Source organism: Oncorhynchus keta, chromosome 35 (assembly GCF_023373465.1).
Source record: "Oncorhynchus keta strain PuntledgeMale-10-30-2019 chromosome 35, Oket_V2, whole genome shotgun sequence".
Lineage (NCBI taxonomy): Eukaryota > Metazoa > Chordata > Actinopteri > Salmoniformes > Salmonidae > Oncorhynchus > Oncorhynchus keta.
In genome coordinates this window covers 26,191,323-26,263,411 of record NC_068455.1, presented here as the reverse complement: position 1 = coordinate 26,263,411, position 72,089 = coordinate 26,191,323, and the positions used below count along the sequence as shown (strand labels likewise).

Here is a 72,089-nt window from a genome sequence, read left to right as displayed (position 1 = left end):
TGTGTCATGCCAACAGTAAAGCATCCTCAGACCATTCATGTGTGGGGTTGCTTCTTAGCCAAGGGAGTGGGCTCACTCACAATTTTGCCTAAGAACACAGCCATGAATAAAGAATGGTACCAACACATTCTCCGAGAGCAACTTCTCCCAAACATCCAGGAACAGTTTGGTGACGCACAATACCTATTCCAGCATGATGGAGCACCTTGCCATAAGGCCAAAGTGATAACTAAGTGGCTTGGGGAACAAAACATTGATATTTTGGGTCCATGGCCAGGAAACTCCCCAGACCTTAATCCCATTGAGAACTTGTGGTCAATCTTCAAGAGGCGGGTGGACAAACAAAAACCCACAAATTCTGACAAACTCCAAGCATTGATTATGCAAGAATGGGCTGACATCAGTCAGGATGTGGCCCAGAAGTTAATTGACAGCATGCCAGGGCGGATTGCAAAGGTCTTGAAAAAGAAGGGTCAACACTGCAAATATTGACTCTTTGCATCAACTTCATGTAATTGTCAATAAAAACCTTTGACACTTATGAAATGCTTGTAATTATACTTCAGTATTCCATAGTAACATCTGACAAAAATATTTAAAGACATTGAAGCAGCAAACTTTGTGGAAATTAATATTTGTGTCATTCTCTAAACTTTTGGCCACGACTGTACATTTACATTTACATTTAAGTCATTTAGCAGACGCTCTTATCCAGAGCGACTTACAAATTGGTGCATTCACCTTATGACATCCAGTGGAACAGCCACTTTACAATAGTGCATCTAAATCTTTTAAGGGGGGGTGAGAAGGATTACTTTATCCTATCCTAGGTATTCCTTAAAGAGGTGGGGTTTCAGGTGTCTCCGGAAGGTGGTGATTGACTACGCTGTCCTGGCGTCGTGAGGGAGTTTGTTCCACCATTGGGGGCCAGAGCAGCGAACAGTTTTGACTGGGCTGTGCGGGAACTGTACTTCCTCAGTGGTAGGGAGTCGAGCAGGCCAGAGGTGGATGAACGCAGTGCCCTTGTTTGGGTGTAGGGCCTGATCAGAGCCTGGAGGTACTGAGGTGCCGTTCCCCTCACAGCTCCGTAGGCAAGCACCATGGTCTTGTAGCGGATGCGAGCTTCAACTGAAGCCAGTGGAGAGAGCGGAGGAGTGGGGTGACGTGAGAGAACTTGGGAAGGTTGAACACCAGACGGGCTGCGGCGTTCTGGACAGATGGGTAAGGGGAGAAAGAGAATGACCACTTGGGAGAGATGAGGATCCCGGTGCCACCACCCCGCTGACCAGAAGCTCTCGGGGTGTGCGAGAACACGTGGGCGGACGAAGAGAGAGCAGTAGGAGTAGCAGTGTTATCTGTGGTGATCCATGTTTCCGTCAGTGCCAAGAAGTCGAGGACTGGAGGAGGCATAGGCTGAGATGAACTCTGCCTTGTTGGCCGCAGATCGACAGTTCCAGAGGCTACCGGAGACCTGGAACTCCACATGGGTCGTGCGCGCTGGGACCACCAGATTAGGGTGGAAGCGGGCAGGTTGTTGGGCGCGGCCACGCGGTGTGGAGCGTTTGTATGGTCTGTGCAGAGAGGAGAGAACAGGGATAGACAGACACATAGTTGACAGGCTACAGAAGAGGCTACGCTAATGCAAGGAGATTGGAATGACAAGTGGACTACACGTCTCGAATGTTCAGAAAGTTAAGCTTACGTAGCAAGAATCTTATTGACTAAAATGATTAAAATGATACAGTACTGCTGAAGTAGGCTAGCTGGCAGTGGCTGCGTTGTTGACTTTGTAGGCTAGCTGGCAGTGGCTGCGTTGTTGACACTACACTAATCAAGTCGTTCCGTTGAGTGTAATAGTTTCTACAGTGCTGCTATTCGGGCTAGCTAGCAGTGTTGATTACGTTACGTTGCGTTAAAGAACGACAATAGCTGGCTAGCTAACCTAGAAAATCGCTCTAGACTACACAATTATCTTTGATACAAAGACGGCTATGTAGCTAGCTTTGTAGCTAGCTACGATCAAACAAATCAAACCGTTGTGCTGTAATGAAATGAAATGAAAATGTGATACTACCTGTGGAGCGAGCGGAATCGACCGGGTTGTTGAGTGCGGAAGTTCTATTCGGTAGACGTTGACTAGCTGTTGGCTCGCTAGCAGTGTCTCCTACGTTAAGGACGACAAATAGCTGGCTAGCTAACCTCGGTAAATTAAGATAATCACTCTAAGACTACACACTCTAAACTACACAATTATCTTGGATACGAAGACAGCAAAGACAACTATGTAGCGAGCTAACACTACACTAATCAAGTCGTTCAGTTGAGTGTAATAGTTTCTACAGTGCTGCTATTCGGTAGACGGTGGACGTTTGCTAGCTGGCTAGCTGCTGGGCAGATAGCAGTGTAGACTACGTTAGGACGACGAAATACGATAATTACGCAATTATCTTTGATACAAAGACGGCTATGTAGCTAGCTAAGAAGAAATTGCTAAGATTAGACAAATCAAACCGTTGTGCTATAATGAAATGTAATGAAATGTAATGAAAAGTTATACTACCTGCGGACCGAAGTGCGGACCGAAGTGCGGATGCGACCGCTCGCTCCAACCCGTACATTAGTCATTAGGATCCTGAAAAGTATTGTTTTATTAGTGTCTGCAAATAAATCTGAATGAATAATGAGAAATTCCAAGCAATTTTATTACATTAGTTTCTAATTGCTTTTGAGAATAAAATGTTAAGTCACTTTTGAAGTGAAAAGTTGAGGTGTTTTGATCTTGTTCATTATAGCTATAATGTACCGTGGGGAATTTCTATCCTCTTTCCACCCACTGCTTTGACTCTTCCTGGCACATCCATCGAAGTGTGGGAGGATGTCATGCCTGGAAACAGTCAACTTTGAATACGGTTGGAAGAATCTTTTGAACAATGTATGCAAGTGTTCCTCAATCCGTTCCTCTGGGAATCCTAGATGGTGCTCATTGTTGTTCTATCAAAGCTTTAGCACAACTGATTCAACTAATCAAGGGATTGATGATTAGTTGACAAGCTGAATCAGATTTGCTGGTGTTGGAATCATTTTACAAAAATGTGCACAGGCTGGGGGTCCACATGCATGAGCACGGACATACATTCTGTCAGTGGCAGTCTCTCCATCTCTCTCTCATTCACCTCTCTTCTGTCAGTATAAGTTTTTCCTTCTCCCCCTCTTCTCTTCTATACCTCTGACTTCTACCTTTACATCTCACATGTAGTGACGATTTTTGCATGTAAATCTTGGAGGAGGAAAAAAAAGTCAATGTGGGATGCATGCCAGCAAAGCCACAACACAACACTAAACAATAAATGAATTGCACTATACCACTGCTACACCTGGCTATCAGCGGATCCTTGTCTGGTTTGTGAAACAGTTAATTCAGCCTCATTTACTGCCTTTAAAAAAACATAGCTGATATGGCTGACTTACTAAAACATATGTAGTTTCTACTGGCAATTGAGATGTACAAACTATGGCATAAGGGGACATTAATGAGCGAGCTAGGACGGACGTAGTCAATATACGTAGCTGTTTGTTCAGAACTTTTGAAATGTACAGCGACAGAATTCAGAACATGAACCGTTCTTACAGTGTTCTCCCTGTACACTAAGTCAGAACCATATGATAAATAAAGGGGGCATAAGCACACAATGAAAGCTCTTACAATATTCAATATATTTCTCAAAAACAGGTTAAAAACTGCCCCATTATTACATGTGCACCACCAAGTCAGAATAGTAGGCGAAATTAAGAGGTGAAAATAGACCAAATTATTAGGGTGAGGCACATGGGCTACTAACACACAACATACACTTAGTATCAGTTTCTTAGCTACAGAATACATATCTCCCTGGCACATTACATCATTTATGCAGCAGCATTCAATACATTTTCAATACTCACCGTTGTGATGTGCTCACTTGAACAGGAAGATGATTCTGCAGTCCTTTGTGGGCAAATTTTGTCATGCTTCGACAGTATGGCCAATGTTGAATGTTTATCATTTTAAACTAGGAAAAGAGACACTTAATCTTAGACTTGGGACCACACAGCCACAGCCACAGCCACTCCACTGAATAGCAGACACAAATAGTTGAATTTGGATTTCCAACTTGTTGTGTAATGTTTAGGTCCAATGGCAGATGGGTGCCGATACATTTTATCTATAATTTCTCTTCATTATTTCTCTTCATATTTAAAGATTAAAAAGGATTTGCCAGTAGATTGTCGACTTGATTCATGATGATGACTGCTAGTTAAGATTGGTCATGGTCATCAGTCCAATCAAAGCTACTGTAGATATAACGTGATTTGACGGAATTTTATCTGTGGCCAATGACCATGAATCTTCTTGGATGGAAACTAATGTAAATCTATGGCAGCACCCAAGGGGCTAGAATTTCCGAGGTTTACCCTTAGACTTGGCGGTGACGTAGTGTCCCCATGAGTAACAGAACACTGAGCCAATCACGGCGCAACGCTCTGTATTTTCTGCTGGCTTGCCCCACCACAGAAAGAGCTAGGCTGAAACACCTGCATTTTGGAGTTGCCTTACTCAAGAAAAAAAGAGACCATGTTTGTGTGCGACTTTATTAACTCAATGATATATATATATATTATTTTACATTGTTAGCAAATTGATGTGTGACACGTATTTACGAAAAATGTGGGGCTCAAAATCTGGGTTTGGTGGATGCCAGGAGAAAGCTCCCTGCCCCAATGCATAGAGTCAACTGTAAAGTTTGGAGGAGGAGGAATAATGGTCTGGGGCTGTTTTTTATGGTTTGGGCTAGGCCCCTTAGTTCCAGTGAAGGGAAATCTTAATGTTACGGCATACAATGACATTCTAGATGATTCTGTGCTTCCAACTTTGTGGCAACAGTTTGGGGAAGGCCCTTTCCTCTTTCAGCATGACAGTGCCCCTGTGCACAAAGAGGTCTAATACATAAATGGTTTGTTGAGATTGGTGTAGAAGAATTTGACTGGCCTGCACAGAGCCATGACCTCAACGCCATCGAACACCTTTGGGATGAATTGGAATCCCAACTGGGAGATAGGCCTAAATGGCGTACATCAGTGCCCAACCTTACCAATGCTCATGTGAATGGAAGCAAGTCTCTGCAGCAATGTTGCAACATCTAGTGTAAAGAATTACCAGAAGAGTGGAGGCCAACTCCATATTAATGCCCATGATTTTTGAATGAGATATTCGACAAGTAGGTGTCCACATACTTTTGGTAATGTATCTCTCTGTAAGACAGATCAGGTGGAGGATGATAATGCCTGCGAGTGCTGCGCTGAAGGCCAGTTTGTTTGGTGTTTTACCTAATATTGATGGTTGGGGTTGGGATTTGGGTATGGCTGCTTCTCCTAGATCAGCCTTTGGACATCTACCACTGAGCTTGTGTCAACAAGGACCCAGAAGAGGAAGGTGGGAGTTTATTTTGAGTTGTGTGAGCCTTTGCTCTCACACAGTATTCATATATATACATATTTTTCTTCCTTCAATCGTTATCTGCCCCATTATTACATAGCACCAGGAAATGACAATGGGCCTTTAATTAATTCCACTGAAACAGCAGTCTTTTTCTGACAGTTCTGATTTCCTTCGTATGGCAATCAGCTTAGCTTGTAATTGATACCTCAAGACTACAAGAGGCAAGATGAGAAAGGAGAAGAGTCACGTGACAACTAAGAAAAGGGAGATAAACACGGCATCTCCTATAAACAAAATCAGAACAAAAGAAAGCTCCAACAACCCAAACAAAAAATATATTAGACAGGAAATGCAAGTATATAATATATACACATTTGTCAGAAAGCATTTTTAGAGACATTTAATTTCCAAAAAACAATATTGAAATAAAGGTACTTCAAGAGTAAGATACTTTTCAGGCACTGCTTTATTCTCTCACATTGTATTAAGTTTTCACAAAACAACACAGAAAGATTTGGAGAGAACAAGTATCGTACATAGGATTAAATATGGTCTGGTTTGAATGACAAAACGTGAATAACAACATGGATTTTCCATGTCCGTCAGTGTTATACAGAACAAACACAAACAACATGCATTTGAACATTTTCATGTCTGAGGCTGTCTTGATGAAAAAAACATATATTATATACATTACTTAGAAATGTCCTTGTTTTTGAAAGCAAAGCTTTTCTTTCAAAAACAAGGACATTTCTAAGTGACCTCAAACTTTTGAACGGTAGTGTATATATACATAGAGTGCATTCGGAAAGCATACGGGCACCTTTCCTTTTTCTACATTTTGTTACGTTACAGACTTATTTTAAAATGGATTAAATTCATGTTTTTCCTCATCAATCTACCCATAATACCCTATAATGACAAAGTGAAAACAAGTGTTTAGATTTTTTTTCAAATGTATCAAAAAAACAAACAGACATACCTTATTTACAAAAGTATTCAGACCCTTTGCTATGACACTCGAAATTGACCTCAGGTGCATCCTGTTTCCATTGACCATCCTTGAGATGTTTCTACAACTTGATTGGAGTCCACCTGTGGTAAATTAAATTGATTGGACATGATTTGGAAAGGCACACCCTGTCTATTTAACCTCTTACCTCCACCCGACACGCAGGCGTCCCATCTAGACATCTGGAAATGCAAATGCGCTACGCTAAATGCTAATAGCACTCGTTAAAACTCAAACGTTCATTAAAATACACATGCAGGGTACTGAATTAAAGCTACACTCGTTGTGAATCCAGCCAACAAGTCAGATTTTTAAAATGCTTTTCGGCGAAAGCATGAGAAGCTATTATCTGATAGCATGCAACACCCCTAAAGACCCGTAGGGGACGTAAACAAAATAATTAGCATAGTCGGCGCTACACAAAATGCAGAAATAAAATATAAAACATTCATTACCTTTGACCATCTTCTTTGTTGGCACTCCTAGATGTCTCATAAACATCACTATTGGGTCTTTTTTTTCTCGATTAAATCGGTCCATATATAGACTAGATATCGATCTATGAAGACTGTGTGATCAAGGAAAAAAACTGCGTTTTATAACGCAACGTCATTTTTTTAAATTAAAAAAGTCGACGATAAACTTTCACAAAACACTTCAAAATACTTTTGTAATGCAACTTTAGGTATTAGTAAACGTTAATAATCGATCAAATTGATCACGAGGTGATGTATATTCTATAGCTGTACGTCTGGAAATAATGTCCGGGTAAATCTCAACCAAAATATCTGTTCGGAGACCGGAAGAAATGCGCTGCCTCGTGTCCGTTTGACCAAGAAACAAATCGTAGGCAAATGACAAGACTGTTGACATCGTGTGGATGCTGTAGGTATTGCAGCCTCGGCCCCATTTAATGTGGTTCACATTCAACAATGGGTTCTAGTGGCGCATGGATATATTTTCGCATTTTCAGTGATCAGATTTTCCTGCGCTTTTCGATGAAACGCACGTTCTGTTATAGTCACAGCCGTGATTTAACCAGTTTTATCAAAATCAAATTTCAAATCAAATTTATTTATATAGCCCTTCGTACATCAGCTGATATCTCAAAGTGCTGTACAGAAACCCAGCCTAAAACCCCAAACAGCAAACAATGCAGGTGTAAAAGCATGGTGGCTAGGAAAAACTCCCTAGAAAGGCCAAAACCTAGGAAGAAACCTAGAGAGGAACCGGGCTATGTGGGGTGGCCAGTCCTCTTCTGGCTGTGCCGGGTAGAGATTATAACAGAACATGACCAAGATGTTCAAATGTTCATAAATGACCAGCATGGTCGAATAATAATAAGGCAGAACAGTTGAAACTGGAGCAGCAGCACAGTCAGGTGGACTGGGGACAGCAAGGAGCCTTCATGTCAGGTAGTCCTGGGGCACGGTCCTAGGGCTCAGGTCAGTTGAAACTGGAGCAGGAGCATGGCCAGGTGGACTGGGGACAGCAAGGAGTCCTCATGTCAGGTAGTCCTGGGACATGGTCCTAGGGCTCAGGTCCTCCGAGAGAGAGAAAGAAAGAGAGAAGGAGAGAATTAGAGAACGCACACTTAGATTCACACAGGACACCGAATAGGACAGGAGAAGTACTCCAGATATAACAAACTGACCCTAGCCCCCCGACACATAAACTACTGCAGCATAAATACTGGAGGCTGAGACAGGAGGGGTCAGGAGACACTGTGGCCCCATCCGAGGACACCCCCGGACAGGGCCAAACAGGAAGGATATAACCCCACCCACTTTGCCAAAGCACATCCCCCACACCACTAGAGGGATATCTTCAACCACCAACTTACCATCCTGAGACAAGGCCGAGTATAGCCCACAAAGATCTCCGCCACGTCTGAGTGTTTTCTATCCACACATACTAATCATATGCATATACTATATTCCTGGCATGAGTAGCAGGGCGCTGAAATGTTGCACGATTTTTAACAGAATGTTCGAAAAAGTAGGGGGTAGGAGTAACAGGTTAACGTCCCACAGTTGATACTGCATGTCAGAGCAAAAACCAAGCCATATGAGATGAGAAACAAGATTCACTGGTCTGATGAAACCAATAATGAACTCTTTGGCCTGAATGCCAAGCTTCACGTCTGGAGGAAACCTGGCACCATCCCTACACTGAAGCATGGTGGTGGCACCAGCATGCTGTGGGGATGTTTTTCACCGGCAGGGACTGGGAGACTAGTCAGGGTCGAGGGAAAGATGAACGGAGCAAAGTACAGCCAGATCCTTGATGAAAACCTGCTCCAAAGCACTCAGGATCTCAGACTGAGGCAAAGATTCACCTTCCAACAGGACAACGACCCTAAGCACTCAGCCAAGACAACAAAGAAGTGGCTTCGGGACAAGTCTCTGAATGTCCTTGAGTGGCCCAGCCAGAGCCTGGACTTGAACCCAATCTAACATCTCTGGAGAGACCTGAAAATAGCTGTGCAGCAAGCTCCCCATCCAAACTGGCAGAGATTGATAGGATCTGTAGAGAAGAATTGGAGAAACTCCCCAAGTACTGGTGTGCCAAGCTTGTAGCGTCATACCCCAAAAGACTCAAGTCTGTAATCACTGCCAAAAGTGCTTTAACAAAGTCCTGACAAAAGGGCCTGAATACTTATGTAGATGTGATATTTCATTTATTTATTTTTTATATTTGCAAACATTTCTAAAAACCTATTTTTGCTTTGTCATTAATGGGTTATTGTGTGTAGATTGTTATGAACATGGCTTTTAACAAAATGTGGAAAAAGTCAAGTGGTCTGAACACTTTCCTAATATGCTGTCTATACATACAGTTTTATATTTTCAAAAAGAATAAGGACAATGCAACAATACTATATTATAATGAGTGGGTTAATTTCAGTTTTCAAGCCTCTAAAGTAGTGGAATCAACTGATATCATCAGTTGATCAGTTGAATTTACTTCATATTTTTTCATCTAAGGCATACTTTATTTTATACCTTCTGTAATTTAGAATACGTTACAGGTTACAAAACCAGGCTGTTGGAAAACACAACCTTTGGTTCCTAACCGCAGAGGTAGCAGAGTATATGAGCGGAGTGGAGCAGGAGCGAGGAGCAGAGCGTGCCCAATTGGACTGGAGCGCAGAGCAAGATTCCCAAAGGCTGGAGAGTTTGCCTTCTCGCCCGCTCCAATTTCACTCCAGTAGCGATTACTTCACGAGCTCAGAGGATGGCCCGCCCAACATGCATTTGTTGTCTACTTGTGTGCTGCTATAGCCCCTTGCTTTAGCTACTGTCATGTTCAATAAATATTTTCATAAAGTAACTGATAGAACACTCAGGTGCTAAATCAAGGTGACTTACAAAGATGAGGACCAAGAGGAAGAGAGGGTTTTGTGGAGCGATGGGTAATGATGCTTCGAGGGTGACTGTTGTCGATGTGTGCAGAGGGTCCCTGGTTCGCGCCCGGGTATGGGTGAGGGGACGGACGTAAAGTCATACTGTTACATTGATGCTGTTTACCTGGATTACTGGTTGCTGCGGAAAAAGGAGGAAGGTCAAAAGGGGGGTGAGTGTAACGGATGTGAAACGGCTAGCTTAGTTAGCGGTGCGCGCTAAATAGTGTTTCAATCGGTTACGTCACTTGCTCTGAGACCTTGAAGTAGTAGTTCCCCTTGCTCTGCAAGGGCCGTGGCTTTTGTGGAGCGATGGGTAACGATGCTTCGTGTGTGACTGTTGTTGATGTGTGCAGAAGGTCCCTGGTTCGCGCCCGGGTATGGGCGAGGGGACGGTTTAAAATTATACTGTTACACGTGCACATGCTAAAAGATAGTAATGCATAGTAATGCGGTGGTAGATAACTAGGTGTGTCATTGTAGCAAAGTATTTATAAACAAAAAATCAGATCTCTTAAAAGTTTCATTCATTTTTGTTGTATTATTGATACAATAGGCCATAATTGATTTCGGCCCAATGGGCCAGGCAAATGCCCATGTTCAAGGACATTTCCATTTTGACTGGGTTGTTTTGCCTAAAAACCTTTAGGCCTACCAATAACAAAAAATATATAAACTCTGCATCTCTGCCCAGCCTGGCAAGAGTGGTCAAAAGGCATTCCCAGTGGCTCTGCAAGTGTGTAGAGGATATTTCCCGCTGCTGACCTGCTCTCCTGGCACCATCACATGAGCCTGAAATCACAGACTGGCCAAACTCGGATTAAAAATGAATTCCAAAAGTCACCCGACCTCAACCCAATTGACATGGTTTGGGATGAGTTGGACATCAGAGTGAAGGAACAGAAGCCAACAAGTGCTCAGCATGTGTGGGAACTCCTTCAAGACTGTTGGAAAATCATTCCAGGTGAAGCTGGTTGAGAGAATGCCAACCGTGTGCAAAGCTGTCATCAAGGCAAAGGGTGGCTACTTTGAAGAATATAAAATATAAAATATTTTTGGGATACTACATGATTCCATTTGTGTTATTTCATAGTTTGGATGTCTTCACTATTATGCTACAATGTAGAAAATAGTAAAAAAAATAAAGAAAAATCCTAGAATAATTAGGTGTGTCCAAACTTTTGACTGGTACTGTATATTCAAATACTTTTAATTTAAAATCCATATGGTTTGGTTTCAAAACTTAAAAACCAAATGGTAGGTCCAGGAAGTCACACATATAGATTGGTGCTGGTTAAATGGCGATTTTAATGATTGGAGCAACACAGGGGTGGTTTTTATTGGAGACAATGAGCGGGATTTCCAACTACACAACTCCGATCACATGCTCTGGCTGGTAGGAAGGCCTAAGGTTGCAAAGGGAGGAGATATTACTGGAAACTTTCGAAGTTTACCAGTAAACTATCAGAATTTTGGAATCTTTTGAGTATTTTATGTCATCTATCAAATGTCATCTTGTGGCCCTTTTGGGTACTTCATATTATCACAGGTGTATACAATTATTTGTGGCCCTCTTTGTGGCCTTATCACATGTAAAATATTTGAAATAATCAAACGTGATGACTTTAAAATAAAATAGAATGACCAGGCTGTAAATGATCCTCAATATAAACCATCAACTTACTGAATATCATTGGTGTTTATATGAGGGTTTCAGCATGAAATATATTTGAATATTTTTATTTTATTTTACCATGTCAATATGTATTTGCTGTAAATGTTTTGGCGTCAAACTGGTTGCAGTTGTGAAAAAAGTCAACAATTGGAAGAGTTAATTGAAAATAATGGCATTGTTTATTAGATGCTTTTCAAATGAATGACGCTATTTTCTCTTGAAAGATATGGTGTCAAGTATGAAGGTAAGACCCAGATGCAGACCACGTCGAATAAACAATAGTTTAATGATCCAATAGGGGCAGGCAATAGACTGGTCAAGACAGGCTGGAGTCAGTAAACCAGAGGTGAGGCAACGGTATCGGACGGCAGGCAGGCTCAGGGACAGGCAGAGTGGTCAGGTAGGCGGGCTCGGAGTCAGGGCAGGCATGGGTCAAAACCAGGAGGGTGAGAAAAGAGAGACTGGGAAAAAGCAGGCACTGAGAAACAAAACGCTGGTTGTCTTGATAAACAAGACGAACTGGCAACGGACAAACATAAATAAATATAAATATAAATAAATAAATATAAATAAGTAAATATACACAGGGGATAATGGGGAAGATGGGTGACACCTGGAGGGGGTGAAGACAATCACAAGGACAGGTAAACCAGATCAGGGTGTGACATATGGTATATCTACTAAACTCATGGACACAGATATAATAAATGAATATTGAATAAAACAAATGTAAGTTATCCAAGTATAAATTACCAAAGTTATGATAGATTGCCATAGATTTTCTGTTAATTACCAAAATTACAGAAGATTCCAGTAACTTTGGTAAATTACTGGTACCTTTGCAACCCTTGGTAGGCCTATGACCCAGAGTCTGGCCTTGTTCGACCCTGCTGCCTTCATCTGTGAGCTGTTGCCTAGAAATATAGTACAGGTACAAACATTGGAGCTGCTCAAATATTGGTGAGAAGAAGCAATTTTACTGGCTTCAAATTATTCACTGGCTTCAAAGTGCAAAGAACTACACCCTCCAGTCTTATCGTCAACAGTGCCAAGAATAGCAAGTAAAGAGAATCAACAAACAATTTGACCTGTTTTCTCTGAAGTAAAAGGCTATTGCTCCTCTTTGCTAAACTCAATTTATTTTATAAGTACAGATACCCGATCCAGTAGACCAGGTTGAAAAACCCAAAGGCAGTGAGGGAGAATATCCCGATCTTCTAGACTCCGACATGCGCCAGGCTCCAGAGCGACAGTTGTCGAAGCAGCAGAAGAAGCTGGTGCAGCCCTTCCCATCCAAACACACATAGGCGTAAACATCCTCGTCTTGGTAGGGGCCGATGTTATTCATCTGGAGCAGTGACGTCACTGGCCTAATGTTCACCATGCGGCTGGATTTCTGTAGGTAAATATTACAATCATGATTCAGAAATTCAGATCTTTCTGGGAATACGCTTCAAGACAGGACTTTTATTTACCATTCACTTTAAATTGTATATATATCACGTGTGGTTATCTTTCTCTCACAAAATAGCTGCCATTCGGGGTGAATGGGATTTCTGAAGATCATTACCATAAATGCAATATTTCACATTTAAATTCATCACGTGGCTGTGGGAATATGTTAAGAAGAACAGAGTGGTCTCTCTTAAGTGGTAAATTTGCCTTTTTCACTGCATTTCACGCTGATTGCTTTTCAGAATAGACGACGTTGCCATTTGTACGGAGCTTACAGGGATTTCCTTTTCTCTGCTCAATATCACAGCAGACCCAGTTGAAGGGATGCGTGATCATTCACAGTGGTGACACATGCCGTCTCTGCACTACCACTCCTCTGCCAGGTGTGTGTGTACTCTCCCATCAAAAATCTTTGCCTCACAAAGTCTTTCAAACCCAAGTAAATAATATTAAAGAACACAGGCACTCTGACGTTCTAAATTAAATATATCTTAATCCCTTAGTTAATGCAAACAATATAATACCTTGAGTTAAAGGCAACATCATGACTAACGAATTTGATCTTTGAAACTGGAATGTTCAAAGTAATGATGTTAGTGTCAGAGAACGAAGGTACTGCAGCTCCCTTTCTACTTCCATTTGTTTGGTTGATGTATGCAGATTGACTCATTGTCAAGGTTATCTGCTGTTACGCAGTATTTCACAGTTGATTACAAAAAAATGGTATGTGCATGTTCACACAACTTTCATGAGAATCCTCCATTTACATTACTGTAATTTGATTACTTGCCTTGTTTTTAAAACTGGAAAATTGATACATTACCTTTAAAAATGTGCATCTTCAAATGAAATGGCAGAAGCTACGGGGAAGCAACAGTGGCATCTCTACCTGCTGAGAATGTTTGTCCTTATTCTTCTTGTTCTGCCTGTTGCTGGTGAAGTAGTGTAGAGTCCCATACTCCATCAGAGCAGCAAACGTGAAGATGAAGCAGACAGGAACAAACAGGTCCATCGCCGTCACATAGGATACCTTGGGAAGTGACTTCCTTGAGATGGTGCTCAGCGTTGTCATTGTAAGCACTGTGGTGATTCCTGCACAGGAAGTCACAAAGACAGTTGAACAATTTAGCTGGTTGAACTGACTTTGTGTGTTCAACTGACTGAGGCTAATGATTTAGCTGTTCTTTAGTCTGACATTATTAAGGACCGTAAGAAACTATAGAGGCTTGATCATACCTAAAGAGGTCCTGGCGGGGACAGCATCTTTGTTGATCCAAAAAGAGACCCATGACAGCACCATGATCATGCTACAGGGGATGTACATCTGAATAGTAAAGTAGCCCATTCCAACTCAGGTCAAAAAATATTGTCAAGATAACATATTAGACATCAAGAGAGAAACATACACACATGTAAAAGTGAACTTTTGTCGCATATTTTCGTAAAATTTTAACCATCTCTCCTCAAACCAGAGGCAAATGTACACTTTAAAAAAGGATGGATGTCATCCATATCAATTACCTGACCGTCTATGTGCCACGTCTGATGTGTTACGTAAACCGACGAAAGCAAACTGGTAGAGTCTCCAGTACCTTTGGTCGGCCACTTCCACAGAACGCTTTTGCCAATGGTACAGAATCTCATTTTTAGGAAGCCATCTAGAGAGGGGTGTACGGTTGAACACACACAACACACACACATGTAACATTAAGAACCTCTCATTGTCCAGGCTTGTAGAAGCCACAAACCAGAACACAACAGTGAATCTCAGTTCACCTCAGAGGGCATACTATATGGCCAAGCAGGGCAGCATTCAGGATGGAATATGTCCTTTAACCATGGGATGCCCTTCAGTCTACGCTGGGGGTTAAGATCATGACAACGAGACATGAGACGCTGAAGCACAATGCAAGATGGATGGAGAATGTCACAGATAGAGCATTAATCAGTTTGGAGGGTGGGGCTGCATAATTCATTAGTCTGTCAGAGAATAGGGACTTTGTGACCTCCCATCTCCCCTGGTGGAGGAGATGATAGACTTTACAGGCTGAAGGGCCAACCTCAAGCAGATGGGCTTGTGGGGTGCTGTGACTCCTAATGCTGGCCCACTCTGACACCCTCTCTGGGCTGGCTACTGAAGCTGAAGTCGAAATGACGGATCAAAACAGGGAGAGTGTTTAAACACACCTACAGCTCGGAAACTCCAGCGGACACGAGTGCTCGTCCATGGGAAAGTTATGCAGCTTAAGGCAGCATTCCGCCTTACTGGTCAACATGACAAAAACAGAGTCATGACAAAGAAAAGTTCATTCTTTATGATGTTTTACATTGATTTTGTAGTGTGTTTTTTCCTTCCAAACAGAGTTGATCATAACAATTACGAAGTGTTTTCCTCTCCTTTATCTAAACAAATGCCAGGGAAAGCAAACAATGGCTTCAAGATCATGCTTTGACAAATACCTGGTGCCTAAAAGAGGGCTACAAGACAAAAGTACAGATGCACAAACTAGAGCTGAACATACAACGAGTATTAAACACAGAGTCTTCGAGAACACAGAATGGCAGCAGTAATACTTCTACGTCAGTGTGTACATCACTCTTCCGTTGTTCCACAGTCGCAGCAGACTGTTTCGAGTGGTGATCCAGTGGGCATCAGACTTTCTTGAATCCGAAAAAAGGTGTCAGGAATCCAGATCTTTCCCACCATATTGCTGTTGAGCATCAGGACTTTCATGGAGCTGTTGAACTTGAGGCGATTGTCATACCACGTCTGGGCAAAGAAGAAGCAATGTCAGCACAAGAACTGTTCATATGGAGCTTTATGAAATGGGTTTCCATGTGCGAGCAGCTATATACAAGCCTAAGATCAACATGCGCAACAGCTGGGTCCAATGGGTCCAGCCAAGCATCGGCTGGACCCATTGGACTCTGGAGCAGTGGAAACGTATTTTCTGGAGTGATGAATCATGCTTCACCATCTGGCATTCCGATGGACGAATCTGGGTTAGGCGGATGCCAGGAGAATGCTACCTGCTCCAATGCATAGTGCCAATTGTAAAGTTTGGTAGAGGAGGAATAATGGTCTGGGGCTGTTTTACATGGTTCGGGCTAGGCCCCACTACAGCATACAATGACATTCTAGATGATTATGTGCTTCCAACTTCGTGGCAACAGTTTGGAGAAGGCCATTTCCTGTTTCAGCATGACAATGCCCCCGTGCACAAAGCAAAGTCTATATAAATATGGTTTGTCGAGATCGGTGTGGAAGAACTTGACTGGCCTGCACAGAGCCTTGACCGCAACCCCATCAAACACCTTTGGGATGAATTGGAACGCCGACTGCGAGCCAGTCCTAATCGGCCAACATCAGTGCCCGGGTTCACTAATGCTCTTGTGGCTGAATGGAAGCAAGTCCACGCAGCAATGTTCAAACATCCAGTGAAAAAACTTGCCAGAAGACTGGAGGCTGTTATAGCAGCAAAGAGGGGACCAACTCCCTATTAATGACCATGATTTTGGAATGAGGTGTTTGACGAGCGGGTGTCCACATACACTACAGGGCCTAAAGTATGTGCCACATGCTGGGTGATGTATTCGATTGTTGCTCTCCTGTAATCATTATGTTTCAAAGAAGAGCATCAATGCACTACATACTGTACAAACCCTCATTGAAGTGAAACAACCTATTCACAACCACATGACAAGACAGATTTTAAGACCGGATCTTAATTTGACCAGTTTCTCACAGCAGAAAATCTATCCTGCAGCAACAGGAAATATAAATTATTGTGTAGATTATAATTAATGGACATTTATGTACGTATTGATAAAGTAAATTTTTTGTAAGGGCAAATCAAGTCTGAAATGTTCAAGTGGAAATCACAGACTTTAGAAGCCTTTTTTTAACCTTGAATATACTACAAGTAGACATTAAGTATTTTGTTTGTTTATTTGATAGAGAGAGAGTGAAAGGTAGGCAAATAACTGCTGAAAGTTGGCTGGATTCAAACCCATGCTGGCAGTGGTACATCGTACTGTACACGGTGGCGACCCATCATTCAGGGCAGGTGGGCCCATTTAAAAAAATAATAATAATAATACAATTAGTTTGTTGCCTGTTTTGGCATTAATACGTGTGACATATCAGTCACTGCAAACAATGAAAATATATATATATATATTTAGTTAGTAAAGCCTCATACAAACATGGTCTCTTTTTGCTTTATTAAGACAGGCAGTTCCAAAATACAGGTGTTTCACACTAGCTCAGTGCTTTCTGTGTTGGAGGGGCAGCCAGAAGAAAATACAGAGCGTAGGTGTTGGTAATCTTCCCTAGTTGAGCCGTGATTGGCTCAGTGTTCCGTCACTCATGGGGTCACCGCAAAATCTACAGGGAGAGATAAAAAGTTCAAGCCCCCTTGGCTGCTGTCATATATTTACATTAGAAGTGCCCATAAAGAAGGCTCAAGTCATTGGCCACAGATAACATGATGTCAAATCGCGTTATATCTACTGTAGCTTTGATTGGCCTGATCATGTTCACATCAAACATTCTAAATCTTAGCTAGCAAGCTAGACAAGCAGTAATCGTGTAGCAGTGGTAAGGATTCACTCCATGGTGCTGAACAGAATGCTCTGCTGTTGGGACAGATTTATGTATGGGACAGCAGTGGAGAAGGTGTAAGTTATAAGTTCCTGGGCGTACACATCACAGACAAACTGAAATGGTCCACCCACACAGACAGTGTGGTGAAGAAGGCGCAAGAGTGCCTCTTCAACCTCAGGAGGCTGAAGAAATGTGGCTTGTCACCCAAAACCCTGACAAACTTGTACAGATGCACAATCGAGAGCATGCTGTCGGGCTGTATCACAGCCTGGTACGGCAACTGCACCAACCTCAACCGCAAGGCTCTCCAGAGGGTGGTGCGGTCTACACAACGCATCACCAGGGGCAAACTCCCCGCCACCCAGGACACCTACAGCTCCCGATGTCACAGGAAGGCCAAAATTATCATCAAGGACAACAACCACCTGAGCCACTGGCTGTTCACACTGCTATCATCCAGAAGGCGAAGTCAGTTCAGGTGTATCAAAGCTGGGACCGAGAGATTGAGAAACAGCTTCTATCTCAAGGCCATCAGACTGCTAAACAGCCATCACTACCTCAGAGAGGCATTGAGACATTGAGAACCAATCACTGGACACTTTAGTAAATGGATCACTAGTAGAGGTCGACCGATTATGATTTTTCCGTACCGATACCGATACCGATACCGATTATTGGTTGACCAACAAAAGCCGATACCGATTAATCGGACGATTTGTATTTATTTATTTGTAATAATGACAATTACAACAATACTGAATGAACACTTATTTTAACTTAATATAATACATCAATAAAAATACAATTAGCCTCAAATAAATAATTAAACATGTTCAATTTGGTTTGAATAATGCAAAAACAAAGTATTGGAGAAGTAAAAGTGCAATATGTGCCATGTAAAAAAGCTAACTTTTGAGTTCCTTGCTCAGAACATGAGAACATATGAAAGTTGGTGGTTCCTTTTAACATGATACTTCAATATTCCAAGGTAAGAGGTTTTAGGTTGTAGTTAATATAGTATTTATAGGACTATTTCTCTCTATACCATTTGTATTTCATATACCTTTGACTATTGTATGTTCTTATAGGCACTTTAGTATTGCCAGTGTAACAGTATAGCTTCTGTCCCTCTCCTCGCTCCTCCCTGGGCTCGAACCAGGAACACAACGACAACAGCCACACTCGAAGCAGCGTTACCCATCGCTCCACAAAAGCCGCAGCCCTTGCAGAGCCAGGGGAATAACTACTCCAAGTCTCAGAGCGAGTGACATTTGAAACGCTATTAGCACGCACCCCGCTAACTAGCTAGCCATTTCACATCGATTACACCAGCCATTAGGCTGATAGGCTTGAAGTCAAACAGCGCTGTGCTTGCGAAGGCTGCTGGCAAAACTCACGAAAGTGCTGTTTGAATGAATGCTTACGAGCATGCTGCTGGCTACCATCGCTCAGTCAGACTGCTCTATCAAATCATAGACTTAATTATAACATAACACACAGAAATACGAGCCTTTGGTCATTAATATGGTCGAATCCGGAAACTATAATTTCGAAAACAAAACGTTTATTATTTCAGTGAAATTCGGAACCGTTCGGTATTTTATCTAACGGGTGGCATCCTGTCTAAATAGTCTAAATATTATTGTTACATTGCACAACCTTCAATGTTACGTCATAATTATGTAAAATTCTGGCAAATTAGTTCGCAAGGGGCCAGGCTGCCCAAACTGTTGCATATACCCTGACTCTGCGTGTAACGAACGCAAGAGAAGTGACACAATTTCACCTGGTTAATATTGCCTGCTAACCTGGATTTCTTTTAGCTAAATATGCAGGTTTAAAAATATATACTTCTGTGTATTGATTTTAAGAAAGGCATTGGTGTTTATGGTTAGGTACAGTCGTCCAATGATTGTGCTTTTTTCGCAAATACGCTTTTGTTAAATCATCCCCCAGTGTTGCATCGATTATATGCAACGCAGGACACGCTAGATAAACTAGTAATATCATCAACCATGTGTAGTTATAACTAGTGATTATGATTGATTGATTGTTTGTTTTTTACAAGATAAGTTTGATGCTAGCTAGCAACTTACTTTGGCTTCTACTGCATTCACGTAACAGGCAGGCTCCTCCTGGAGTGCAATGAGAGGCAGGTGGTTAGCGCGTTGGACTAGTTAACTGTAAGGTTGCAAGATTGGTTCCCCTGAGCTGACAAGGTGACAATCTGTAGTTCTGCCCCTGAACAAGGCAGTTAACCCACCGTTCCTCGGCCGTCATTGAAAATAAGAATGTGTTCTTAACTGACTTGCCTAGTTAAATAAAGGTATAAAAATAAAATAAAAAAGATTTCCGATTGTTATCGGCCATTCCGATTAATCGGTAGACCTCTAATCACAAGTCACTTTAAACAATGCCACTCTAAATAATGCCACTTAATAATGTTTACAAATCTTACATTACTCATACGACATGTACAGTTGAAGTACGAAGTTTACATACACTTAAGTTGGAATCATTAAAACTCGTTTTTCAACCAATCCACACATTTCTTGTTAACAAACTATAGTTTTGGCAAGTCGGTTAGGACATCTACTTTGTTCATGACACAAGTCATTTTTCCAGAAATTGTTTACAGACAGATTATTTCACTTACAATTCACTGTATCACAATTCCAGTGGGTCAGAAGTTTACATACGGGGCGGCAGCGTAGCCTAGTGGTTAGAGCGTTGGACTAGTAACCAGAAGGTTGCCAGTTCAACCCCCCCGAGCTGACAAGGTACAAATCTGTCGTTCTGCCCCTGAACAGGCAGTTAACCCACTGTTCCCAGGCCGTCATTGAAAATAAGAATGTGTTCTTAACTGACTTGCCTGGTTAAATAAAGGTAAAAATTAAATAAAACATACAATAAGTTGACTGTGCCTTTAAACAGCTTGGAAAATTTCAGAAAATGATGTCATGGCTTTAAAAGCTTTTGAAAGGCTAATTGACATCATTTCAGTCAATTGGAGGTGTATCTGTGGATGTATTTCAAGGCCTACCATCAAACTCAGTGTCTCTTTGCTTGACATCATGGGTAAAAAAAAAAATCAGTCAAATTGTAGACCGCCACAAGTCTGGTTCATCATTGGGAGCAATTTCCAAATTCCTGAAGGTACCATGTTCATCTGTACAAACAATAGTTCGCAAGCATAAACACCATGGGACCATGCAGCCATCATACCGCTCAGGAAGGAGACACGTTCTGTCTCCTAGAGATGAACGTACTTTTGTGCCGAAAAGTGCAAATCAATCCCAGAACAACAGCAAAGGACATTGTGAAGATGCTGGAGGAAACAGGTACAAAAGTATCTATATCCACAGTAAATCGAGTCCTATATCGACATAACCTGAATGATCGCTCAGCGAGGAAGAAGCCACTGCTCCAAAACCGCCACAAAAAAAATTGATTACGGTTTGCAACTGCACATGGGGACAAAGATCGTACATTTTGGAGAAATGTCCTCTGGTCTGATGAAACAAAAATAGAACTGTCTGGCCATAATGACCATCGTTATGTTTGGTGGAAAAAAGGGGACGCTTGCAAGCCGAAGAACACCATCCCAACCTTGAAACACAGGGGTGGCAGCATCATGTTGTGGGGCGCTTTGCTGCAGGAGGGACTGGTGCACTTCACAAAATAGACAGCGTCATGAGGAAGGGAAATTATGTGGATATATTGAAGCAACATCTCAAGACATCAGTCAGGAAGTTAAAGCTTGGTCGCAAATGGGTCTTCCAAAAGGACAATGACCCCAGGCATACTTACAAAGTTGTGGCAAAATGGCTTAAGACAACAAAGTCAAAGTACTGGGGTGGTCATCACAAAGCCCTGACCTCAATGCTATAGAAAATTTGTGGGCAGAACTGAAAAAGCGTGTGCGAGCAAGGTGGCCTTACAAACCTGACTCAGTTACACCAGCTCTGTCAGGAGGAATGGGCCAAAATTCACCCAACTTATTGTGGGAAGCTTGTGGAAGGCTACCTGAAACGATTGACACAAGTTAAACAATTTAAAAGCAATGCTACCAAATACTAATTCAGTGTTTGTAAACTTCCGACCAACTGGGAATGTGGTGAAAGAAATAAAGTCTGAAATAAATCATTCTCTCTACTATTATTCTTAAATGTCACTTTCTTAAAATAATACGGTGACCCTAACTCACCTGAGACAGGGAATTTGTACTAGGATTAAATGTCAAGAATTGTGAAAAACTGAGTTTAAATGTACTTTGCTAAGGTGTAAACTTCCGACTTCAACTGTATGTACTGTATTGAGACCCAATCACTGGACACTTAAATGAATAGATCACTAGTCACTTTAAACAATTCCACTTTAAATAATGCCACTTTAATAATGTTTACATATCTTACATTACTCATATCCCATGTATATACTGTATTTTATACCATCTACTGCACCTTGCCTATGCAGCTCGGCCATCGCTCATCTATATACTTATATGTACATATTCTCATTCACCCCTTTAGATTTGTGTTGGGGAATTGTTAGATTACTTGTTAGATTTGTGTGTATTAGGTAGTTGTTGGGAATTGTTAGATGACTTGTTAGATATTACTGCACTGTTGGAACTAGAAGCACAAGCATTTTGCTACACTCACATTAACACATCTGCTAACCATGTGTATTTGACCAATACAATTTGATTTGATTTGATGTAGGCCCTAACAGTTTGTGGGCACTGTTTGTCACCGTTATAGTGCAATTCATTGTTTAGTGTTGTGTAGTGGCTTTGCTGGCACGCATGTACAATGTTTGGGGGGAGTTTGCCCGACCAAGATTTACATGCTAAAATCGCCACTGACTGTACATGTGCTCCTGAGGCAGTGGCTTAAACCGCTACATCAGCCAGGCCACCAGGCTCACCATGTTAGTGGGATCGACTGGTCCGATGCTGTTGACATACACCGCTGTCTCAGTCACTGTGGGCCTCACTGAAACAAAATACACAACACCTTTCACCTTTATGTATATAGTCTAACTGTACAGGCCAGCATCACGGAGTCGCCACTTCACTGTTGATATTGAGACTGGTGTTTTGCAGGTACTATTTCATGAAGCTACTAGTTGAGGGGTCTGTTTCTCAAACTAGACACTCTAATGTACTTGTCCTCTTGCTCTGTTGTGCAACGGGGCCTCCCACTCCTCTTTCTATTCTGGTTAGAGCCAGTTTGCGCTGTTCTGTGAAGGGAGTAGTAGACAGCGTTGTACGAGATCTTCAGTTTCTTGGCAATTTCTCGCATGGAATAGACTTCATTTCTCAGAACAAGAATAGACAGACGAGTGTCAGAAAAAAAGTTATTTGTTTCTGGCCATTTTGAACCTGTAATTGAACCCACCAATGCTGATGCTCCAGATACTCAACTAGTCTAAAGAAGGCCAGTTTATTGCTTCCTTAATCAGCACAACAGTTTTCAGCTGTGCTAATATAATTGCAAAATGGTTTTCTAATGATCAATTAGCCGTTTAAAATGCTAAACGTGGATTAGCTAACACAACGTTGCATTGAAACGCAGGAGTGATGATTGCTGATGGGCTTCTGTATGCCTATGTAGATATGCTATTTAAAAAATCTGCCGTTTCCAGCTACAATAGTCATTTACAATTCATTCATCAAACATCAATTTGATGTTATTTTAATGGGCAAAAAAAATGTTTTCCTTTCAGACAAGGACATTTGTAAGTGACCCCAAACTTTTGAACGGTATTGTACATCTCAAACTCACGAAAATAATTTAGGCTACTATGCTTAGAAGTTGAATATTAATTTGATTTGATCCTCCCTGTCAGTGTATAAAACATTTTTTGGGAACTGAACTCCTAACAACGACCCAGAGCCTTGCGATCAATCATGATTTGGCTCAGTTGCATTCTAACCACCGTGTGTTATCAATCTGCTTAAATAACTTCACATTGGCCTGCACATAGCAAATACAGGCCATTGCCTTGGATTTTTATTTTAAGAATAACTGGTAATAAACTGGCAATGGGCCGAGTCCTGATTTTGAGATATGCTTGCCGATACAATTCTACGTTGATATACACTCTGAAGATTACTGGTAACGCTAAACAATGCTAAGTAAGGTAATAATGAAATTATGACATATCACCAGTTTACATAATTATTGGGGAACTAAAATGTATTATTCAAAAAAAGAAAGCAGATTTCCACTGGCTGCTACTACTTGCCTCCAATGTCAGGGCGGAGTTTGTTGTCATAGCCCTGAAGCAATCGATTTACAGTTTTTTCCAACGTCTTACAAACAAAATCTTTTCATTCCACACAATTTTTGAAACCTCTCACTCAAAGTGCAAAACTACACACTAAATATCCAAAACCATAAGCTATATCTCAGCCTTTGACTCAGTTGTCAATTGCATAAAACACTTTTTTCAAAACACTACACACAATTCTCTACCTAAAACACAAAAATCTAATAGGAAGTGACTTGCTTTCCTTTTCCAAACACAACCAATCAAAATGCTACACTTATTCACCAGGTCACACACACACTCCTCACATGTGCAAACACTAATAGCTTAACTGATCACCAACCAATCACTGCTTTACTGTAGTATAGGCCTATAAGGTCAAAGGTCAGATGACCTGTTTTGAACAATGGATGCCAACAATGGACAGAGAGCAAGAGGAGTAGGAGGGAGAGGAAGAGGAATAAGAGGACGAGGGCAAAGAAGAGAAGGAAGGAGAGCCAACTATGATGAGATTAGGGCAACACTTGTTGATCATGTGATCAACCACGGTTTGACCATGAGAGAGGCTGGTCTGAGAGTCCAGCCCAACTTGAGTCGATTTACAGTGGCGTCCATAATGCGAACCTTCAGAAATTAGAACAGGTATGCAACTATATAATGACTATTTTAGCATTATAGTAATGTACTGTAAAATATGCATGACTGCATAGTATTGCATAAACATTTGTAACTCTAAGCCATCCATTTACTGCACTGCATTGAATGAATGAGGTTGGTTATCATGCTGTACTACATTTTTTGTACATTGTTTACAGTTCCTATGCTGAACACATACTGTGTTTGAATTCTGTACAGAGTGGAAAGGCAAAGACATCATGGAGGACGAGGACGCTTGTTTACAGATGTACAAAAAACTGTAATTATAAATATGGTTTTGGCCAACAATGAAATTAGGATTCGAGAGATAAGAGAGCATATCTTGAATAATGACACCATATTTAACAACATCAATGCTGTAAGCCTGTCGACCATACAACACATCCTCCAACGGCACCGAGTGACGATGAAACAACTTTACAAGGTGCCATTTGAGAGAAACTCTGACAGAGTCAAGAATATGTGACATGACTTTGTAGAGGTATGTATGCAACACTACTTCCAGTACTTCAGACATACCATCTTTACTCATCTGTATATCATTTTGTCTGTTACAAGTATTGGAGCTGGATGCCCATGTAATTCGCCATTAATTTATTTATGTGAATGAGGTTGGCTTCAACCTCACCAAAACCAGGCGCCGCGGAAGAAATGTAATAGGACAGAGGGCAATTACCAATGTCCCTGGACAGCGTGGGGGTAATATGTGTGCTGCCATCACTCAAAACGGGGTCCTCCATCACATTGTCACACTGGGTCCGTACAACACCGGCCATATGCTCACTTTTCTGGATGCAATTTACACAATGCTTGTCCCTGTTCCAGATCAGGAGCCTGCTAGATTTGTCGTTTTATGGGACAATGTTAGTTTTCACCGGGCTGTTCTGGTCCAAAACTGGTTTGCCACCCATCCACAATTTGTAGTTTTGTACCTACCCCCATATTCACCTTTTCTAAATCCCATAGAGGAATTCTTCTCAGCCTGGCGCTGGAAAGTGTATGATCGTCAACCCTATGCCCGCATGTCGCTTCTCCAGGCAATGGAGGATGCATGTGGGGTCCCCCAGTCTCATATGCAGTATACTTTTATTAATTTGTTCAACTGGTACCGGGGGACCTTGTGAGGCCTGTGGATGTCAGAGAGCAAAACAACTGACATGTACTGTACGTGTTCGTGAGTGTCTCACTTTTCCATAGAGGGGTCATATATGTAGCCCAAACTGTTCGGACGCTACAGACAGAAGTTGGCAGATTGGCTGTACCGACTTCAGATGAGTCCCAAGATGCCTGTGGGCTAGAGCAAAACGGAGAACACCATTGTGTTTGTGTTCGGACGCTACAGAGATGTCTCATGGTCTGACAAACACAGCTGTAGCTCTATCAACTTTCACCGCATATACGGAAGTGTTACATAGGCAGATGAGGTGGATTGAGACACATCCAGTGCAAAAAAACAGATATCTCTCTAGCTTAAATTGACAGATTTGTATGAATATTTTGTATTATGCTAATTTGATTTTTAGAAGGGCCCATATTGGTAGAAGGGTAAAAAAAAGCAGACATTGAATATCCCTTTGAGCATGGTGAAGTTAATAATTACACTTTGGATGGTGTATCAATACACGCAGTCACTACAAAGATACAGGCGTCCTTCCTAACTCAGTTGCCGAAGAGGAAGGAAACCGCTCAGGGATTTCATCATGAGGCCAAAGGTGAATTTAAAACAGAATTACAGAGTTTATTGGCTGTGATAGGAGAAAACTGAGGATGGATCAATCACATTGCAGTTACTCCACAATACTAACCTGAACGACAGATTGAAAACCTAAATAGTGTCCAAATGTAAAACTGCTAAAAATGTAGTACCAAGAAATTAACTTTGTTCTGAATATAAAGTGTTATGTTATGTTCAGTTTCAACTGACCTGAGCCCTAGGACCATGCCCCAGGACTACCTGACATGATGACTCCTTGCTGTCCCCAGTCCACCTGGCCATGCTGCTGCTCCAGTTTCAACTGTTCTGCCTTACTATTATTCGACCATGCTGGTCATTTATGAACATTTGAACATCTTGGCCATGTTCTGTTATAATCTCCACCCGGCACAGCCAGAAGAGGACTGGCCATCCCACATATGCTCTCTCTAATTCTCTCTTTCTTTCTCTCTCTCGGAGGACCTGAGCCCTAGGACTGTGCCCCAGGACTACCTGACATGATGACTCCTTGCTGTCCCCAGTCCACCTGACTGTGCTGCTGCTCCAGTTTCAACTGTTCTGCCTTATTATTATTCGACCATGCTGGTCATTTATGAACATTTGAACATCTTGGCCATGTTCTGTTATAATCTCCACCCGGCACAGCCAGAAGAGGACTGGCCACCCCACATAGCCTGGTTCCTCTCTAGGTTTCTTCCTAGGTTTTGGCCTTTCTAGGGAGTTTTTCCTAGCCACCGTGCTTCTACACCTGCATTGCTTGCTGTTTGGGGTTTTAGGCTGGGTTTCTGTACAGCACTTTGAGATATCAGCTGATGTACGAAGGGCTATATAAATAAATTTGATTTGATGTTTGGGGCAAATCCAACACATCACTGAGGACCACTCTTCATATTTTCAAACATGGTGGTGGCTGCATCATGTTGTGGGTATCCTTGTCATTGGCAAGGACTAGAGAGTAAAATAATAATAAATAAAATAGGGAATAGAGCTAAGCACAGGCAAAATCCTAGAGAAAACTTGGTTCAGACTGCTTTCCAACAGACAATGGGAGTCAAATTTACCTTTCATTAGAACAATAACCGGAAAAAAGGCAAAATAATAATAACAATGGAGTTGCTTACCAAGATGACATTGAATGTTCTTAAATGCCCTACAGTTTTGACTTAAAATCGGCTTCAAAATCTATGGCTAGACTTAAAAATGTCTGTCTATTAATGATCAACAACCAATTTGACAGAGCTTGAAGATTTTTCGAAAGAATAATGTGCAAATGTTGGACAATCCAAGTGTGCAAAGCTCTTAAAGTCTTACCCACAAAGACTCACAGCTGTAATGGCTGCCAAAGGGGATTCTAACATGTATTGACTCAGAGGGTTGAATACTTATGTATATAAGATATTTCATTTTCAATACATTTGCATTTTGTAATTATGGGGTATTGTGTGTAGATGGGTGAGAAAACAAATCTATTTACTCTATTTTGAATTCAGGCTGTAACACAACAAAATGTGGAATAAGTCAAGGGGTATGAGTACTGTCTGAAGGCAATGAGATATAATGAGATTCCAACCTATTTTCACACACTCAAAAAGACAGCCCAAAGTTTTATAAATGCCCAATGTATTATCACTATGCTTTCCAACATCTAAAAGCAAAACCAAATTCCAATTCAAAAATCTACAATTTTTTGGTTTAGTTGTCACCTAAATGTGTTATCTGTCATGCCCTGATCTCTTTCACCTGTCCTTGTGCTTGTCTCCACCGCTTCCAGGTGTCGCCCATCTCCCCCACTTATCCTCTGGGTATTTATACCTGTGTTTTCTGTCTGTCTGGGCCAGGTCATCTTGTTTGTTCAAGCCAACCAGCGTTTTGTGTCTCAGCTTCTGCTTTTTCCAGTTTCTCGTTTTTCCCTGGTTTTTGACATTTGCCTGTCCTGACCCTGTACCCACCCGCCTGAACACTCTGCCTGTCCCTGAGTCTGCTTGCCTTCCTGTACCTTTGCTCCACCTCTGGATTATCGACCTCTGCCTGACCTGAGCCTGCCTGCCGTCCTGTACCTTGGCCTCTACTCTGGATTGTCGAACTCTGCCTGACCTGAGCCTGCCTGCCGTCCTGTACCTTGGCCTCTACTCTGGATTGTCGAACCCTGCCTGCCTTGACCTATCATTTGCCTGTCCCTGTTGTTACAATAAACATTGTTAATTCACACAGTATGCACTTGGGTCTTACCTTGATTCCTGATAGTTATCACTGCACTTTCAACCATTTAAAACCACAACAAAGTTCAAATGGGAAAACAATGTCAGATATTTTATTTATTTATAACAATGTGTTATCTCTGTTTTTCATTTAATAGTGCAACCAAATGACCTGGATTGCAGTTGAGATTACATTAAAGCACATAGTGCAAGTGATCAATGCCGTTTGAGATTCTGTGTAGATAATTATAGCAATTGTGAAGATTTCCACAGACATGTGACCCTGAACATGCACACTTTCTATGATTACATATGAAGACATTTTTTGTTACAGTAACCTCAATGTGGCCATGGAAGTGTTACACATTTTAAGGTTGAATAAATGCTGTTACATTAGTTTGTAAGATAGCTATTTACTGTCTTAGAAAAGTAACAGAATATCAACTTTTGAAGGAGATGTTTCTTTCCAGTTTGTCTACAAATGAATAATGATTTGTTGGACTCGCATCTCCATTTCAACCAAAAAGTTAAAGTATTAAAGTACGGGACCAAATCAAATCAAATCAAACTTTAAATGCACTTTAAATACAGTTTGATTTCAGATATTTGATTGAGATGGAGATGTGAATATTGTTAAGTTGTAGATTACATTTGAAATCAACTAAAGCATGAAACCCTCGGCCTATATGTATTGTCTCTTTTAAGTTTAATCCTGGGCTGAACTTGAACAACAGCTCTTGATGACTTCCCAAAAGCTATGTAGACCGAAATAGCATCATTGATGATATATGATTGGTAAAGTAAGGTTACATTTCATTTGCTCTGTTGAACCTACCCTTTGGAATGACTTCGATAGCTACAGTGAATCTATTAAGTGGAGATTTCTCAACAATCATTCTCATGATAGCACATTGGTTATACTGTAGTTAGTGACAAATATCAAAGCTAAGCAGAGTTGGGCTTGGTTGAAACTCTGGATGGGAGACTGAAGGGATAGCTGTAGATAGAGCAACTCCCCAGTAGGAGATGCTGCCCAGCCTATTGTTTTTTTCTTATGGTGGATATTACGTTGAAGATCCGACGTTGTTTCAAAGGTACAAATTCAACATATTTTAAACAAGGTTTGTCTATGTTGAAAATTGATTACAATGACGACATAATCCTGTGTTTGAAATGATACCCCCAAAACAACAGTTGATTATTTTTTTCAAATCCAATGTATTTTCAACGTAGATTCCACGTCACAATATGTTGACAAATTACATTGAAACAACGTTGATTTAACCAGTTTGTGCCTAGTAGGAGTTCTTAGTAAATCCTCTATAAATCCTATCATATAATACATAATATAAACATGTCAAACAAGTTTGTCCCACATCATGTTTTATGTGAGCTCATAAATCTACCACAACACTTTAATTAAGCAAATTGTATGGTAGCATATTGTTGAGGGCTGCAATAATGTGGGGTGAGCATTTAGTGTCACAACCAAAACACAGCTCTAGGTTCAGCTTACTCTATCCCAGTGTTCCTGGGTTAATGGTTGTGCAGACTTTTGATCCAATAGCACATGAAGGTTTCGATGGGAAGTTGAATAGTTGAAAGTGTGTTGGTGCTGGGCTGGAACAGGTGTGCTGGACTACTGCTACAGGCATATTGATTGATCCATTGATTGGAGCCAATTTAACAGAGCTGTAACACCCAGAACTGACCCTAGACCAGCCCTAAGGGGCAACCTTGTCTTGAAACTTCCATTTCAGTAGCGGCAGCAGAAGGCTCACCAGTATTTGCCTAACCCTCCAGCTGGATGCCAGAAAAGATGAGGAAAACAGGCCTGGGAAAACAGGGCTGGATGCTCGTGGGAACCCTAGGGATTAATACATCAGTGGCCAGGGTCATTGTACTGGAAAACAGTGAGTTGAATCAATATAACTCACTAGTACAAGCAAATACGAAAACCTCAACCATCAAACATTATTAAGGACAAATACACTGTGCTGATCAAAGCCATGCAATGTTGATGCAAACTACTGTAGCTGAACCAATCTAATGCAAGCACACTGGGCAAAAACTGGTTGAATTAATGTTGTTTCCAAGTCATTTCAACCAAAAAAATCTGTGATGACATTAAATCAATGTGGGAAACTGATTGGATTTGTGCTTTAACCTTGAGATTAATTAGTTTATGGCCAACAGAGATATATTTGACCATTCGTTTTAAGGATCAAACTCATAAATCATATATCTTGCTCTTGGAGTGACAGATGATATTGCCATGAAGACACTCAGATTAAGGTCCATCTTGAAGCATGTATGTGAAATCTGCTCTAGAGGCAAGGATATAGCCTACTTGAAACATATTAAACAAAATGCACAGTATCTCACCTTTTATACTCTAAGCGAAACAATTACATTTTCTATGTGAAGTACTGTAGATGGTGGACATTCTGATGCTGAGGCTTAGAATAACGTTTGCTGCTTGAAAAAAATGAATGAATATTGCGCGTTTCATTTAGAATGAAAACGATTAGTTGCAATAGCCTGACTTAAGTGACATTGCCCACTGAAATACAAGGAGATACTGTATGCTCCCTACATGCTACAAGGGTAGGATATATTACGCGGGGAATCCTTTACACTTAACAAATTAGGCCAGACCAGGGTTTGCCGTTCTATGCGTCTAAATGAACAATATTGCAAGAAATTGGATAGGCCTAGATTGTGTCTGGACAGTGACAACAGCGCACAAATCCTTTGCATAGATGCTACGGGTAGCAGCTAATTAAAAACCTCCAGTAGGCCTGTCATCTTCAACTCTTTCACCCTTGTTTAGTACCATAAAGGTCCAGTCACCGACTGCCCTAATTCAGAACCACCGAAAGCTCTTTGGTCATGCATATTCTCTCTAGTCCAGTTCAAATTGACCAGACTCCGAGAAGAACCCACGCATTCCTCGCTTTGCCTATGACATATTGCACCAGAAGCTTCGCACATATTGCGGAAATCCCACAGTTCATTGTCAATAAAAAATAAATAATAATAGGAACTAGGTCTGGAAAATAATAAAACCGCAATTGTTCCTCATTCGTTATTAAACGCGTATAGGTAGGGTTACTGGTGGTCAATTCTGCTAAGCGATGCATTTGAGTGATGCATACATTATCTTTCTGGTGTTGTGCTCCAGTAAGGTGGGCGATGATAGGGTAGACTCCTGTAATATGACTTGAGAGAGTCTGCGTAGCCTACTCTTTTCCAGATGAAAAGGTCTTCTTCGATTGCTGCCCCAGTGGTTATTTTACGCTCATCTTGAATCTCTAACCCGCTGACATGGCTGTATAGCCTACTAACTGATCTGCACCCATTTAAAAATGTTTTGTGAATAAAAGATAATAAATACTACACAGTCTAAATACAGTTGAAGTCGGAAGTTTACATACACCTTAGCCAAATAGATTTAAACTCAGTTTATCACAATTCCTTACATTTAATCCTAGTAAATATTCCCTGTGTCACGTTTTATCAAGGTGGGTGGAATCAGGCGCAGAGAGCAGGTTTCAGATATTTGACAGTTTATTCTCCGGTGCACAAAAAACACGGTCAACCCAACACACAGGGTGAATAATCCAACACAGGATCAAAAATAGACCGGAGAATAAAACACAAGCACTACACCAAATGACATGAATACAAAAACAATCCCGCACAAAACAAGGGCGGGACAACCTACTACATATAAGGACGTTAATTAAAGCTAAAATACACACAGGTGAAACTAATAAGACAAAACCAATAGACAAACAAAAAAGGGATCGGAAGTGGCTAGTAGGACGGTGACGACAACCGCCAAGCACCGCCCGAACAGGCAGGAGAGCCAACTTCGGCGGAAGTCGTGACACCCTGTTTTAGGTCAGATATGATCACCACTTTATTTTAAGAATGTGAAATGCCATAATAATAGTAGAGATAATGATTTATTTCAGCTTTTATTTCTTTCATTACATTCCCAGTGGGTCAGAAGTTTCATACACTCAATTAGTATTTGGTGCATTGCCTTTAAATGGTTGAACTTGGGTCAAACGTTTCAGGTTGCCTTCCACAAGCATCCCCCAATAAATTGGATGAATTTTGGCCCATTCCTCCTGACAGAGCACGTTTGTAGGCCTCCTTGCTCACACATGCTTTTTCAGTTCTGCCCACAAATCTTCTATAGGATTGAAGTCAGGACCTTGTGATGACCACTCCAATACCTTGACTTTGTTGTCCTTACGCCATTTTGCCACAACTTTGGACATATGGTTAGGGTCATTGTCCATTTGGAAGACCCATTTACGACCGAGCTTTAACTTCCTGACTGATGTCTTGAGATGTTGCTTCAATATATCCACATCATATTCGTCCCTCACGGGGCCATCTATTTTGTGAAGTGCACCAGTCCCTCCTGCAGCAAAACACCCGACAACATGATGCTGCCACCCCTGTGCACAGTTGGGATGGTGTTCTTCGGCTTGCAAGCCTCCCCCGTTTTCCTCCAAACATAACGATGGTCATTATGGCCCAACAGTTCTATTTTTGTTTAATCAGACCAGAGGATATTTCTCCAAAAATTACGATCTTTTATGGCGGTTTTGGAGCAATGGCTTCTTCCTTGCTGAGTGGCCTTTCAGGTTATGTCAATATAGGACTTGTTTTACTGTGGATTTAGATATTTTTGTACCTGTTTCCTCCAGTATTTTCATGACGTCCTTTGCTGTTGTTCTGGGATTGATTTGCACTCTTCGCACCAAAGTATGTTCATCTCTATGAGACAGAATGCGTATCCATTCTGAGCGGTATGATGGCTGCGTGGTCCCATGGTGTTTATCCTTGGGTACTATTGTTTGTACAGATGAATGTGGTACTTTCAGGCGTTTAGAAATTGCTCCCAAGGATGAACCAGACTTGTGGAGGTCTACAATTATTTTTTTCTGAGGTCTTGGCTGATTTCTTTTGATTTTCCCATGATGTCAAGCAAAGAGGCACTGAGTTTGAAGGTAGGCCTTGAAATATATCCACAGGTACACCTCCAACTGACTCAAATTATGTCAATTAGCCTATCAGAAGCTTCTAAAGTCATGACATCATTTCTGGAATCTTCCAAGCTGTTTAAAGGCACAGTCAACTCAGTGTAAGTAAACTTCTGACCCACTGAAATTGCGATACAGTGAATTATAATTGAAATAATCTGTCTGTAAACAATTGTTGGAAAAATGACTTGAAGATGTCCTAACCAACTTGCCGAAACTATAGTTTGTTAACAAGAAATGTGTGGAGTGATTGAAAAACTAGTTTTAATGACTCCAACCTAAGCGTATGTAAACTTCCGACTTCAACTGTGTATGCTTCAACAACGATATGCATAGAAGTATCAGTAGTAGGTGCATCAGTAGGCAATGTTCCAACCCTGCCATGACTTAGCTAGCCTATATTGACTTCGAAGATACAGCTCCTTCAAATGATTTCTATAAACAAAATGTATATAGTGACTTGCGAGCCTATATCTTTCAATGTTTCCACAGTTCAAACAATGTTATTTAACAAATTTCCATCAAAGTTCCCACAACCCCTGAACCCAACCTACAGGATTATGTTCTCACAAACCAACCTATGGATAATAGTAACTCTACTTCAATGTTCCCACAACCCCGCCAAGCTGATGACTATCCCTCTGCGGCACTTTGCCACAGGACAGAGTAAAAGATCAGATGTTGATTAAATAAACAAGTTGTAACAGCAGCGATCAGCGATTCAGCACCACTGAAGTGGACAGTGACGTTTTGAGGGGCAGCCATTCAGCCTGGGTGCCAGTATGTTTCTACTCTCTTGCCAACTCCTTATGGAATTGTCAAGCCAAACAATGATTGAGAAGGAGTTACCAAAAACAAATTTTGGACCAGGCTACAGCCATCCCCAGTAGAATCCCTGAAAATGGAGGAAGGCCAGCCTAACCAGGCAGTGATTAGCCTAGAAGCCTGGAACCGTGAGGCTCACCTATCTGTTCAGCCTTTTTCAGTCATATTGACTTTTTTTTAAACAAACTATAAATAATAGGGAATAGATTGTAAGCAAAAATGTACCTCTCCATTTCTTTGAAATCACAGCCGACAACACAAGCAATAGTAATGATACATCTGCCTTAAAGCACATTTTCCACTGGTTACATTGGACAGTATCCAACAAATATGTTTTAATTTAACCATTCTTTAACCATGACAGTCAGTTGTGAACCAGGTCATTAATGATAGGCTATGCCACAAATCTTACATTATACATCAGACATCAAACAGTAACCTAATATTACTGTGGTTTTCTCTGCCAATATCACGCCCTGATCTGTTTCATCTGTCCTTGTGATTGTTTCCACCCCCTCCAGGTGTCGCTTATTTTCCCCAGTGTATTTATCTCTGTGTTTCCTGTCTCTCTGTGCCAGTTCGTCTTGTATGTTTTTCCAAGTCAACCAGCGTTTTCCCCATTCTCCTGCTTTTTGCTATTTTCTTTTTTCTAGTCGTCCCGGTTTTGACCCTTACCTGTTTCTGGACTCTGATCCCACCTGCCTGACCATTCTGCCTGCCTGACCATGACCCTGTCTGCCACTCTGTACCTCATTGACTCTGATCTGGTTTTTACCTTTTTGCCTGTCCACGACCATTCTCTTGCCTACTCCTTTTGGATTAATAAATGATGTAAGACTCCAACCATCTGCCTCCTGTGACTGTATCTGGGTCTTGCCTTGTTTCATGATAGCCAATCGCAGTGATGAATAATATGTGCTGCTGAGGCAGGGGAGAGTAAAATGCTAGTCAAATTAGTATGCAGCCAGACGCACTCCAGAAGGTGTCAGTGCAATAACATGAATAGAACCATAGAATTAGGAATAGGATCTCTATGGATAGAACTGCATGTCACCATGGTAATGCCACTCATTAGCATTCCAAACTGCTCTGAATATCTCCACGCCAAACAAATCTACTGATGTCTGGCCAACAGGTACATGTACTTCTATACTAGGCCCCCTGGGTATGGACAAATAAAAGGGGAGCAGGAGGTGGTCCTGACCCCAGCCTATTAAAATGTCAGCTGGCATGTTATCCGTTCTCCTTTTCTGTTTACGTGCCTCTATACAGTGATTTCCTATAGAAAATCAGATCTGCTTTTGAAATGGTTCTGACACCAATGGTCCAATGAGATGTATGTTCTAACAAAAAAAACATCCATCTTAATGGATGTCTAATTTCCTTTGAAATTATACATCCACTCAGCAGTCAAAGTGAAGCCTCTCTGTTGGATGGTTGACTTTTTGCCTCTCACGTGTCTTGTTTTATGAAATGATTCTATGATAATCCAGACACGCAATCCCGACTCAAAGGGGGTGTTCACTTACTTTCAACATCAAATCATCTGTTAGAAGACCTATCCTCTGTTGCTAGGCAACTGTATCAACACCCTGATCAGCTTGACTGGTGTGCCTTTAAAAGGGAATCTCACATCTGCTGTTTTTTTCCTTCACTGTTTCCTCTTTTTCTCTGTTCACCAGAGCTGTGTCTCTCTGTGAACCCGTTAGGAGACCTGTGAGAGAATACCTCATTCAAATATAATACTTTATGCTTTCTATATCAGGATAGCCAAGCCTCACATGCAAACACCAACGCAGTCCAATTCCATTCATTCTCAACTTCAGGGTAAAATGGCTGCCAGCCAAGTATTCGGGAAGACACCCATCTCCAGAGAGGAAATATCTAAAAAATATTTCTGAACAAAACTTCAGACTACCTTGATTTCTAATAGGCTCCTTTAGAGGGGCAAGAAGTAGATGGGTTGAGGCTGAGAAGGAGAAACTTGTGAAGTGAGAGAGTAGGGTGGAGGAAGCGACTGATAGTACAAGGCAAGAGGGAGGGAAGGCAGATAGCCTAAGTCTTAGTTCACATTCTAAACTTCTCCACGGTCAAATTCATCTACATGAGTCGACTCTGCTGTGACCTTGGCTAGAAATAAACAAGTACATAAGAGACTATATAGATGTATATTCTGAATACATTTGCAGTTTTCACACTAAAAGGCAAAGGGTTGATATTGATTTATACACTTTTTTTCCTTCAAAATAAGGGTTTCCCAGAGGGCTAGGCAGACGGTAGGAGGTACACAAACAGACTGCATTGAGCTCTCTCAAGCCATGGTTACTCATCTTTGTCTCCTCTGGCAAAGAAGTCTGTTGATTATGTTTGGCAGGATCCTGTCCCAAATGGATTATACTGCACTGTGTCTATGGCCTGTCGACAAAGAGAGCTGAGGCAGAATTACATTTGGTATGTGGCCTGCGCTCATGTTGTTTTCGCTGTGTGGCTGGTATGGATGTTTACTGTGGTCATGGAGGTTTGCGGTTGTGTTCAGTCTGTGCATTATGTGGATGCTATGGTTTGTTGTGGTTGGTTCTATGATTGTGGTAAACTCATGTGATCTCACCTCAGTTTAAGCAAATCTGTGCATAAACCATACAGTGAAATGTGACTTACTTTATTGGAGGACTAAGTTCACCTTAACCTCCCCCCAAAAAGATCAACATTTATATAGGAAAAAATACAGTGGACTCATTTCATGCTCAAAAATCTAAAGACTACTTAATTGTTACATTTTTGCACACAGGAAGACTGCAAACAAGCACACGGAAACAATTAATTAACTTTCCAACCTCTACCTTCCTAACAGAACAGTTGTCAAGTGTTTTTCAGTAACCCAGCCTCGACCCCCAAATTGATTTATCAATCGAGGTTATTGCTTAGTTAGTAACTCCCCTCAAATGAATGCCTAGTACTTAATTGGACAGGAATTGAAAATAAATAACAGGACCAGCTTCCACTCAGCCCTCCAAGATTAGAGTTTTACACTCCTGATTTACATCAAGCTGATAGGACAAGCCCCTATTACTGTAACCAGCCACTGTGTGTTTTCAGTCTAAGACACCCATGCCTTTGAGCTCATATAGCAGGGAGATAAAGACAAGCTCCCTTGACATCTGCAGACAGACACAGGCTGACTGGTTAAGGGGGCACAGTGGGATGCGGTAGTGGAGATAAAAGTTCTAATGACACTCGACAGTTCTGCCCACTGGCAATGGGCTGGCCTTTAGAGGTCCACCTTAAAATAGATCAGGGAAGAGAGTTTATGCTTCCCCTGAAGGCCAGGTGGCATGTTATGCATGTGTGGACAAATGTAAGCTGTACTGCCATAGAGGGGTTATGTGTTAGTGTGTGTCTGTGTAGAGTATATGTCTGTGAGCCTGGATACTACTGTATGTTGTCCTTATGCTTTAGGGTGCCTTCAAATTAAAACATAGTGGGGTGGGGAGAAATGATTCTTTAAAACGCTGTTCTACCTTTTTAATTGGTTGACGGATACGCCCTTGTAACTTTTCTGATGAACAGAGCAACACAACAATAGGCCCTGCCCCAATTGAAAACATTGAGTTGTTCTGTTTTTACGCATCAGTGTGGGGATTTCAACAACACTAGGTATTCAGTAGTGTTGGGGTATCGTTTCATTTCGTCCGCCCACATGTTCTCGCACACCCCGAGAGCTTCTGGTCAGCGGGGTGGTGGCACCGGGATCTTCATCTCTCCCAAGTGGTCATTCTCTCTTTCTCCCCTTACCCATCTGTCTATCGCCTCCTTTGAATTCCATGCTGTCACAGTTACCAGCCCTTTCAAGCTTAACATCCTTATCATTTATCGCCCTCCAGGTCCCCTCGGAGAGTTCATCAATGAGCTTGATGCCTTGATAAGCTCCTTTTCTGAGGACGGCTCACCTCTCACAGTTTTGGGCGACTTTAACCTCCCCACGTCTACCTTTGACTCATTCCTCTCTGCCTCCTTCTTTCCACTCCTCTCCTCTTTTGACCTCACCCTCTCACCTTCCCCCTACTCACAAGGCAGGCAATACGCTCGACCTCATCTTTACTAGATGCTGTTCTTCCACTAACCTCATTGCAACTCCCCTCCAAGTCTCCGACCACTACCTTGTATCCTTTTCCCTCTCGCTCTCATCCAACACTTCCCACACTGCCCCTACTCGGATGGTATCGCGCCGTCCCAACCTTCGCTCTCTCTCCCCGCTACTCTCTCCTCTTCCATCCTATCATCTCTTCCCTCTGCTCAAACCTTCTCCAACCTATCTCCTGATTCTGCCTCCTCAACCCTCCTCTCCTCCCTTTCTGCATCCTTTGACTCTCTATGTCCCCTATCCTCCAGGCCGGCTCGGTCCTCCCCTCCCGCTCCGTGGCTAGACGACTCATTGCGAGCTCACAGAACAGGGCTCCGGGCAGCCGAGCGGAAATGGAGGAAAACTCGCCTCCCTGCGGATCTGGCATCCTTTCACTCCCTCCTCTCTACATTTTCCTCCTCTGTCTCTGCTGCTAAAGCCACTTTCTACCACTCTAAATTCCAAGCATCTGCCTCTAACCCTAGGAAGCTCTTTGCCACCTTCTCCTCCCTCCTGAATCCTCCCCCCCCCCCCTCCTCCCTCTCTGCAGATGACTTCGTCAACCATTTTGAAAAGAAGGTCGACGACATCCGATCCTCGTTTGCTAAGTCAAACGACACCGCTGGTTCTGCTCACACTGCCCTACCCTGTGCTCTGACCTCTTTCTCCCCTCTCTCTCCAGATGAAATCTCGCGTCTTGTGACGGCCGGCCGCCCAACAACCTGCCCGCTTGACCCTATCCCCTCCTCTCTTCTCCAGACCATTTCCGGAGACCTTCTCCCTTACCTCACCTCGCTCATCAACTCATCCCTGACCGCTGGCTACGTCCCTTCCATCTTCAAGAGAGCGAGAGTTGCACCCCTTCTGAAAAAACCTACACTCGATCCCTCCGATGTCATCAACTACAGACCAGTATCCCTTCTTTCTTTTCTCTCCAAAACTCTTGAACGTGCCGTCCTTGGCCAGCTCTCCCGCTATCTCTCTCAGAATGACCTTCTTGATCCAAATCAGTCAGGTTTCAAGACTAGTCATTCAACTGAGACTGCTCTTCTCTGTATCACGGAGGCGCTCCGCACTGCTAAAGCTAACTCTCTCTCCTCTGCTCTCATCCTTCTAGACCTATCGGCTGCCTTCGATACTGTGAACCATCAGGTCCTCCTCTCCACCCTCTCCGAGTTGGGCATCTCCGGCGCGGCCCACGCTTGGATTGCGTCCTACCTGACAGGTCGCTCCTACCAGGTGGCGTGGCGAGAATCTGTCTCCTCACCACGCGCTCTCACCACTGGTGTCCCCAGGGCTCTGTTCTAGGCCCTCTCCTATTCTCGCTATACACCAAGTCACTTGGCTCTGTCATAACCTCACATGGTCTCTCCTATCATTGCTATGCAGACGACACACAATTAATCTTCTCCTTTCCCCCTTCTGATGACCAGGTGGCGAATCGCATCTCTGCATGTCTGGTAGACATATCAGTGTGGATGACGGATCACCACCTCAAGCTGAACCTCGGCAAGACGGAGCTGCTCTTCCTCCCGGGAAGGACTGCCCGTTCCATGATCTCGCCATCACGGTTGACAACTCCATTGTGTCCTCCTCCCAGAGCGCTAAGAACCTTGGCGTGATCCTGGACAACACCCTGTCGTTCTCAACTGACATCAAGGCGGTGGCCCGTTCCTGTAGGTTCATGCTCTACAACATCCGCAGAGTACGACCCTGCCTCACACAGGAAGCGGCGCAGGTCCTAATCCAGGCACTTGTCATCTCCCGTCTGGATTACTGCAACTCGCTGTTGGCTGGGCTCCCTGCCTGTGCCATTAAACCCCTACAACTCATCCAGAATCCAGCCCGTCTGGTGTTCAACCTTCCCAAGCTCACGTCACCCCGCTCCTCCGCTCTCTCCACTGGCTTCCAGTTGAAGCTCGCATCCGCTACAAGACCATGGTGCTTGCCTACGGAGCTGTGAGGGGAACGGCACCTCAGTACCTCCAGGCTCTGATCAGGCCCTACACCCAAACAAGGGCACTGCGTTCATCCACCTCTGGCCTGCTCGCCTCCCTACCACTGAGGAAGTACAGTTCCCGCTCAGCCCAGTCAAAACTGTTCGCTGCTCTGGCCCCCCAATGGTGGAACATACTCCCCCACGACGCCAGGACAGCGGAGTCAATCACCACCTTCCGGAGACACCTGAAACCCCACCTCTTTAAGGAAAGTAATCCTTCTCACCCCCCTTAAAAGATTTAGATGCACTATTGTAAAGTGGCTGTTCCACTGGATGTCATAAGGTGAATGCACCAATTTGTAAGTCGCTCTGGATAAGAGCGTCTGCTAAATGACTTAAATGTAAATGTAAATGTATCGGCAGTGTGGGGATTTCAGCAACACTAGGTATTCAGTAGTGTTGGGGTATCACAGTGTGGGGATTTCAGCAACACTAGGTATTCAGTAGTGTTGGGGTATCACAGTGTGGGGATTTCAACAAAACTAGGTATTCAGTAGTGTTGAGGTATCAGCAGTGTGGGGATTTCAGCAACACTAGATATTCAGTAGTGTTGGGGTATCACAGTGTGGGGATTTCAACAACACTAGGTATTCAGTAGTGTTGGGGTATCACAGTGTGGGGATTTCAACAAAACTAGGTATTCAGTAGTGTTGAGGTATCAGCAGTGTGGGGATTTCAGCAACACTAGGTATTCAGTAGTGTTGAGGTATCAGCAGTGTGGGGATTTCAGCAACACTAGGTATTCAGCAGTGTTGGGGTATCAGCAATGTGGGGATTTCGGCAGTGTTAGGATTTTAGGAGCGCTGGGATTTGGGTGCCAGATGTTGACTGTCCGACTGCTGACTGTCGTGTGTTGGTTCTGGGAGTGCTGAGGCTGCCTCAGGGAGGTGTGTGTGTCTGTACATTTCCATTTCCATTTCCCTTTAATTTGAGCATTAGGAGGTTTTGTACAGTATGAAATATATGCTTCATGAAAGGATGTGTTGGTGAGGTACAGTAAGGGAAATTATTGTTTACTTCATTAAGATCTGTGATTCAGCCACTCCCCCGGGCTTGAAGTGGCACGAAACCAGTAACAGTCAAGGACAGGCAAGGGCAGAGGTCAGGTTGGTAACACCAGGTCATATTACTGGACATGCTAGGTTAACACTTCCCTTCAGGCAGCTTCAAATAAAAGTATTGTGAATTCAGCCATTGTCTACTGGCATAAGTATGACATTATCAATCCTCAGGCATTAGGTCACTCGTATGGCAGTGTTATGTAGGCTCTGTGTACGGCCTCCTCAAGTCAAGTGAAAAATAACTGTCTGTTTAACTGAAGCCAATAGTTTAAAGGAGGATGTCCTCACATCTCTTGTTATCTGATTAATCAGAGGGAAGCTCCAGGCTACTGTGTGAGAACGCTGACTAAATCCTTAATAGGGGAGCTCAATTCACCACCATTCATTGAGTCACTTCTAACGTTTCTGTATCATATCTATTTGAAATGTTACGGTTGGAAAATCTCCACAATTTGGCACCTAATTACCATTGAAGAATTTTGATTAGTTATTTATTTAACCTTTATTTAACTAGGCAAGTCAGTTAAGAACAAATTCTTATTTACAATGACGGCCTACCAAAAGGCAAAAGGCCTCGGGCGGGGATGGGGGCTGGGAGCTGGGATTAAAAATACAATTTAGGACAAAACACACATCACGACAAGAGAGACACCACAACACCATATAAATAGACACCTAAGGCAACAACATAGGGTATCTAGTTGTTACAGCTCATGATAGATATTTTTCATTGGATTTGTTTTGTTATCGCTGCCATGTCAAACTGAAATGCCATTAATATGGTAATGGTAACTCACGGGACACCGCAAGAAACACCTGTTCAGTTCAAGGGGACTATGGCCGACCATGTAAAGCAACACATTTCACTGCACCTAGCCGGTGTGTGACAATAAACATGTATTTTTTTATTTTCTATTTTGTGCCACATCTTTAAATATACCAAATTTGTGTACAACACAGTAACAATTTCCACTAAACTACATATTTACTTACAACAGAAATGCCATGGTATAGTGCCCTCACCCATGGCTAAAACAGAAATGTGATCATATGATGGAGTTGAAAGAGTGATCAATAGAGACAACAACCTCGATGCCCTCAATCACACAAAATATACAAAAAAATAAGAATCCATGAATTAACTTAATTGTTAACAAACTATGCAATACTAAATAAAGTGTTACTTGATGAACTTGATATCACTAAATGTAAAGCATTTAACATGATGTATTTGGGTCTTTTGATCTACATCAGAGAAGAAGGCTACATTGCTCATGAAATTGGAAACAACAGGAAATCACGTACTTGATAAAGTCATTAAATGAATCTGTAAATACAAAACATCAATATTACATATGATATTACATATTGACACACAGTACATTCCTGCAAGTTTCACTTACACTTTGTGTCCATTCACTGCCCTCTGTCAGTGTCTTAGAGCCTGTGATTCATTACAAAAGCTACGATAAGAACAGTGAGCCTTCATCCATCCCTGAACCCATGGTGAGTCTAGTGTACTGTAGGGAACTGCAGGATCAACACTCACTTGTGTGTACCTGTGTGATGATAAAATGGTGCAACATTTCCTTCCAATGTGTGAATTGAGACAATAAACATAAAGAAAAGCTCAAACGTGAACATGTACAGTATGTAAGATATGATGGGCATGGTGAGGGTTAATAATGGAACAAAAACAGGAAATTGGTGTCTGTGCTTTCTAATACAGGAGTCTTCAATAAAGGGTTATAATAAGGATTTGGTCACTAGTTCTCGTGTTGATTGAATCATGGCAGTTGTTTTCTTTAAGGTTCATTAATCAGAACCTCAAATAGAAGTTAGATAAAGCATCAAGAGGTTTCTTTCTTTATATAAATATAAAATCCTTACACCACTTTAAAGTTAATGTTAACCTCTTTTATAAGTATAAATGACAATTTAACTAGAAAATTGTTAAAAATTTACCCGCCTATCTCCTTGTAATGAATGCACCTGCAATAGAAAGCAATCATACTGACTCCAGTGCATGCCACAGCTCCATGTAGCCTAACTCACACACAGATCCTCAGTCATGGGCCGGCAGCATAAAGTGAGTCCTGTCTCTTTGCAAAATAAATATTTTGTACTCATTTGGACGGGACCATGTCCTTTATGACTGGTTCTCTGTTCAGGTAGGTGGCCCAGTAGACCAGGTTGAAACCACCGAAGAGCACGGGGAACATAATCCGGGACATACGGTCGATTTTGCTGACGCTGTTGAAGGTCTTCTTGTTCTGCTCTGGCTTGACCTCTGGCTTGGCCTTGTTAGGGTCAGAGGTGGCGCTCTTGGAGATGGTGGGCAGACCACTTTGGTCCTTGGTGATGTTTGGGGCATAGTTTGCCACAGCAACGGCATAGGCGTTGTTCTTCTTCATGGCGGACGCCTCCTTCTTCTGCTGAGGAGAGAAATAAAATACACATTAGAGACTTTGGGGATGTTTGCAAGAAAATGAGAGGCACTAAAAGCAGGAGATGATACTCTGAGACAGTGTTATGACGGCTTCCTGATCCTTCAAGTGTTTGATTGTTACTAGATCATGGTGATGGTTTTCTCAGTACCCCTCACACAGCTAAGAGCTCACCTCAACAAGGTGTGAGACAGGGACTGGAGATCAAAAGTACAACACTCCATGACTACTTGACTTGAGAGGCAATACCTCACAATGGGATTTTAATGTCACTCTGAGACACTGTAATAATTAGTCATGTATGAAAATGGAGCACATCTGTTGTACAGTAAGTAGCCTATAGCTACTTCACAGTAATTATGATTCTGCCTTATTAACCATCAAAAAGTGTCTCATCTGTTAAATATCCTGTTAAACCTTATGGGTTTCATCTGAATATCAATTTGGATTGAAATGTACAGTACCTTTGAGGTCCTCAAGGATTGTGAATCTCTTTGAAGTCTCTCATGACCATTTTAATTGGCCCCACTTGTCAAATATGTATTATGGCAGGATATATGTATGGCTACAACCAGCACAGATAATAATAGTTATTCTGAAGTAAAAACACAGCCATCACTTTCAATGTCACACCCATTTCTCTGAGTATGTGAGCTGTGGATAGAAAGTATAATTATCAGATAGGCTGGGAAAAGAATGAGCTGAAATCAGAACTACTTACGGAATGTGATTGTTGCTGTCACATAATTATCTGGCTTAACTTGTCACGCCCTGACCTGAGATATCTGTTTTCTTTATATTTTGGTTAGGTCAGGGTGTGACTAGGGTGGGTACGCTAGTTTTGTATTGTCTAGGGTTTTTGTATGTCTAGGGTTTTTGTATGTCTAGGGGTTTTTGTAATTCTATGTTGGCCTGATATGGTTCCCACAGCTGTTTATCGTTGTCTCTGATTGGGGATCATATTTAGGTAGCCATTTCCCTTTGGTGTTTGTGGGATCTTGTCTATGTGTAGTTGCCTGTTAGCACTCGTTTGCATAGCGTCACGGTTCATTTTGTTAGTTTGTTCAGTGTTCATTCTTTAAATAAATAAGAATGTACGCATACCACGCTGCGCCTTGGTCCGAACCTTATAACAAACGTGACATAACTGTATCAACTGTCTCCTGAGAGATCACAGATCCTTTCTGCCTTTCTCCTCTGCGTTTGAAGCACACACATGCAGTTCCCCATCTCCTTTTATCTTCCATTTCTTTCGTCCCTCCCTCTTTTAATAAAATACTGCTTTAGATTCAATATCACAACATGGATATTCAACGAGGCGAACACTTCTGAGTATTAGACAGCTTGCTTTGAGTTGAATTCATCTACTTCTATGCTTCATCTTTGTGCATTTCTTTACATTTACATTTAATCTGTACATTAACTGAATGTATGATATTGTTCAAATTGTTATTTGTCTTAACAGCTGTTGTTCACTTGTTTTACACATGCCTCTTGTCACATCCCCAAATGGAAACTGCGGTTAGTGAATTTCAGTAGAGTGATAAAGATGCAGTGTTCTTAACTCAAATGCAGGATTGCATGTGACACTCAATTTAATGAACAGCTCCAAGCACAATACGTCAGTGGTCAGTGTGGTTGCCATAGTTACCTTGACGTTCACCACACTTTTGCCATCCCAGGCCCAGCCTCTTTTGGTGAAGTAGTTGACGGTAGCAAACTCGATGAGGGCAGAGAACACGAAGGCGTAGCACACGGCAATGAACCAATCCATGGCCGTGGCGTAGGCCACCTTCGGCAGAGAGTTACGGGCACTGATACTGAGAGTCGTCATAGTGAGCACAGTGGTCACACCTGTGTCATTACAGGACAAGAAAACCAAAAGACAACAGTTCTTAGAAAATGTAGATCACAAGCTGATCAAAAATGTTGACAGTAAATGAATTTCAATGATTCACAATAGTGATTCCATCTACGGTAAGAGAAGAGTACCGTAGTACTTGTTTTTCTATTGTGTAAAAGACAATGGTATTTCCATCTACATTGAAAAAGCTTATTCTTGTGGAAGATTCTGTGGTATTTTGAGAAAGAAAAAATGCATTTAGATTACTGCATTGCAGGAGAAGGAGACAGAACAAACAATCCCGGAAAACTTTTGCAGCAGACACATGCATGTAATTAAACAGGGAGTTGTCCGTCATTTCCTCCTTCAAACCTCTATGACTAAGATGACACTGAAAGTGAAAGAATGGGGGTATTTTTTTCCCACATGGCTGCTGACTGATACGTTCTTTTGCTCTTTTTTCATTCCATTTGAGGGAACATGAAACTACATCAAACAACATCAAGCAGGCTAACGGGGTAAAATAACAATCCCCCGATTGCGAGGATCAAACAGCCTGTGGGGATGTGTTTCAGAGGCTGGAAGTGGTACCTGCATTAATAATTTAACCAGGACAATACCACAGTCCGACATCATAAAACAGAGACAACAAGGAACAAGTTCTAAATGAAACACTTTACTTTAGATGGCCTTTGCGTTAAGCCCTATCTAGCCATTCCCAACACCTACATGACATGATACATGACATAATGTTATCTATTAGCATGCTGATGGTAGACTTAGGGATCAATCTATAGTGCTAAAGGGCCAAGTTATAGCGTGATTGAAATGTAAAGTTATTTTCCGATTGATCCGACATACTCAGTGTTTACCGTTAATGCAATCTCAGCGAACACGGTAACATTGCCTTTGGATTTAAAATGCGCTGTAGCGCGGATTGTCAGCACTACTATCACGACTCCCGTTGAAGTTGGCTCCCCCGCCTGTTCAGGTGGTGCTCGGCGGTCGTCGTCACCGGCCTATTAGCCGCCACCGATCCCTTTTTCTTTTCGGTTAGTTTTGTCTCATTTGTTACACCTGTCCCTATTTTGTGTGTGCTGGATTTGCTTCCCTATTTTGTGTGTGCTGGATTTGATTCCCTATTTTGTGTGTGCTTGATTTGCTTCCCTATTTTGTGTGTGCTTGATTTGCTTCCCTATTTTGTGTGTGCTTGATTTGCTTCCCTATTTTGTGTGTGCTTGATTTGCTTCCCTATTTAGTGTGTGCTGGATTTGCTTCCCTATTTAGTGTGTGCTGGATTTGCTTCCCTATTTAGCGTGTGGAAACCGCCCCTTTGTTATGCAGGATTATTTAGATGTTCACGTTGTGTCGTTGGTGTTGTTTGTGCTCTGGACCGTGTTGCCTGTTGCCAGGTCTCCCTACGGCCCTGCAGACTACGGAGGCTCTGTTTCCCCATGTCTTCCGGCACCACGGGGTGCCTGAGGACATCGTCTCTGATCGGGGTCCCTAGTTCATGTCCAGAGTTTGGAGGGCGTTTATGGAGAGGCTGGGGGTCTCGGTCAGCTTGACCTCGGGTTTCCACCCCGAGAGTAATGGGCAGGTGGAGCGAGTAAACCAGGATGTGGGCATGTTTCTGCGGTCGTATTGCCGGGACTGGCCAGGGGAGAGGGCGAGGTATGTTCCTTGGGCAGAGCTCGCTCAGAACTCCCTTCGCCACTCCTCGACTAACATTTCTCCCTTCCAGTGTGTTTTGGGCTACCAGCCGGTCCTGGCCCCATGGCATCAGAGCCAGACCGAAGCTCCTGCGGTGGAGGAATGGGTGCAGCGCTCAAAGGACACCTGGAAAGCCATCCAGGAATTGTTGAGACTGGCTGGGGAACGGCAGAAGAAGAGCGCTGACCAGCACCGCAGTGAGGCCCCCGTGTTCGCACCGGGGGACCGGGTCTGGCTCTCGACCCGAAACCTGTCCCTCCGCCTGCCCTGCCGGAAGCTGGGGCCGCAGTGTGTGGGGCCATTTAAAGTCCTGGGGAGGATAAACAGAGTGTGTTATAGGGTACAACTTCCTACTTATTATCGTATTAACCCCTCGTTTCATGTGTCTCTCCTCAGGCCGGTGGTGGCTGGTCCCCTAAGAAGGTGAGGTGCCTGGGGTCCCTCCACCCCCTCTGGACATCAGGGGTCCCTGGCGTACACAGTACGTACCATTCTGGACTCGAGACGCCGGGTGAGGGGCCTACAGTACCTTGTGGACTGGGAGGGGTACGGTCCGGAGGAGAGGTGCTGGGTACCGGTGGGGGACATTTTGGACCCTTCACCCCTGAGAGACTTCCACCGCCTCTACCTGGATCGCCCGGCGCCTCGCCCTCCGGGCCGCCCTCGAAGCCGGTGGCAGCGCGCTGCGGGTGCCGCGCGTCAGGGGTTGGGGGGGGTACGTGTTGGGCCCTGCGTGTTGGGCATTTACTTTTGGTGCCGCATTAAAGTGCATCTTTCCCCTGGACCTCTCAGCGCCTGATTCCTCTCTACACACCTAGCCAGCCGTGACAACTACGGATTGAATCGAGCCCTTCCTGTTACAGTGTATTTGTGAGATATTTGACAGGAGAAAGTCAAACAACATTTGCAAGGAATTGTTTTCTTAATTGTTTATGTAATTCATTCCTAGCTACCGCAGGAGGAGACAAGTTACAGAGTGTGCCTTTATAGCATATTCATTACAACTTCATGACACCTGTTCATTCTTTCGGTGTAGAATGGGAAGGGAGAGAAGGAAGATGTGTACCAAATCACAATGAAGAGAACGAGAAATCAGCCACAGTTCTTTGGCCCCTCAGAAATGTCTGGATTTACCAGACATTGAGTGAGTATCTGAATATGAAATCTTTAATAACCTTGCACGAATAGATAGACTGTCTCAATGAGTGACTCACGAGAATTACCACTGAACATGTTCAGAATAGTAATCAATGTGTTCGATGCACTGGAAAACTGAGGGAGAATTGTGAACAGGTTAAAAGAATAGACTGAAAGTCCTGCAGTTGTTGAATGTGTATGGTGAGTTGACCCCAAAATGTCAACAATAAGAAAAGACCAAGCTCATAATGTAAAAGTATTCAAAGAAAAACAAATCTGTTCCATTAATGGGTAGACTATCTCTACAATCATTTTAACCAAAATCAAAGCATATAAAGAGAAAATGGTTAGTTGTTTTTATATGGGGGCTGTTTAGTTGCAACCAAGGGCATTTAGAAAAAGTGATCCTTAATATGCCTGTGGTCTGTCTTTACATAATTAGCCCTGATTATGTGAGGGGAATCTACATTATGGAGCAGACAGAGATAGTGTATAGAAGCCCCTCGTTAGAGACCTCGGGCCTCAGGTCCAAATGGGATATACTGTATGGGTCTAGGCTTTTTAAAAACTTTGCGGTAGACTGGGCTTCTTGTAATAAGCATGCTGAGGGCTCGTCAGTGTGACCTCTTGGTTTGCTCCCCTCGTCTGTGATGCCCTGGTAGTGTTTTAATCCCAGCCCCCATCCCCGCAGGAGACCTTTTTCCTTTTGGTAGGCAGTCATTGTAAATAATAATTTGTTCTTAACTAACTTGCCTAGTTAAATAAAGGTTAAATAAAAAATAAATACATAAACAATTACCCTGTCAGATTTAACACCCCTAATTACGAGAGACTAGTTCAGTCTGAGCTTCTACACTTCATGGGGCTCTCTGTACAGTATGTGCATCATGTGACTACAAATCAAAGAAAAATGTTGAACAGGCTCTGATCTACGAACAGGTGTTTGACCTGACTGTAGAGTAACAGGTGTTTGACCTGACTGTAAATTAACAGGTGTTTGACCTGACTGTAGAGTAACAGGTGTTTGACCTGACTGTAGAGTAACAGGTGTTTGACCTGACTGTAGAGTAACAGGTGTTTGACCTGACTGTAGAGTAACAGGTGTTTGACCTGACTGTAGATTAACAGGTGTTTGACCTGACTGTAGAGTAACAGGTGTTTGACCTGACTGTAGAGTAACAGGTGTTTGACCTGACTGTAGAACAGGTGTTTGACCTGTAAATTAACAGGTGTTTGACCTGACTGTAGAGTAACAGGTGTTTGACCTGACTGTAGATTAACAGGTGTTTGACCTGACTGTAGAGTAACAGGTGTTTGACCTGACTGTAGATTAACAGGTGTTTGACCTGACTGTAGATTAACAGGTGTTTGACCTGACTGTAGAGTAACAGGTGTTTGACCTGACTGTAGAGTAACAGGTGTTTGACCTGACTGTAGAGTAACAGGTGTTTGACCCTGTGATTAACAGGTGTTTGACCTGACTGTAGAGTAACAGGTGTTTGACCTGACTGTAGAGTAACAGGTGTTTGACCTGACTGTAAATTAACAGGTGTTTGACCTGACTGTAGAGTAACAGGTGTTTGACCTGACTGTAGATTAACAGGTGTTTGACCTGACTGTAGAGTAACAGGTGTTTGACCTGACTGTAGAGTAACAGGTGTTTGACCTGACTGTAAATTAACAGGTGTTTGACCTGACTGTAGAGTAACAGGTGTTTGACCTGACTGTAGAGTAACAGGTGTTTGACCTGACTGTAGAGTAACAGGTGTTTGACCTGACTGTAGAGTAACAGGTGTTTGACCTGACTGTAGATTAACAGGTGTTTGACCTGACTGTAGAGTAACAGGTGTTTGACCTGACTGTAGAGTAACAGGTGTTTGACCTGACTGTAGAACAGGTGTTTGACCTGACTGTAAATTAACAGGTGTTTGACCTGACTGTAACAGGTGTTTGACCTGACTGTAGATTAACAGGTGTTTGACCTGACTGTAGAGTAACAGGTGTTTGACCCTAGAGTAACAGGTGTTTGACCTGACTGTAGATTAACAGGTGTTTGACCTGACTGTAGAGTAACAGGTGTTTGACCTGACTGTAGAGTAACAGGTGTTTGACCTGACTGTAGAGTAACAGGTGTTTGAGACTGTAACAGGTGTTTGACCTGACTGTAGATTAACAGGTGTTTGACCTGACTGTAGAGTAACAGGTGTTTGACCTGACTGTAGATTAACAGGTGTTTGACCTGACTGTAGAGTAACAGGTGTTTGACCTGACTGTAGAGTAACAGGTGTTTGACCTGACTGTAGAGTAACAGGTGTTTGACCTGACTGTAGAGTAACAGGTGTTTGACCTGACTGTAGATTAACAGGTGTTTGACCTGACTGTAGATTAACAGGTGTTTGACCTGACTGTAGAGTAACAGGTGTTTGACCTGACTGTAGAGTAACAGGTGTTTGACCTGACTGTAGAGTAACAGGTGTTTGACCTGACTGTAGAGTAACAGGTGTTTGACCTGACTGTAGAGTAACAGGTGTTTGACCTGACTGTAGATTAACAGGTGTTTGACCTGACTGTAGATTAACAGGTGTTTGACCTGACTGTAGAGTAACAGGTGTTTGACCTGACTGTAGAGTAACAGGTGTTTGACCTGACTGTAGAGTAACAGGTGTTTGACCTGACTGTAGAGTAACAGGTGTTTGACCTGACTGTAGATTAACAGGTGTTTGACCTGACTGTAGAGTAACAGGTGTTTGACCTGACTGTAGATTAACAGGTGTTTGACCTGACTGTAGAGTAACAGGTGTTTGACCTGACTGTAGAGTAACAGGTGTTTGACCTGACTGTAGAGTAACAGGTGTTTGACCTGACTGTAGATTAACAGGTGTTTGACCTGACTGTAGAGTAACAGGTGTTTGACCTGACTGTAGAGTAACAGGTGTTTGACCTGACTGTAGAGTAACAGGTGTTTGACCTGACTGTAGATCGACAGGTGTTTGACCTGACTGTAGAGTAACAGGTGTTTGACCTGACTGTAGAGTAACAGGTGTTTGACCTGACTGTAGAGTAACAGGTGTTTGACCTGACTGTAGAGTAACAGGTGTTTGACCTGACTGTAGAGTAACAGGTGTTTGACCTGACTGTAGATTAACAGGTGTTTGACCTGACTGTAGATTAACAGGTGTTTGACCTGACTGTAGAGTAACAGGTGTTTGACCTGACTGTAGAGTAACAGGTGTTTGACCTGACTGTAGAGTAACAGGTGTTTGACCTGACTGTAGAGTAACAGGTGTTTGACCTGACTGTAGAGTAACAGGTGTTTGACCTGACTGTAGAGTAACAGGTGTTTGACCTGACTGTAGAGTAACAGGTGTTTGACCTGACTGTAGATTGACAGGTAGGTTTTTGACCTGACTGTAGAGTAACAGGTAGATTTTTGACCTGACTGTAGAGTAACAGGTAGATTTTTGACCTGACTGTAGAGTAACAGGTAGATTTTTGACCTGACTGTAGAGTAACATGTGTCTGACCTGACTGTAGATTAACAGGTAGGTTTTTGACCTGACTGTAGAGTAACAGGTAGGTTTTTGACCTGACTGTAGAGTAACAGGTAGATTTTTGACCTGACTGTAGAGTAACATGTGTCTGACCTGACTGTAGATTAACAGGTGTTTAACCTGATTGTAGGTAGGTGTTTGACCTGACTGTAGATTAACATGTGTCTGACCTGACTGTAGATTAACAGGTGTTTGACCTGACTGTAGAGTAACATGTGTCTGACCTGACTGTAGAGTAACAGGTGTTTGACCTGACTGTAGAGTAACATGTGTCTGACCTGACTGTAGATTAACAGGTGTTTAACCTGATTGTAGGTAGGTTTTTGACCTGACTGTAGAGTAACAGGTAGATTTTTGACCTGACTGTAGAGTAACATGTGTCTGACCTGACTGTAGATTAACAGGTGTTTAACCTGATTGTAGGTAGGTTTTTGACCTGACTGTAGATTAACATGTGTCTGACCTGACTGTAGATTAACAGGTGTTTAACCTGATTGTAGGTAGGTTTTTGACCTGACCATCTAACAAGCGTTGTTTGAAAATTGGAACATAGGATGTGTTTGACCTGACCGTTGAGGAGCACTCGTGACCTATCCACTAAAGAGCAGAGACGACAGTGGAAGAATATGTTTTACTTGACTACATGGGAAAACATATTCTGCCTGACTGAAGACAAAATCTTGTGGCAGTAATTGCTATCTGCTATGAGTAAATAATTGTGTTTGAAAGCGATGATTTGAAGTGCTCACCAAAGACAGTTCTGGCGGGTACAGACTCTCGGTTGAGCCAGAAGGAGACCTGGGAGAGGATGACGGTCATGATGCAGGGCAGGTAGGTCTGGATCACAAAGTAGCCAATCTTCCTCTTCAGGTGGAAGTGGGCCGTCATGACAGTGTATTCACCTGCAGAGAGGGAATGAGTAGAAAATATACAGATGAGAATGTGTGTGATAATTTTATCTTTTTACACATGTGGTTAAAGAGATTGCTGTCTCTGCTCAGATCCAGTAGTGGCTACTGGTCTAGACTAGGGTTGAATGGTGGGAACCCGGTTACCGAGATTTACCATGATTTACTGCCCAAAACCACTCCCTTTTCCCATGATAAATAACTGCGAGAAACCGGTAAATTATTTATATGAACAGCATGATGTGAAATGGAACTGTTAAATTATATGCAAGGTCTTCTCTACAACCTCCGCATGATGAATCATCAACGCTCAGGGTGGGGACAGACAGCCCATCTCAGATTGAAGGGCAGTTCACAATGGACGTATCTATTATCTCATCATGGTAACGTTTTTTCTTGTGACAGGTAGGACAATTTTTTTTACAGCATAGTCTATAATATAAAGAACAAATGCACATATCATTGACCCATCTCCATCTGGCTTTCAGTGGTCACCTTGTTTTTTAATTGGAAAGATGTTTTTTTTTATTGCAGCTGAATAGTTTTAAAAATAGACTATTAATCGAATATCATCGAAAATCAGTGCACACGTGAGCACTCTCTCGCAGTCTTTCTCTCGCTCCATCAAATCCATTCAAATTGCATCACAGATAATCCTGTTCTAGATTGATATACTGTACAGTGCATTCGGAAACTATTCAGACCCCTTGACTTTTCCACATGTGTTACTTTACATAGCTTTATTCTAAAATAGATTCAATTAAATTTTTACCTTTATTTTACTAGGCAAGTCAGTTAAGTACAAATTCTTATTTTCAATGACGGCCTAGGAACAGTGGGTTAACTGCCTGTTCAGGGGCAGAACGACAGATTTGTACCTTGTCAGCTCGGGGATTCGAACTTGCAACCTTTCGGTTACTAGTCCAAGGCTACCCTAGGCTACCCTGCCTCCATAATCTACACACAATACCCCGTAATGCCAAAGTGAAAACAGGTTCTTAGAAAGATGAGCAAATTTATGAATAATACAAAACACAAATACCTTATTTACAATGCAGTATTAGCCTTATATTTATATAATTAATGATGGATAATGCATAATAAGCTTCTAATTTATAGCCGTCCTCTTGCTCAATACGCAAACACCTGTACTCCGCTGGCCTCTCCTTAAAAACCGCTGCTTAGCTCTTGGCGTCCCATGGAGGAAAAGCTAGACTAGAATAGCTTGCTGGATATATATTTTTTTCTCGCATTTCTTATACCAATAGATTATTTGAACAGGTGTGCAAGCTCGCATTTGCTGAATGTTAAATACTGCAGCCAACAGTGTGCCAACAATACAGCCAACAATACAGCACACAGACAGTGTGCTGAAGAAGGTGCAACAGTACCTCTTCAACCTCAGGAGGCAGAAGAAATTTGGCTTGGCACCTAAAACCCTCACAAATATTTCCAGATGCACAATTAAGAGCATCCTGTCGGGCTGTATCACAGCCTGGTACGGCAACTTCACCGCCCACGACCGCAGGGCTCTCCAGAGGGTGGTGCAGTCTGCCTAACACATCACCGGGGGCAAACTACCTGCCCTCCAGCACCCCCACAGCACCTGATGTCACAGGAAGGCCAAAAAGATAATCAAGGACAACAACCACCTGGGCCACTGCCTGTTCACCCTGCCATCATACAGAAGACAATGTCAGTACAGGTGCATCAAAGCTGGGACCGAGAAACTGTTTTTCAGTCTATCTAAATAACCATCACTCGCACATTAGAGGCTGCTGCCCTATATACATAGACTTGAAATCACTAGCCGCTTTAGTAATGGAATACTAGTCACTTTAAAAATGTTTACATATTTTGCCTTACTCATCTCATATGTATATACTGTATATACTGTAATCTATCCTATTCTACTGTATCTTCTGTGCTGATCTGACATTGCTCATCCAAATATTTATATATTCTTAATTCCATTCCTTCACATTAGATTGTGTGCATTGTTAGATATTACTTAGATATCACTGCACTGTTGGAGCTAGAAACACAAGCATTTCGCTACACCCGCAATAAACACATGTGACACATTTGATTTGATATATGTGTCAGACTACGAATTGTACAAATAGGCCCTATTAGATTTCAAAATTCAAATCAAAATTCGATATCCTATATTTGGCCCCATGTGCTCCACCAGAATCCCATGTTCTCCTCTACTTTATCATGGTTTAACATACATACATACTGTCCGGCGCCGACAGAGATGGCCGCCTCGCTTCGCGTTCCTAGGAAACTGCAGTTTTTTGTTTTTTTACGTGTTATTTCTTACATTAGTACCCCAGGTCATCATAGGTTTCATTACATACAGTCGAGAATAAATACTGAATATAATATCAGCGTCAACTCACCATCAGTACGACCAAGAATATGTTTTTCGCGACGCGGATCCTGTGTTCTGCCTTACAAACAGGACAACGGAATGGATCCCTTGCAGCGACCCAAAAAAACGACTCCGAAAAAGAGGGAAACGAGGCGGTCTTCTGGTCAGACTCCGGAGACGGGCACACCGTGCACCACTCCCTAGCATTCTTCTTGCCAATGTCCAGTCTCTTGACAACAAGGTTGATGAAATCCGAGCAAGGGTAGCATTCCAGAGGGACATCAGAGACTGTAACGTTCTTTGCTTCACGGAAACATGGCTCACTGGAGAGACGCTATCCGAGGCGGTGCAGCCAACGGGTTTCTCCACGCATCGCGCCGACAGAAACAAACATCTTTCTGGTAAGAAGAGGGGCGGGGGCGTATGCCTTATGGTTAACGAGACATGGTGTGATGAAAGAAACATACAGGAACTCAAATCTTTCTGTTCACCTGATTTAGAATTCCTCACAATCAAATGTAGACCGCATTATCTACCAAAAGAATTATCTTTGATTATAATCACAGCCGTATATATCCCCCCCCCAAGCAGACACATCGATGGCTCTGAACGAACTTTATTTAACTCTTTGCAAACTGGAAACTATTTATCCGGAGGCTGCATTCATTGTAGCTGGGGATTTTAACAAGGCTAATCTGAAAACAAGACTCCCTAAATTTTATCAGCATATCGATTGCGCAACCAGGGGTGGAAAAACCTTGGATCATTGTTACTCTAACTTCCGCGACGCATATAAGGCCCTGCCCCGCCCCCCTTTCGGAAAAGCTGACCACGACTCCATTTTGTTGATCCCTGCCTACAGACAGAAACTAAAACAAGAGGCTCCCACGCTGAGGTCTGTCCAACGCTGGTCCGACCAAGCTGACTCCACACTCCAAGACTGCTTCCATCACGTGGACTGGGAAGTACTTGAAATTTTCCGCATTGACTGACCTTCATGGAATGTCGTTTCTCTTTGCTTATTTGAGCTGTTCTTGCCATAATATGGACTTGGTATTTGACCAAATAGGGCTATCTTCTGTGTACCAACCCTACCTTGACACAACATAACTGATTGGCTCAAACTCATTAGGAAATGAATTCCACCATTTTAACTTTTAACAAGGCACACCTGTTAATTGAAACGCATTCCAGGTGACTACCTCATGAAGCTGGTTGAGAGAATGCCAAGAGTGTGTAAAGCTGTGCAAAGCTGTCATCAAGCCAATGGGTGGCTACTTTGAAGAATCTCAAATACAATATATATATTGATTTGTTAAACACTTTTTTGCTTACTACATGATTCCATATGTGTTATTTCATAGTTTTTTGACTGGTTCTGTATATATATTGGATAACGACACAATAATTTGGGCTTTTTTGGGGCTTAGGCTCATTAAAGGTCTTTAATATATAGCTCATCAGGCTCAGGTAGCATCAGGCTTGAATTTTTGATCAAAGCTCTAATCAAATCCAAACATAAGCCTTTTAATATGCTTTATAATGCTTTTGAATGACACTTTCGGTTTTGGCGGGAAATACCGGGTTACCCGGGAGAACAGTGATTCATTCTCAGGATGGAACATTTGTAAAATACAGGGAAAATATAACTTGACAACTCACACTCACTGCTAAGAGTCAAAATACTATTACTAGTGAGTGTGGTTTTTCATTTTCCAGTTGATTTGCCTTTCCAACCCTTCACCCAAAGAGTTTTGTTTAAAGAATATTTGATTTGAGAATGCTAAATCTCGATCATTCTGGTCTAGACTTACCAGTGCTTGATTTAATGGTCTCTGTCCCCACAGTTTGTCCCTGAAGGCGATACTGGTTCAGTCTGGATCCATCTGGTGCTACCTCCACTGACGCTGATGCGTTTCGAGTCCAAATGTACGTCACCTCGGCCATTGTGTAGGCATCTGCAGACAATAAATGTCCATTCAGTTCACACTACATAACAAGGGACAGATAGTGATTATGAGGGCCTCTAAAGAAGGAGAGGTGAATAGAATAACTCCCCATCTACAAAGAATAGTAGGCTTTCAACTATGTCATTATGCACAGCCATGTGCTCAGCACAACATGGGGTATACTTTACATCTGATCATGTTGACGCAAATATAATAATCAACATCTGTTAGCGTGAAATTTGAAAATTACATTTCACATAGAAAGGAGAGAAATTCAATCACAATTAAATGCAAAACAGACAATATTTTCTGATAGAAGATCGATAGAACTTGGCAGATAGGTCTTTGTAGAGAGGCACATGATATTGCTGTTTATGAAAATCCCGATATAATGAAGCGTTCCCTTAATCCTGGCAAAGAGAAGGTCTGGACCACATTTTCAGCCGTTTAAAGGTCAGACTTTTCTTGACCTTTTCTTGTACAGTAACAACCCGCACTAGCCTTTTATAGTGGAACTTGACTCGTGAACTCAGAATGAATCCAATTAACCTGCCAAAACTAGACGTTTCAGTCTCACAGGCAACCAGTTAAACATAGCTACAACCAGCTAACATAGCTACAACCAGTTAGCATAACTACAACCATCTAAACATAGCTACAACCAGCTAAACATAGCTACAACCAGCTAAACATAGCTACAACCAGCTAAACATAGCTACAACCAGCTAATATAGCTAAAACCAGTTAACATAGCTACAACCAGTTAAACATAGCTACAACCAGCTAAACATAGCTACAACCAGCTAAACATAGCTACAACCAGCTAAATATAGCTACAACCAACTAAACATAGCTACAACCAGCTAAACATAGCTACAACCAGCTAAACATAGCTACAACCAGCTAAACATAGCTACAACCAGTTAACATAGCTACAACCAGTTAACATAGCTACAACCAGTTAACATAGCTAAAACCAGTTAAACATAGCTACAACCAGTTAAACATAGCTACAACCAGTTAAACATAGCTACAACCAGCTAAACATAGCTACAACCAGCTAAACATAGCTACAACCAGCTAACATAGCTACAACCAGCTAAATATAGCTACAACCAGCTAAACATAGCTACAACCAGCTAAACATAGCTACAACCAGCTAACATAGCTACAACCAGCTGACATAGCTACAACCAGTTGACATAGCTACAACCATCTAAACATAGCTACAACCAGTTAACATAGCTACAACCAGCTAACATAGCTACAACCAGCTAAACATAGCTACAACCAGCTAAACATAGCTACAACCAGCTAAACATAGCTACAGCAAGAAAAAAATGTTCTGCCGCTAGCTCAATCGGTTCTTTACAGAGTAAAATAAAAGCAAAAATGGGGAGATAAGCTTACAGCTGCCAAACTTCAGTGGACAGGAGTGGGAATCCATGGGGAAATCTTCGAGGTGCATGGGACATTCTGCCTGGACCGTTAACCTGAGTAAATATACAATGACACAAGAGTTCACATCACACCAGAATCTCACAGCTATTCTCACAGTGTTGTTGTTTTATTATGCAACCTTGTTTCCTTTGAATGGCCTCATCACTCCTTGTTTTCAGGCCATGCTGAGACCATGTATTGTACATGTGGTTTTCATAGGGTGACTCTGCCTGCCTGTACAAAAGCAAGTAAATCTCGATGCTGGTGTGGGCTGCTGCACTGACATCACCTTGTCTGAGACCTGAGGACAGCTCTGTTAGCTCTCTAATGAAACTAAGGATACCTCATGGTGTACAGCAGTGTTCCATCCTCCATGATCCGGAGCAGTTTGTTGGGCATGGTCATGTTGTGAGCCACAGATTTCTTCCCGTTGTGGAAAAAGGTGTCGGGCGTCCAGATCTTACTGGCCATCAGGTTGTTCAGCCGCAGGATGTTCATGGGCCCGTTGAACTTCAGCCGCTCGTCAATCCAGCTCTGACGGAAGAACACGTCCACAGTGTACTCCTGACACAGAGAAGAGGACAAAAGACCGTAGCACAGGTTGGGGTTTTGGTAATGCCCCCCCCTTCCATCACAATATGTAATGAAGAGACTGGAATGGCAGAGGTTGTTATTAAAACATATTTAAACCTACAGCTGCATGTGTTTTGAATAATTAGAATGAAATCCACTTTTATCACCTGGTCAGGCAAATTAAAGAGTTTTATAGTCTAGAGATTTCTAGTAGAATAGTAATAATGGTTAGTTGTGTCTCACACACAGAGACCGAGAGACAGAGAAACACCACTATCAGAAAAACACTATCAAAGCAGAGTGATGGCCCAAGAGTGAAATTTTCCACCTTGAGTTAAAAAGATCCTCTGAATTAATTATACATGTGTCATTTCTTCTTCTTTTTTAAGGCGCTGGCTCGGTGGCGACCATTTCCCCTCTTCTTTATGGTTTAAATATTTGAGAGCAGGCTGAAATAAAGGGCTGAGAATGGAGGGCCGAGAGGGTGAGGGAGGAAACTGAGAAAAGCTTTTAAAGTCCCAGAAGGTACGAAACTGGAGCTTGGAGAACAAGGCCAAAGGAAAGGATGAGACAAAGAGAAAGAAAACAAAAAATAATGAGGGACTGATACAAGGAGAGAGTGAAGACTGAAAATGATGAGTCTGGTGGTAGTGTGTGTGTGGGGGGTCTAGCAGGATGCTATCTAAGAAAATAATTTTCCCATTATAGTGCACCTGGGTTTCCAATGGCAACAAAGACTGACAAAGACAGAAGCAGTAGTGATGCTACCCCAAAATCACATGAAATATTGATGGAACAACCTCAATTTAAAGGGTTAGTCCCTGTCCTACATAAAATGTACGTGAAATATATTACATACAGTTGAAATCGGAAGTTTACATACACTTAGGTTGGAGTCATTAAAACTTGTTTTTCAACCACTCCACAAATTTCTTATTAACAAACTATAATGTTGGCAAGTTGGTTAGGACATCTACTTTGTGCATGACACAATTGTTTGCAGACAGATTATTTCACATATAATTCACTGTATCACAATTCCAGTGGGTCAGAAGTTTACACACACTAAGTTGACTGTGCCTTTAAACAGCTTGGTGGCATGGCTTTAGAAGCTTCTGATAGGCTAATTGACATCATTTGAGTCAATTGGAGGTGTACCTGTGGATGTATTTCAAGGCCTACCTTCAAATTCAGTGCCTCTTTGCTTGACATCATGGGAAAATCAAAAGAAATCAGCCAAGACCTCAGAAAAAAAATTGTAGACCTCCACAAGTCTGGTTCATCCTTGGGAGCAATTTCCAAACGCCTGAAGGTACCACGTTCATCTGTACAAACAATAGAACGCAAGCATAAACACCATGGGACCGCGCAACCGTCATACCGCTCAGGAAGGAGAAAGGGTTCTGTCTCCTAGAGATGAACATACTTTCGTACGAAAAGTGAAAATCAACCCCGGATCAACAGCAAAGGACCTTGTGAAGATGCTGGAGAAAACAGGTACAAAAGTATCTATATCCACAGTAAAACTAGTTCTATATCGACATTACCTGAAAGGCCGCTCAGCAAGGAAGAAGCCACTGCTCCAAAACCACTAATAAAAAGACAGACTACGGTTTGCAACTGCACATGGGGACAAAGATTGTACTTTTCGGAGAAATGTCCTCTGGTCTGATAAAACAAAAATAGAACTGTTTGGCCATAATGACCATCATTATGTTTGGAGGGAAAAGGGGGAGGCTTGCAAGCCGAAGAACACCATCCCAACTGTGAAGCACAGGGGTGGCAGCATCATGTTGTGGGGTTGCTTTGCTGCAGGAGGGACTGGTGCACTTCACAAAATATATGGCATCATGAGGTAAAATTATGTGGATACATTGAAGCAACATCTCAAGACATCAGTCAGGAAGTTAAAGCTTGGTCGCAAATGGGTCTTCCAAATGGACAATGACCCCAACCATACTTCCAAAGTTGTGGCAAAATGGCTTAAGGACAACAAAGTCAAGGTATTGGAGTGGTCTTCACACAGCCCTGACCTCAATTCTATAGAACATTTGTGGGCATAACTGAAAAAGCATGTGTGAGCAAGGAGGCCTACAAACCTGACTCAGTTACACCAGCTCTGTCAGGAGGAATGGGCCAAAATTCACCCAACTTATTGTGGGAAGCTTGTGGAAGGCTACCCGAAAAGTCTGACCCAAGGTAAACAATTTAAAGGCAATACTACCAAATACTAATTGAGTGTATGTAAACTTCTGACCCACTGGGAATGTGATGAAAGAAATAAAAGCTGAAATAAATCATTCTCTCTACTATTATTCTGACATTTCACATCCTTAAAATAAAGTGGTGATCCTAACTCACCTAAGACAGGGAATTTTTACTAGGATTAAATGTCAGGAATTGTGAAAAGCTGAGTTTAAATGTATTTGGCCAAGGTGTATGTAAACTTCTGACTTCAACTGTATATCAATATACAGTATATTGTTAAACATAAGCTTATATCAAAACAATTAAATAAATAATGAAATACTGTGTTCATAAATAAAACAAGCTGAATGTATTTTACTAAAGGCTGTGTCACAGTAGTTCATATGTATAATACCTAGTATAACACTTACCATGTCTGTGTCTGACACTGGACCGAAACTTGTGACATAAATATCAGTCTTCACCTCTGTCACCCGATCTGTAAAATATACACAGATTTAATCTAGTTTGATATGATATTTTTTTCACTAAATTGCAACAACCCTTTTGAATATTTAATTCATGTTTTATATGCATCTTTGTAGGTATATCTGCTCATACATTAACAAGGCATCCACTCGCAAATCCCATGTTAAGAAATGTCATGTTTCTGAGAACTGTGACGTACATCTGGAAAGAGATGTGGTTGAGAACAATCCAGTCACTGAAAGCCATGATTTCACATTAATTTTAGATGACTGCTGTCATGGCAACGCTTTATCCACGATGCCACATTTACAGTACATTCGTCCTCTTTCCTCAGACTCCCCCATGGATGGTGCCAAGGGAACACACACTCCTGTTAAATCTGAGTGAGAAATCACACTCCCTCTCCTCACTGCCCTTCAGACATTTTAGGAGTATCTCAATTGGCTAAAGTGGCCTCCTTTCCTGGTGTCCAACTCTCCATACACTAGGAATGAATCTGACCTCTACTGCTTGACACTAATGCTTTTGTCATCTTTATAAATATCAGTAAAAACAATAGTGGATGTCTACCAAGTGGGAGCTACATATTGATGGTGGGTAGGGTGAATTAATGCACTCCTATATAATCTAAAAGCAATAGCCCAGAAAAGGCTCACTCCGGCTGACATTTGATACCTAGTGAAAAACACAATATAATCTGTTACTAACATCATCAATGGACACTTATAGAAACGCAAGTGTCCACAAAAACTCAGGCCATTACACACATTCACAAACACAGCCACACTCACAAAGAATATGGGGAAGGAACAGCAAACAACTGCCAAAAGCACAAGTGTTCAAGCAGCACCCCAGTGATGAGTCACACTGAGTAAATGTGGAGTAAAAGTGCTACTGAGTTCTTGACAGGCCATAGTTAGGCTACACCACCATCCACACTATTACTGAGCTTGACAGTAGTCCTATTTAGTATAGCCCCCTCAACATTCTAGTCTTATATTGCCATTCTCTATGAAGAACATTGACTGTTATCCTAATTAAGCTGAAAAATGCATGTCATCAACCACTAGCTAACTTGTTGGAGATGGGAATGACTTGTGGCTATACATCTTTTGAGTGTTAGTATATCAGTTTCAAATCAAGCTTTCTATAGGGCCCTATTCAATCTAAACCAAAATCCGTAGGTTTCTCCAGTGAGGGAAAAAAGTTATACCAGGATGCTGTTTGGATTACACAGTATTATCCAATGAAATCATGTTTCAGTTTACACTTGTGAATGTGTGGACAGGGTGTAACATCAGTGGAGCCCTATGTTACCTCAACCAGTGTTTTGAATCCCATTATAACTTTGTTTTTTGTATTCTTTGTCATCTCAATGCCCCAGAATTAATGCCTTTTTTCTGTCTGTTATGAAGTCATTTACTGAGCTTGTAAAATGTCTTCTTAATTAAGAATTGATGTCAAGAGTAAAAAACAAACAGAAGCAATGTATTTCGAATTACACTAAATTGTCTACAACTACCAGCCTTGATTTAAGCCAACTCCAAAACTGGGACCTAAACTGATTCTAAAAACTCTCAGTGAAAATAAAGAACATTTTCCATAAATAAATCAGTACTTTCCCAGTACACATCTGGTGAATCTGTCTTCAATCAGATTCCCATTAGACCAAATAACTCTACTGCCTAACTCTAATGCTTCTATCATCTTTAAATAATATATACAACTAGATAAACATCAACATAAATCATAGCACCTTGTGGGCTATTTCAAGGATCCATGAAACAGCATTAAGTTAAATCCTCATTAAACAAGCCAAGGAAGCATATTCAGCCACACCAACGCCTTCAGTGTAGGCTGTACTGGGAACAGTGAGAGGCTACAGTATAACCATCATCGGCCATCTTTAAAGGACCAGATATTATAAATGACACCACTCACACCTAGGGATATACTTAGGCTGGATCAAGTTCCAAACACGTTAGTTTGCCATTTAAACATGTAAGAACTGGCGTTCTGGCATTTTCCACCCCATGCGCCAGGTTCAGCAATTTGCCTGTCTAGGATCAGGTCACTTGCACTGAGGTGGAAGGGGTGGAAATATTTGAGGTGTGTCCTTGAAAACATGCGCAAAAGTGACAATTTCATGCAGAGTATGTCTTGGCGGTAATAAGAGTGGAGATATGCCCATTCCTTCAGTGATGGGTGTTTTTTTTTGTCCTGCCCAATGCGTTTGACAAGTAGCCAAGCCTATCAATCAGGGGTACAAATTTGGTTTTAGAAGTGGGAGGACATCATTATTATTATTAAAAAATTATAATTCGTTACTTCTGGATGGGAATTTTCAGTAAAGCATAATGACTGTCATCATGTCAATCACATTTGTACATTAGTTAATTTTTTTATTTTTTATTTAACAGAACTCCCTTGATGTGACTAAGACTATAGACTTAGCTGTGTACACCTTGTCCAGTGTCTATACTGCTCATCAGAACTGGAACAAAGGGAACCTCTCCTGGGAGCCATTGAGGTACACACTGACTGAGTGTACAAAACACCTAATACGTAGCTCTTATATCTTCTGTTTACCAGGTAATACAGCATGTCTGTAAGGTTGTCCTGGTGATAAGGGGGATGCACATGCAAGCTCAAACGTATTCTGACATGCCAGACAAGTAATATGTATGTATGTATATATATATATGTATATATATGTGTATATATATATATATATATATACATATATATATATATGTATAGAATACGTTTGATATATATATATATACACATGTGCATACATATATACATATATATCATATATACCATACATATATATATATATATATATATATATATATATGTGTATATATATATGTATATATATGTATATATATGTATATATATATATAAATAAATATATTGATTCTACTAATCAAGGTCCTGCTGAGCAGATGATAAGCAGAATCAGGAGTGTAAGAGTAGGGTTGGAGTACAACCCTGCACACCCAGTATCTCTCCAGGAAGAGGGTTGGCCATCCCTGTTCCAAAGTTGATTGAGATTTAAAAGCACTTTAAAAAACGCTTCATTTCAATTGATTTGATACGATAAGTATGACATGTTAGCTGCTCACCTCCAAGTCCAGGTCGTAATCGGTTGTCATAGCCATCCAGAAGGCGGTCCAAGATCCGGGTGAACAGAGTGATGTTGTTTTTGAAGGCCTCTGAAGCATATGCAGACGATTCCACTATTGATCTAAATAGGAGAAACATAAATTATTGTGAGAGAGATGTGTGGGGAAAATTAATTGAAGTAACAAATATGTAATTCAGTCAACCTCTCTGCCAACTTCCTCTTAATAAGATCACTGTGTGTGTTATTTAATTCATGTGGCTCAGTTTGTTTCGTACAAAGACAACCATCCTCACTCTCATTAGTTAATTTTGGAATAGACAGTTCCACTTCGCCAAAGAAAGTTCTGAGCATTTCCGAAGAGAAACTGGAAGATACCAAGGAATTGTGCGTCAATCAAATTATCACATCACTGAATTCCCCCCCATTCAGATTCATTCAGATTAATACCAATCTTCTAACTCCCTGGAGCTGTGCGTAATCTTTACCCTCTCATTTACACGTCACCGCGCAATTTGTGTTTCAGCTCTCCACACAAATTGTGCCATCGTGTTATCACGCTTTTTTTGTGTGCAAAATAGCATTTTCACGGCAATAACAGCTATATTCTAATCTAAGAACCATTTAGATCGGCGAAAAGCTATCGAGGCGATATAGAACGCGCAGACAAATGTGCAACAGTGTTCTTAGTAAGCACAATCACTGTGTATTGTTTTTTTCTACTGATTTCTATACTGTATATACATATTTGATAATACAACGAAACTTACCTTGACTGCCACAGTACCATCAACGAGAAGAACACCGCTAGATAATGCGATAAGTCCCATCGCTCTCTCATTGCTGAAATCCAAACCTACAGAATCGGATGCTCAATTAAAGGTAATATTCAGAGCACGAAATTCCATTCATGAAGACATTCGATTCAAATGCTGTGCAGTGCCATCAATTCTGAATTATTGCCTTTTGTTAACAAATTCATGTAAAAGATTTATATAAAAACAAATGTCTATCCAAAATCTAAAGTAATCGCGAGCTTTATAGCCTACATGCATACTTCAAAGTTGATGTGCAACGTGCAAATACAAATTATTTCAACCACTTCATAAAAAAAAATAGGCCTATACATTTTTAAATAACTTATTGAAGTTATTGAAAACTCCATTATTATTTGCTGGAATGAGGAGCAACTAGATTTTTGGAAACGTTTTGGAAATCTCCAAACCTTCAAGGAAACTGTCGCTTTGGTCGCAGCAAACCAATAAGGCGGGTTGACAACAAGGCAACCTGACTAGTGCGAGGGATCTCCTTGTGATTTTCTTCTGACAACCCAGATGTAAAGTTGCGCACAAACGCGCTGGGCATCAACTAAATTACACAACAGGGCTGTGGGAATACATCCGGAGTGGGTGTAAAGATGATAAGGACGAGTTTGACAATATTTAAAACCCTGGGAATCCAAAACACCGATTATAGATACTGTCCAACCGTATTCAAGTGCCGTGGTTCCCGGATAAATTCGTTTTTGGCTCCCGCCTATAACCTGTAACCATGCACACGCGCGCCCAACTCCGTGCGTCTCGAAAGTCTGATGAAGACGAGCAAAACAGATGTACTAGGTCCTATTTATAGCTTCCACGCATTGACCGCCAGAATAAATCCCAGATTTTATATCAAATTAAATGGATGAAAGTTCTGTAAAAGCTGCTTTCTCTGCAACCAACATCGCATCACTACCCGTGTAGAAACTAGAACTGGTTTTATTAAGTGGAGCTGGAAAGATGCGAAGATGTTATGGGCGGCACTTTTGATGCGCTCACATGCGGCGTCACTTACCTCAGAAATGTATACTGTATGTCCTATATGCAGTAAACCTATACATTTAACCCTGCGAATTCTGGCCTTGTCTTTTAGATTTGCAACACGTTGTTAGAGTTCAGTTTATTTTCAAGACGACATTATAGTCACCATGCAATAGCGATTAAATGTGTGCTTTCATGTGGGATTTTTTTATTTTTTTATTGTTTAAATAAATGTATGTTTAAATATAAAGTAGTGGAATAGTTGATACAATGACTGAAAAAAATGGAGGAGGGGGACATTAGGCTACTCAGTGATGGAGAAAAATAAATAGCTGGTGCTCAGCTAACTCTGAAGAGGAGTGTAAGCTCCTATGTAAATGTCATAATGTCCATGTGATTGAATAATCGCCATTGATGATATAACTAACTCATGATGATAGTCACTTCCTAAATAATTCAAATGCAAAATCATTTGAGCAAGTATTGATGGTTAATAATAATGACACATCTCACACACACTGAGCTTTTACACAATAAATACTAGCACTTTTACTCACTTTCAGACCTTGAGCATAAGAGGTGTGGAACTCACAAAAATTGAAATGAAATGAGCAAGATTAAAATCAAATCACGCACACTGTAGTCCAGTCTATTGAATGAGCAAATGCTCAGATCAAATCAAATAAATAACACTTAAATTATATGACCACAATTCAACTCATGAAAAGCCTAACAGTCCAATGAAATGCACAACTCTCATATAATGTAATTGGATTTGGAGTGTAAGGTAAAGGTAATACTGTGTCTGTTTAGGCTTTCAGACAGTATGTGCCTGTAATATCAACTACATATGTGAGAAAGGCTGGGAATAACACACCTCAAATATAAAGTCTTTGGCTAATAAACATTAATATATTTTGCCCTTGAGGTGGGGGCGGCCCGACCAAATATCAATTAGGGCACCCGAAAGGCTGCATACAATGGGGAGTGTTATTGAGAATATAGGCCAATAATTGTTCTCGGAGACAGAGAGGTTTGGGGACATTCTGTTCTGCTTTGTTCATAATGTATTTTTGGCAGACTTTGCCATGCCCAGCAGGAGAAAGTGAAGGGGCAATTAACGCACATGGACTATGGGGTGAGACAGGGGCCTGGGAAGAATAAGTTGAAGTTTTGCAGGAGATGAGATGAGCTTCCTGAAAGAGCATACTGTAGCACAGTGTCCATCTGACGTCTGGGAAAGCATGTTTGTTGAAAAGAGGGTCATTTAGGGGATTGCCAGCCTCCAGCTGAGAATCTACATTAGGTGTGAATGTGGGGTCAGAATGACCTACCACAACAGACACTGCACAGAGGTTGGGTCCCATGGGTTACAACAACAAAAATGCAAAAGTATTATTACGTTTGGTCACTCACTATCTCAACAGGCCTATTTTTGAACAACATTTCCCATCATAGAAGACCACATTTTTTTCCAGTATGTCACATACCAGAGGGAAAAAAAACTCTAGGCCACCTTTACTCCACACACAGAGATGCATACAAAGCTCTTCCCTGCCTTCCATTTGGCAGATCTGTTGGGGGTTACCCTGGGAGTCGGGTGTGGGACTACACCAATGCCATGATTACTGTATATACAGTATGTGATAACCTGTGTATGCTTGCAAAGCGCAGTGATGGAAAAGTACTGGGTAAATGGATATGTACTGCTTTAGTTCTCAGGCTGAGAACTAAAGCACCTGCTGATAGTCACGCAGCCTCAAGGCTGAGATAGTTGAGTGAGAAACCACAGTCTAGACATGTTTTTCTCATCTTAGATACTTTGTATCTAATCCAATGAAACAATGTTAAGATATGATTGACGGTAGGTTGTAAAAAAGAGTGTTGTCTCCTGTTTCGCCACACACATCTTTACTATAGACTACTGATGTATTCTGTATGTGAATCTCTGTCTGCAATTGCATTTTATTACTAGAGTTTTATGCCAAGGTTCCAGTGTCTGTGTCATCTATCTGAAAGACTGATTGTTAACAGCAACGTACATCCCCCCCCCATGCAAAGAACCACCCAACAAATCTGACCATAATTCTATCCTCTTGATTCCCGCTTACAAGCAAAAACTAAAGCAGGAAGTACCAGTGACTCACTCAATATGGAAGTAGTCAGATCAAATCAAATCAAATTTATTTATATAGCCCTTCGTACATCAGCTGATATCTCAAAGTGCTGTACAGAAACCCAGCCTAAAACCCCAAACAGCAAGCAATGCAGGTGTAGAAGCATGGATGCTACACTACAGGACTGTTTTGCTAACACAGACTGGAATATGTTCCGGGATTCATCCAGTGGCATTGAGGAGAACACCACCTCAGTCATCGGCTTCATCAATAAGTGCATCGACGACGTCGTCCCCCAGTGACCGTACGTATATATCCAAACCAGAAGCCATGGATTACAGGCAACATCCTCATCGAGCTAAAGGCTAGAGCTGCCGCTTTCAAGGAGCGGGACACTAATCTGGACACTTACAAGAAATCCCGCTATGCCCTCAGACGAACCATCAAACAAGCAAAGCGTCAATACAGGATTAAGAATGAATCCTACTACACCGGCTCTGACGCTCATCGGATGTTGCAGGGCTTGTAAAATATTATGGACTACAAAGGGAAACCCAGACGCGAGCTGCCCAGTGACACAAGCCTACCAGACGAGCTAAATGCCTTTTATGCTTGCTTCAAGGCAAGCAACACTGAAGCATGCACGAGAGCACCAGCTGTTCTGGATTACTGTGTGATAACGCTCTCGGTAGCCGATGTGATCAAGACCTTTAAACAGGTCAGCGTTCACAAAGCTGCGGGACCAGACTGATTACCAGAACATGTACACAAAGCCTGCAAATACCAACTGGCAAGTGTCTTCACTGACATTTTCAACCTCTCCCTGACCGAGTCTGTAATACCTGCATATTTCAAGCAGACCACCATAGTCCCTTTGCCCAAGGAAGTGAAGGTAACCTGCCTAAATAATTACCGCCCCGTAGCACTCATGTCGGTAGCCATGAAGTGCTTTGAAAAGCTGGTCATGGCTCACATCAACAGCACTCCACACTGCCCTTTCCCACCTGGACAAAAGGAACACCTACGTGAGAATGACTGACTACAGCTCAGCGTTCAACACCATAGTGCCCTCAAAGCTCATCACTAAACTAAGGACACTGGGACTAAACACCTCCCTCTGCAACTGGATCCTGGACTTCCTGACGGGCTGCCCTTAGGTGGTATGGGTAGGTAACAACACAGCTGCCACGCTGATCCTCAACACAGGGGCCTCTCAGGGGTGTGTACTTAGTCCCCTCCTGTATTCCCTGTTCACCCACGACTGCATGGCCAAACACGACTCCAACACCATCATTAAGTTTGACCACACAACAGTGGCAGGCCTGATCACCGACAATGATGAGACAGCCTATAGGGAGCAGGTCAGAGAACTGGCAGTGTGGTGCCAGGACAACAATCTCTCCCTCAATGTGATCAAGACAAAGGAGCTGATCGTGGACTACAGGAAAAGGCGGGCCCAACAGGCCCCCATTCTCATCGACAGGGCTGTAGTGGAGCGGGTCGAGAGTTTCAAGATCCTTGGTGTCCACATCACCAATGAGCTATCATTGTCCAAACACACCAAGACAGTCTTGAAGAGAGCACGATAAAACCTTTTCCCCCTCAGGAGACTTGGCATGGGTCCCCAGATCCTTAAAAACTTCTACAGCTGCACCATCGAGAGCATCCTGACCGGTTGCATCACCGCCTGGTATGGCAACTGCTCAACATCCGACCATAAGGCGCTACAGAGGGTAGTGCGTACTGCCCAGTACATCACTGGGGCCAAGCTTCCTGCCATCCAGGAACTATATAATAGGCGGTGTCAGAGGAAAGCCCATTAAATTGTCAGTCACTCCAGTCACCCAAGTCATAGACTACTACCGCATGGCAAGCGGTACCGGAGTGCCAAGTCTAGAACCAAAGGGCTCCTTAACAGCTTCTATCCCCAAGCTATAAGACGGCTGAACAATTCATCAAATGGACACCGGACTATTTGACCTCTGCAGAGGCTGCGATACACATATATTTTCTTTTGGTGAGCAGTGGGTGGCAGCACTGCTCCAATTTTGTGAGGCTTGTGCTGGTGAACCACAGACGGGAAGTGGCATGAGTACAGACAGTTGTCTAGAGGTGAGGGCATGCTGCCACTGCACAGCTGTGGCATCCATGTTTGATTTAGATTGGAGGGGGGTAACATCCATCAATTTGATTTAATTATGTCTTGCTCAGTGACGCAAACTCCATCTTCCAATGTATCTCCATCTCTTCATTCAAAGCCTCAATCATGATCATTCTTACTGACAGTTGTGGCTGCTTCCCGTGATGTATTGCTGTCTCTACCTTCTTGCCCTTTGTGCTCTTGTCTGTGCCCAATAATGTTTGTACTATGTTTTGTGCTGCTACAATGTTGTGCTGCTGCCATGTTGTGTTGCTACCATGCTGTGTTGTCATGTGTTGCTGCCATGCTGTGTTGTTGTCTTAGGTCCCTCTTTATGTAGTGTCGTGGTGTCTCTCTTGTCATGATGTGTGTTTTGTCCTATATATATATTTAATCCCAGCCCCTGTCCCCGCTTACCTGGGTGAAAATAAATGTGAATGTAAATGTATTTGTCTGGCTACCAAATCAAACTGCACAACAAACTATTTAGGAACATTTACGATCAAAATGGTGGCATTAGAGACGTGCATATGAGTCAATGCTAACCTAGAATCTGCCTCAAACTCTGTCTCTCTGAATGCTATGGCAGTCCATGGCAGAGCTGAAATAAGCTCACAATAGAGTCTGCACTCGACATTTACAGCTTCACCTTTTTTGTCACTACTGTAAGCGAATGCTCAAATTACTGTAGCCTAAACAAGTCGTGGCTGTGACACTGTTGCAGAAGTGTGATTACAATTCGATAC

The 72,089-nt window shown here is 42.1% G+C and overlaps 2 protein-coding genes, 1 long non-coding RNA gene and 1 pseudogene across 11 annotated transcripts; 1 reads left to right on the top strand and 3 right to left on the bottom strand.

The window, feature by feature from the left end:
- Positions 1-12,708: 12,708 nt before the first annotated feature.
- On the bottom strand, positions 12,709-15,770 carry LOC118369226 (gamma-aminobutyric acid receptor subunit gamma-1-like; annotated as a pseudogene).
- Positions 15,771-42,420: 26,650 nt separating this feature from the next.
- LOC118368187 (gamma-aminobutyric acid receptor subunit alpha-2-like) lies at positions 42,421-67,044 on the bottom strand. Of its 3 annotated transcripts, XM_052496729.1 has the most exons (11): positions 66,510-67,043; positions 66,055-66,140; positions 65,286-65,407; positions 62,097-62,164; positions 60,661-60,803; positions 59,249-59,469; positions 58,876-58,958; positions 57,331-57,474; positions 52,981-53,133; positions 45,639-45,841; positions 42,421-43,975 (listed from the first exon to the last, which is right to left on the bottom strand). In XM_052496729.1, the coding sequence occupies exons 5-11, from the start codon at positions 60,691-60,693 to the stop codon at positions 43,667-43,669; spliced, it is 1,146 nt and encodes a 381-aa protein (XP_052352689.1). In that variant the 5' UTR covers positions 60,694-60,803; positions 62,097-62,164; positions 65,286-65,407; positions 66,055-66,140; positions 66,510-67,043; the 3' UTR covers positions 42,421-43,666. The 3 variants fall into 3 exon arrangements, with proteins under 3 accessions (XP_052352689.1, XP_035607936.1, XP_035607935.1); XM_035752043.2 differs by lacking the exon at positions 60,661-60,803 and having other exon boundaries at positions 42,421-43,972; positions 66,510-67,044; XM_035752042.2 differs by lacking the exon at positions 60,661-60,803 and having other exon boundaries at positions 66,510-67,042.
- On the bottom strand, positions 47,862-52,608 carry LOC127915920 (uncharacterized). 5 transcript variants are annotated; one of them, XM_052496730.1, is made up of 4 exons: positions 52,483-52,608; positions 51,460-52,146; positions 49,919-49,999; positions 47,862-49,790 (listed from the first exon to the last, which is right to left on the bottom strand). In XM_052496730.1, exons 1-4 carry the CDS (start codon positions 52,606-52,608, stop codon positions 49,581-49,583), a joined length of 1,104 nt encoding a protein of 367 aa, XP_052352690.1. In that variant the 3' UTR covers positions 47,862-49,580. The 5 variants fall into 5 exon arrangements, 3 of the variants coding, with proteins under 3 accessions (XP_052352690.1, XP_052352692.1, XP_052352691.1); XM_052496732.1 differs by having other exon boundaries at positions 47,862-49,709; positions 49,946-49,999; XR_008092944.1 differs by lacking the exons at positions 47,862-49,790; positions 49,919-49,999 and adding exons at positions 50,368-50,508; positions 50,893-51,189 and having other exon boundaries at positions 51,838-52,146; positions 52,483-52,606.
- On the top strand, positions 49,916-52,645 carry LOC127915921 (uncharacterized). 3 transcript variants are annotated; one of them, XR_008092948.1, is made up of 3 exons: positions 49,916-50,125; positions 50,965-52,222; positions 52,528-52,645. It is a non-coding gene; the product is annotated as an uncharacterized LOC127915921 (long non-coding RNA). The 3 variants fall into 3 exon arrangements; XR_008092946.1 differs by having other exon boundaries at positions 49,917-50,125; positions 50,857-52,222; XR_008092947.1 differs by lacking the exon at positions 49,916-50,125 and adding an exon at positions 50,717-50,810 and having other exon boundaries at positions 50,857-52,222.
- Positions 67,045-72,089: the final 5,045 nt, after the last annotated feature.

Excerpts from the sequence above, each read along its gene's own strand:
- LOC118368187 (XM_035752042.2), bottom strand. The coding sequence starts at position 66,125 with ATGAGAGAGCGATGGGACTTATCGCATTATCTAGCGGTGTTCTTCTCG. Across the intron at positions 65,408-66,054 it reads ATGGTACTGTGGCAGTCAAG|ATCAATAGTGGAATCGTCTG; the intron begins GTAAGTTTCGTT and ends TCTCCTATTTAG. Across the intron at positions 57,475-58,875 it reads TCCACTGAAGTTTGGCAGCT|ATGCCTACACAATGGCCGAG; the intron begins GTAAGCTTATCT and ends TATTGTCTGCAG.
- LOC127915920 (XM_052496730.1), bottom strand. The coding sequence starts at position 52,608 with ATGTTACTCTACAGTCAGGTCAAAAATCTACCTGTTACTCTACAGTCA. Across the intron at positions 52,147-52,482 it reads ACATGTTACTCTACAGTCAG|GTCAAAAATCTACCTGTTAC; the intron begins GTCAAACACCTG and ends CTCTACAGTCAG. Across the intron at positions 49,791-49,918 it reads ACCTGTTACTCTACAGTCAG|GTCAAACACCTGTTACTCTA; the intron begins GTCAAACACCTG and ends ATCTACAGTCAG.